Below are 72,089 nucleotides of genomic sequence, written 5' to 3'. Positions count from 1 at the left end.
TTCTTACTCATGCATGTTGTTTTTCTCCTAAAACATTTCAGGGCTTTACAGTGACCATTGGAAAGCTCTGAGTAGACTACGTCTGGAGACATCGTTTGTCTTTTGAATCAACCAAATCAAGATGCATTTAAGAATTTATGCCATAGAGTTTTTGAAATGAACTACCAGAAGTCTGAATCACTGTAAAATTCTGAATCATTTTAAAGATGGCAATAATCATGTCCATATGTGCATTCCCATTTTTGAAATACTAGGTGATCTGGGCACAGTGGCACACACCTGTAATCCCAGCACTCTGGGAGGCTGAAGCAGGAAGATCACAAGTTAGAGCCCATCCTGGGCAACTTAGTGAATTAGGGAAACCTCGTCTCCAAAACAAAACAAAACAGAACAGAACAGTTCTACCCGATAGCCTGATGTGACACAGTTTAGCTCAGAGCACAGCACGTAGTAGGCACATATGTGTTTAACGGATAGCTCCTTGCTTTGGTACAACAACAAATTCCATTTAATAAATAGTCCTAGTTTATAAACATTTTTCTGGGCTTTGCAAAGCTAAACTTTTATAGTTTACTTTTTGTTGACGAGAAATGTGATAAAGGAGAATCTGGATTTGTCCAAAATCCACAGCTGTTTCAATTTCAAGGCTAAAGCTTCTATAAGAAAGATTTGTTTGTCTCATGTGTGAGGATTTGCAGAGTTAATTTAATTAGCATTTATTTAAAACCAAACCAAGTCATAGAGAGTGAATATTTTTATCCAAATTGTGTGAATTTATAAAGGAGAGGAAAAACCAATCATATGGACTAGGATTTTCTTTCTCATTTCTTTGAATTTTCCTTTTCTCTATAAAATTCATCTTACAAAATTATTTGAATATTGTCCATATATATACACAACGCATCATCAAATTCTGTTTTCTTTCTTAGAAAAGTTAGACACTTGACTTCCTAACTGTTCCTCGATGAAAATGGAAATGTGCATTGCTGTAAATGTACACTCCTTGGAGCTAGGAGCTGTTTCGTGCAGGAGGAGTTTTCCCCTTCTGGAGTTTGTCTGGTTTCTCTGTGGGGTGCTGTAAGGAGCACTAACTGGAAAAACACGGGGCTGCTCTAGGGTGCAGATCACAGGTGGGAAAGAAGGCAGAGAGGGATAGGGTGGGGCCCCCATTCGACTGAGGCTACTGCTGAGAGAAGGGCTCATATGCAGAGCCCTTGTTGAAGGGTGATGCAGTGAGACTAACTGGAAGACTGGCCTGGGTGGAAGGCTTGATTTTATTGTCTGCCCTCTCCCCAAATCAGAATAGAAAGTGCGTTGTGAGACTAGTCAATTCTTGTATTTGCAAAGGGCTTATTGAAGAGACTACTCAGTCTGCAAGAGTACCCCCTTTGAGGGAAAAGTAATCATAAGATTTTAGAATAAGATTAAAATCCAGATGAGAGTCCATAGAAGCAGAATCAAGTTTACAGGATTGACTCTTCAACAGGGGTACGGTAGAGTCAGCTCCTTTCCTGGAGAACAAGTGCACATCCCGTGCTCCACTTTTAGTGGGATGTGGTGAGACTGATGTCTAGGTTCTGTGTAGGTTACACACAAGCAAGGGAGAGAGAGCACATGTCTATTTGGCATGTGCTATTGTGCACTGTGCCAGCCACTGTGCCACTCTGTTTCATCCTTATAAAGACCTCGTGATTCACAGGGCTGGAGGCAGAGAGGTCTGGCTAGTTTCGTAAAGAGAAGAGGCGTGAAGAGCTAGAAATGTGGCTGAAGGCGCCGTCAGTTTCCAGACCCATGATTTGAATTCAAGATTGTCTGACTCCAAAGCAATTCCACAGTTTGGGTGGATACACAGGGAGGGGACCTTGAGGCCTTCGGTAACCCGAGTCTTTGTCCTGTCCTCGCGTGTGAGATCTGCTCTCGGGGCTGCCTCTCACCCCTCCAGTGCCGCTCCTTTAGCTCCACTCCCCAAAGGCAAAGGCGCTGAGTGCAGCGTCTCAGCTGCAACTTCAGCAGCGGGGGGGCGGGGAGGGGTACCTAGGAGAGATGAGTACAGAGGTCCAAAGAAGAGTGGCAGAGATCAGGGCATTTAAACGGTCAGATATGCGTGCTTGTAAAGTTCAATGCTGTCACATGCTGAGCACGATTCATTTCTGTTCTCCAAAGCTTGCCTGGAGTGAATGGACTCTTCCAGAGGATTGTGAATGGAGGAGGCTTCTAGTATTGCTCAGAGGGGAACTTAAATCACATGCATTGCTTAAAAGAAAATTAATTTCTCTAAAATAAATACTGATCACAGATTCCCTACCCTGGAAAATGACGTCTACCCTGTGTAGTAACTTTCGCTTACTTTGCCATCAACCTGTCCACCAGCTTTCAGATTGATGGGTCAACTGATCAACCACATATGAAGACTCCGTTTCCTGCGTTCCCCACCTGTACCTTCTCTCGCTGTTAGCCTGTGTGATTGTAGCTTCTACATTCAGACCCCTTTCATTTCTCCTCTGAGTGAATCATATCTATGTATTTATGTACATATACATGAAGATAAGAATTATAATTGGTTAAGATGTCCCTTAGTGTGTAGAATTTTTTATCCCGTCATCTTTACTTAAATGTCCAAAGTTTAGAGATAAAAACCCACTTTACTTTTAACTTTGCAAAGTAAATGGAACCATAATAACCTACAGCTATGGCTGTTCAAGTGCCTGAAAGAATGTCTGACGCATTCTACCAGGTAAAAGATCCATTATAAACTCAAGTTAATTTCACATTGTCTATGGCCCTTTATAGATTTAACATTCTTTGATTGTAGATTCAGTGATTTGATGTATATCCAAATATGTCTCTAGGAGTCATGCTGCTTTAGACAGAGGGGTCTAGCAGTGAATAACAACTGTTCTCCCTCAGGAAGTTTGCATACTAATAAGAGGAAAAGGATAATAAACATACAAATAAACAGGAGTGTGATGAGTTCTGCAAAACAAAATAAAGTACTGTCAGGGTGGGGGTGTAGGGATTGGAGGCTCCCCCCGGGAAGATGCTGTATGGATGCATAACCGGGGAGTAGAGGCGCTAGCCAGACCTGCACTCAGGTGAGTGTTGCAGGCAGACAAGAGCAAGGACCAAAGCAGAGGGATTGCAGGGCTCCTGGAAGGGCAAGGCACCTAGTCAGGTGGGGAGAGGACAGGAGAGGACAGGAGAGGAGGGAAATCACTGCACCAAGGGGCATGGGGACCGCAGTGGGGATGTCAGCAAGCCATGGAGGATCTGACCACAGGCGCATCAGGTCATGACACTGTACACCAGGAGCCAGCTCTACTTTACAGTGAGGTGCAACTTCAATACACAGGTTAAAGGTCTCTTTGGTCACTTTGTGAAGAAGATCTGTTTGGCATCAACTGCGACTCCTAGGGTTCAAGGAGGAGGTCTTGGAAAGGAGCTGGGTGCTCAAGGGTGGTGAAAGGCATTAGATACTGGAGACGTCTCATGGCGGAGTCAAAGTAATGGGCAGGCAGTTTGAACATGAGGGATAAGTGGGAGGAGAGGAGCCAATTATAACTGTAGTTTTAGTGGCATGAAGAACAGAACTTCAGCTGCTAAGATGAGGAAGGCTTGAGGAAGAAGGAAGCAATGCAGAGTGGATTAAGTCTGCGATTTCTGTGGGACACACAGGTGAGACTGTCATGGAAGATCTGGGAACTGGAGTTCAGTGAATCAGGACTGGAGTGGTATTTGGGGAATCAGCAACATTCGGCTGGCGTCTAAACTCTCGATCCCTCAAGAGAGAGCAGGTAGGAGAGAGGAGACACCTGACAAGTGAGCCTCCAGGTGCTTCCATTTAGGAGTTGCAGGTAGGAGGTGGGGAAGCAGCAGGGGAGCACTGTCCAGGAGAGGTTGGTTGAGGCATTGAAACTGGCTGCTCTGTTGATCTTGAGAACAACAGCTTAATTAAAAGGGATCAAGAAAACAGTGGGGAAAGAAGAAACGGAGGCTGAGGTGACAAAGACTTATTTGTAAGGGTTTTGCTCCATGAGTAAAGAGAAGCATAGAAATAAATATGGAGGTGGGTTGAGTGGAATGTGGTTTCAAAGAGGTGTTTTTCTTCTTTTGGTTTGTTTGGTTTTGATTTTGAGAAGGAAGATGCTTTGGCATGTCACGCAATGAGTGGAAGGGTCCTGTGGAGAGTGAAGGCAGAGAGATTTATAATTGTGCCTTTCGATAAAACATTCCTGTTCAGTGTGCACAAAACGGACGCCTTTGGGCCCTGGGCCCCTCCCAGTGCATGGGTGGGTGGGAATTCTCTTCACAGTTTGTAACAGAGTCAGCACCATGACAGGGTTCACGCGTCACTCCATTCACTAAGCTAATAAAGAGGGCAATCAAAGGCCCACATGCCCTTCACAGAGTAGGCTGCATGACCAGAAAGGAAGATTTACAGCCCAAAGTGAGCTGTACTATTAAAAGGTCACAAATAACATTTCCCTGTCACCTTGACTTTCTAGATTTCCTAAGGCCCTCTATTCTAGCTGCTTGCAGAGAATTTATCTGATCACAGTTGGAGCGTTGAGCTAGCTCGTACCTGTTAATCAGCAGAGCTGCCCGATCCTTGATGTTTTCTGGGGTTTTTTGTGGTTTTTTGGTACTGGGGATCGAACTCGGATCCTTGCACTTGCTGGGCAGGCTGCGGAACCACTGAGCTAAATCCCCGGCCCTAATGTCTTCTGTTTTAATGACAGACTTTCAACAGCACCAGGAACCTGGCTCCCTGCTGCTTGGGAGGCAGAGCTGGGCTGTTTTCTACTCGGAGCATACTGTGTGCCGAACTGCCTCGCGGGAAATCTAGTCACCTTTGGCTCTAAGTGTCTACTCGGCTTCAGGTAACTTCTCTAAGAGAACATTCTAGAACCGTCAGCAGTATGGTTTTCTCTCGATTAAGGATACTTGGAATCTATCAGTAGAAGGTAAACTGGTTTACTTTTGCCCAATCTGTAACGAAAAGCAGCATTTTACAGGTATGCATCTGTGGGAGAAGGGATGTGGAAAGTATGTTTGGTTCACTGAAAGAAATTTTCAAATATTAGAAGCACCTGGTTTTCTAGAAACATCCACTTTACCATTAAAGTTGGTTAGCAGTGCTCTACTGGGTAATATCTGGGTAGTTAAGTGATTCCTGTGAACTTAATTTTTTTCAAAAGCTACATTTCCTTCCAATTTTGATTCACTTCTACACTGAACATAAGCACTAGTAAGTAAGGCTGGCTGTGAAAAATGATTTTAATGAATCAGTAGTCAACAGAACTGAGAGAGCCTGGCCTCCCGCAGCTCCCAGGTGGAAACAACAACCAGAGACAGAGAGATAGGATTCTTTTTGCTTGTTCTTCCTTGTCAAAACTAACAAAATGATAATTCACTCTCTTATCTTAAAAATTAAATAACAAAAGACTATTTTCTTTATCAATTAGGAAATACAGAGATGCAAAGCCTAATCAGAAAGATATTTGAGGCACTAGAAATCTCCATAAGGGTGGCTTTGGCACATGGGCCTAATCCTGTTGTTTCCCTTTGATTACTTTGGGTACCATTTAGTCCACTTACTGTATCATCTTGTAATTGCCCTGAACAGTTTTTCATCACGAAAGTAGTTACGTTCTCTCATTGTTTGACAAGAAGTGTAAAGACGAAGTATTTAAAATGTCAGGCTACTTTGGTATGTTATACCACAAGGATGGAGCAGATGTCTTTAAATAAACATCAGCCCTGGTTGTGCGCTGTGGAGACACTGAGACAGACTTTTCAGAAGCAGGGGCAGCTCATGAATTTAGAGGAGGGTTAAACACTGTACTTTCACATAAAACCATAAAAAGTTGGCAAAAGTATCAGGGGCCAATGAATGGCATAGAGCTGAGCATGTTATAACTCAGATTACCAATAAAAACGTCAACCTCAAATCCGAAGTGAATAGTTTTGTAATTCTGAACTGAAAGCATTTTTAATTGCTTTCAAATGGAAAAACTTCATATAATTTAATAAAATTTATCTACTTTATTATCAAGAAAGCTATTATTGTAGCAAAGGGAAATAGAGGATTTAAATGTCATTCCTAGCATCTAATTTCCCAGCTCTTTTATTAGGATGTTATTAAAACAAGGCCAAATGGACTTTGCTGCATCCATAAAAACCTGTGGAGCAGCGAGAGTTCATCTGGGCACCGCGGCGTCAGGAAGCGTGGCCCATAGCTGTGGCCCGGCTGCCTTGGGGTGGGCATGCCCTGGAGCAGGTGTGATGTGTCAGCAGCACCGTTTGGCATTTGGGGGCTTGTGGAGCCCACAGAACCCTGGGTCGGGGGGAAGCCCGGGATGCTGGCTACCTTCTTACCCAGTGGACCTACTTGGCTCTTTCTTGCTCACTGTGAATCAAGTAAATGCTTGGAAACAAATGGCAGCCAGCAGAGCCTGGGATCCCAGGTAGTGTTGGACAGGAGAGGTCATTCCTCTGCTGGAAAGTAGCACTGCTAGGTTGCTGGGTGGGTACCTGGGTTTCTGGTGCCTTCTGCGGATCTATAGGGATACATTAAGGGCTGGAGAAGGACAGGACAGCCTGTGAATGGGGCACTAGTTAGAGAAGAACATGTGCAGGTGCCATTGGGGAGTATCTTGGTGTCTGCAGTGTTGAAAGGGGGCAATGGTGAGTACAAAGGCTTTGTTCTAGAGAGAAACATTTCTGAGTATGGCATAAGTGCTTGGTGCTGCACAGAGTGCTTTAATTGGAGTTACAGTCTTGGTATTCACGATCTCCGAGAACTCACCATTTGTCAGTCTTAGTAAGTATTTGCCACATTTGTCATCAACAGTTATCTTCTAAGGTATTATGCCCATTTCGCACTGATTCTAAAAGTCATGGATGTTCTATGATTCTAGTCCTATTCCAGGCTCTCTTGCAGGAGCCATAAGTATCAGGAGCATAGTGTGCCATTCCTATGCAAAGAAACTGTTCTCTCTCTTTCTTGATTCTACTTCTCAAGAAAAGCTGTGGTCAAAACTGGGAATGTAGCATCCTGAGATAAAGGGGGAGCTAGCTGGAAAGCCTGGTGTCTGTCTCCTCCACCTCCCAGCTGAATAGACTATGAGGCTCTGCCCGAGTCTGTCCTATGGCCCTGGGTATACAAGCCTCGATGGTGGGCTGCCTGCCAAGAGTCGTCATCAGCAGTGTGAGTGGGGCACATGCAGATGAGACTACCTCTGCTCCAGGCAGCTTTTCTGGGCCTTCAGAAACTGGCTTACAATGAATCCTGGACTTCTGTGGTCCCCATTTCATTGTTTGTCCATCATAAACCCATTGCATATAACTTGTTGCACGGGGAATGTGTTGTGTTTCACCAGCCTCAGCTGAGATGGTAACCAGCATACAGTAAACCTACTTCCACTATCATCTTTACCAAGGAGTTGCAAACCTGTGATTCTCAACACAAGTCCTATTATAACACAAAGGTAGGTTGGTGAACCAGAGATGAAAATTCATGTTCTTACCTGTAATGGAGTACACTACATGCATGTCATCCGGCAGTAAAGGAAGGAAATGAGTGTCGAGGATTAAGATTTCAACATGAACAGTAGAATCAATGGGCAGAGGGGACTAGTTTTTGCCATCCCAAACAGTGTATTCTGTCTATGGCACGAAGATTTCAACTCTTAGGCCAGAGAAAACTTTAGCCAGGATGTGACAAAGTGTCACAAACATAAGTATGTTTGTGTGCATGTACATGTCTTCTGATACATAAGTGCACAATTTCTTTAAGTTTTAGGCACAGAAATAAATAGAACTGTTGGGCCATGAGGTATGCCGTGTGTGTGCGTGCGTGCGTGTGTGTGTGTGTGTCTATGTGAATTTAATACCTATATTAAAGGTAACTGAAAAGAAAAGAAGATCCACAATTATATCAACCAAACATATGACTAGTTTATTTCCAGACAAGTCCATCTTTGTCTACTTTTTGACTCAATTTTATAATTAGTTTTATTATCAGGACTCTTCTCAAAAATAGGGGTGCAGCAGTGTAGTGATATTTAAAGACGGGTATGCAGATACCCAGTCCTTCCTAGTAATTTGTCACTGCAGACTGTGCCAATGTAAGTGGCAGTGACGTCGGTGTCCCCTTCACGGGTTCCTGAGAAGGTGGAGTGAGATAAACACATTAGGCGCTTGGCGTGGTACGGAGCACAAGGGACGTGCTCACGGAAAGTTGGCTTCTGCTCTCATTTTGTGTTCATACTTCACAGAAATCATTGAGAATGTGTTTTTGCCTTCCTAAAAATACTGAGCAAGGCATGTTCATCATAATACTTCCCAAACCAGTTCTAAGTTGTGGACCACTCAAAAGACACCAGAGGCGAGCTTGCTTCCATGCCGAGCCTTAAACAGGAAAGTGGAGGATTAACAGGACCCCCACCCAGCTGCTCACATACAGACTAACCATAATAAAGTCTGTGCAAAAGAGCGGTAAAACCCAAGCGGCCAGCATCAGTTTTTTTCCTGTTTTGATCTTGTCTCTAATTCACTTAAGTGGGCAGTGACATTCGGGCAGGTTTCTTACCTTATTTGAACTTCAGTCTCTTAATAAAGCCCCTGATAACAAAGGTTATATTGACCTCAGTGTGTCTGAAAACTAAAAAAAATTAAATGAGATGTATGTGTTGACAGTGATGTAGAGAAACTCAAGCCCTCATGTAGTGTTGGTGAGACTGTAAAATGGTATGGCCACTCTGAGAGAGGTTGGTAGAGCCACTGTGTCCAGAAAAACATGTACATCAATGTTCATAGCAGGAATTATTCATAATAGCCCAAACCTAGAAGCAACTCAGTCCTCTTCAAGAGATAAATGGATAAATAAAATGTTTCACACCCACCTAGCACAATATAATTCAGCCCCAGGAAAGAAGGAAGTACTGCTACATGCCAGAATATAGGTGAAATCTAAAAATATGCTGGAACAGAAGCAAGACATAAAGACTACATATTACACGACTCCCTCTCTGTGAAGTATATGACAGTTGACAGCATCAAAAGGAAATGAATAGCTGCCTGGGACCAGCAGGAGGGGAAATGGCGGGTGACTACCAGGGCACATGGCATTTCTGTTTGGAGAGAGGATGATGCTCTGGAATAGAGGGCAGGAGTGGTTAAATTTGTGAGTACATCTGAAGGCCTCCAATTGTACACTTTACAGGCTGAACATTATGGCCCGTTAATTATATATCACCAAACAAACAAAGGCTGGAAAATTATATAAGCTGACATATGTAAAAACTCACAGGATGATGCCTGCCATCTCATAAACAGCATCGACTCCTATATGTTTTATTAAAGAATCAAGTTTAGATGCTTTGCACCATTTGTGAGAGTCTCTGGTTTGTATTTGGTCCTAGGAGTCAGGTCATTACTTTTTGTGTCTTTTTTCCCATCATGGTATTTTCACAGCTCTGGAGAGCATGGATTTCACAAATAGGATTAATGAAATCATACAAGACAGCATTCGTTAAGAAAAGACAACTCATAATTATGGTAAGTTGTTCATTTATTTTTTGATGGAAAAACATAGAAGGTAACTTTTGGAATGATAATGTAGAGCTCACTTTGTAAGTATCTTCTAAACTTAGAGTAGGGTAATGTAGTAGCTAAAGGAATTACTCCTGGTGAAGATTTAAGACAGTCTACCTGATAATTGTAACAAATTTAACAGTAAGGGAAAAGTTAAATGTTATTTTAAAATAAGGGTTAGAATCACATTCTTATTTTTAGATTTAGAAGCAGCTAATACAATAGTTGTACAAAAATGGTTTAAAATATCAGGGCAACTGCAGCTACTTTTCAGCCTGAAAAGTTGATGAACTAGAGCATATCAAATGTGGGAAATTTCTATCTTTGTATTCTTTTTTTCCCCTTAAATTCTTTTATTGGTACATTTTAGGTGTACAATACGTTTACATTTATCATTTGGTGCTTGTACCTGTACATGATGTACCTTGGTTCTTATTTTTTCCCCTTTCCCTGTGCTCCCTCCACACCTTCTGACCTTCCCTATTTACATAGACTTCCTTTCCATTTTTTTTCTTTTCTCATAATTTTTCCTTTCCCTTCTTTCTTTTCCCCTTCCCCTCCCACCACCTCTACACATTTGGATCTTTTCTTCCTATTTCAAATTATCAATTATTAATTTTAATCATTTTCATCCTTATTTACATTTTCAGTTTCTCACACTAGAGAAACTATTCAGTATTTACACGTGTGTCCTATTTATTTCACTTAAGAGGATGGCCTCGATATGCATCCATTTAGCTATAAATGGCTCTAGTTTCTCATTCTTTATGGCTAAGTAGTACTCCATTTTATATTTTTAAAAACCCTACATTTTCTTTATCCACTCTCCAGTCGATGGGCACTTGGGCTGTTTCCAAGCTTTAGCTATTACAAACTGTACCACTATGAACATGGGTGTGCATATATCTCTGTGGTATGATGCTTTTAATTCTTTTGGGAAGATACCTAGCAGGGGAATAGCTGGGTCAAATGGGACCTATAGTCCTAGTTCTTTGAGGTATCTCCATACTGATTTCCACAGTGGTTGCACCAGTCTGCACTCACACCAACAATGGAGAACAATTCCTTTGTCCCCACACCCCCGCCAGCATTGGTTATTGGTTGATTTCTTGATAGCAGCCATTCTTTCTGGGGTGAGGTGGAATCTCAGTGTTGTTTTCATCTACATCTCTCGAATGACCAGTGATGTTGAACAGTTTTTCATGTATTTGTTTGCTGCTTTTACTTCTTGGTCTGAGAAATGCCTGTTCATTTCCAATGCCCATTTTTGAATTGGAACTTTGAATTTGGGGGGGGTCTGATTTTTTTAGTTCTTTATATATTCTAGATAGTAGTCCTTTGTCTAAGGTATAGTTGCTAAAAATTTTTCCCCACATTGTAGATTGTCTCTTAGCTCTGTTGGTGGTTTCTCTTGCAGTGCAGAAGCTTTTTAATAAGATGAGATCCCAGCTGTTGATTCTTTGTGCTAGCTCCTGTGCTACTGAGGTTTTGTTCATAAAGTCTTTTCCTATCCCAATATCTTCAAGAGTTCTACATAACTTATCTTCCAACAAGTTTAGTGTTTCTGACTTAATATTTAGATCTTTAATCCACTTTGATCTTAGTTTAGTGCATGGTGATAGGGATGGGTCTAGTTTCAATCTTTGGCACTTTAAAATCCAGTTTTTCCAACACCATTTATTAAATAGGCTGTCTTTCCTCCAATGATGGTGTTTGGTTCCTTTGTCGAAGATGAGGTGCCTGAGTATGTCTGGAGTTGTTTCTGCATCTTCTAATCTAGTCCACTGATCCTTGGGTCTGTTTCTTTGCCACTACCATGCTGTTTTTTTCACAGTAGCTTTGTAGTATAGTTTCAAGTTGGGGATGGTGATACCCGCAGTCATGAATCTGTTGCCTAGAATTGCTTTTGTTGTTCTAGGTCTCTTCTGGTTCCAAATGAATTTTTGGATCATTTTCTCTAGTTCTGTGAAGTATATTGTTGGAATTTCAATTGGCATTGCATTAAATCTATATAGCAGTTTTGGAAGTATGGCCATTTTCAATATATTGGTTCTTCCTACCCAGGAAAAAGGGATGTCTTTCCATTTTCTTATATCCTCCTCGATATCCTTTTTCAGTGCTGTAGTTTGCAGTGTAGAAGTCTTTTGCTTCCTTTGTTAGATTGATTCCTAGATATTTCATTTTCTTGGATGCTATTGTAAAAGGAATTGTTTCTCTAATTTCTCTCTCAGGGAGTCTGCTATTTGTGTATAAGAAGGCTATTGTTCTTTGAGTGTTGACCTTATATCCAGCTACTTGAGTGAATCCGTCAATGAAGTCTAGAAGTCTTTTGGCAGAGTTTTTTGGGTCTTCTATGTAAAGTATCATATCATCAGCAAATAATGACAGTTTCACTTTTTCCTTTCCTATCTTTATTCCTTTTATTCCTGTCTCTTTTCTAATTGCTGTGGCTAATATTTCCAGAACTGTATTGAACAGGAGTGGTGATAGTGGGCATCCTTGTCTTGTTCCTGAATTTAGCGTGACAGTTTTCAGTTTTTGACCATTTAGTATGATGTTGGCTGTTGGTTTTTCATAGATAGCCTTAATCAGGTTGAGATAAAGACCTTCTATTCCAATTCTCGGTAGGGTTTTTATCATGAATGGGTGTTGGATTTTGTTGAATGCCTTTTCTGCATCTATTGAGATGATCACATGGTTTTTGTCCTTGGCTCTGTTAATATAGTGTATTACATTTATTGATTTATAAATGTTGAACCAACTTGCATCCCTGGGATAAATCCGACTTGGTCAGGGCCTATGATCTTCTTGATGATCCTCTGTATTCTGTTTGCCAGTATCGTGTTGAAGCTTTTTGCATCTATGTTCATTAGGGAGATTGACCTGTAGTTCTCTTTTTGGGTTGGGTCTTTCCCTGGTTTTGGAATCAAAGGAACACTTGCTTCCAGGAATGAATTTGGAAGCCTTGCTTTGCTTTCAATTTCCTCGATGAGTTAAAGAATAATGGGGATAGTTCTTATTTAAATGTCTTGTAAAATTCAGACGTGAAGCCATCGGGACCTGGGCTTTTCTTTGTTGGTAAATTTTTTATTACATTTTTAATTTCACTCATTGTAATTGGGGTGTTTAGAATTTCTATATCTTCTTCATTTAACTTTGGCAGTTCATATGTATCTAAGAATCTGTCCATTTCTTCTGTGTTTTCCATTTTATTAGAGTACAGGTTCTCAAAGTAGGTATTGATGATCGTCTGGATTTCTGCTGGATCTATTGTGATTTCGCCTTTTTCATTCTTAATTACATGGATTTGAGCCTTTTCTTTCCTTTTATTGATAAGGTTGGCTAAAGGTTTACCGATTTTATTTATTCTTTCAAAAAACCAACTCTTTGATTCATTGATTTTTATATCATTCTCTTAGTCTCCATTGCATTGATTTGTGCTCTGATCTTTATAATTTCCCCCCTTGTATGAGCTTTGAGTTTATTATGCTCTTCTTTTTCTAGGAGCTTGAGGTTCTGCATTAAGTTATTTATTTGAGTTCTCTCTGCTTTCCTAATATGGGCATTCACTGCCATGAATTTCCCGTGTAGAACTGCTTTCATTGTGTCCCATAGATTCCTGTGTGTTGTACTGGCATTATCATTTACTTGTAGAAACAGTTTAATTTCTTCTTTAATTTCCTCTGTGAGCCATTGGTTGTTCAGGAGAGTGTTATTTAATTTCCATGTGTTTGTGGGAGTTTTGCAGTTTCTTATGTCATTGATTTCCAATTTTATTGCACTATGGTCTGATAATATACAGGGGGTAACTTCAATTATTTTACATCTACTTAGACATGTCCTATGAGCTAGCATATGGTCTATTTTGGAGAATGACCCATGTGCAGCCAAAAAGAATGTATATTCTGATTTTGTGGGGTGGAACATTCTGTAAACGTCTATTAAGTCCATTTGTTCAAGAGCTTTCTTTAGTTCTAGAATTTCATTCTTAAGTTTTTGTCCAGATGATCTGTCTTGTGATAGTCGGGTATTTAGGTCCCCCACTACAATTGTGTTAGTGCTTATTTGGTTTTTCATGTCCATTAATATTTGTTTTGTAAAGTTGGGGGCATTTGTATTTGGTGCATATATATTTATGATTGTCATCTCTTCCTCTTGGATTGTTCCCTTCACAAGGATGTAGTGACCGTCTTTGTCTCTCTTAATGAGTTTTGGCTTGAAATCTACTTTGTCTGCAAATAAGATTGCTACCCCTGCTTTTTTCTGGGTTCCTGTGGCATGGAGAACTGTTTTCCATCCTTTTACTTTCAGTCTATGAATTTCTTTTTGAGTTAGGTGTGTTTCTTGTATACAGCATATTTCTGGATTTTGCATCTTAATCCATTCTGCCAGTCTATTTCTTTTGATTGGTGAATTGAGGCCATTAACATTGATAGTTATAATTGATAGATATTGACTCATCCTTGTCATGATGTTTTACTGTTGTTGGCTCTCTTATTTCTTATTTTTTCCCCCTTTCCCTTTAATTTCTTACCTTGCCTGGTGGCTTCCCTCTGTTGGGCCTCATGGAGTTGTAACCTTCATTGTCTTTTTCTAGGATATTGCTTAGACTTGCTTGGAGTGCTGGTTTGGTGCTCATGAAATTTCTCAGGTGTTCTTTGTCATGGAAGTATCTAATTTCCCCATTGATTTTGCAAGATAATTTTGCAGGATACAACAGTCTAGGTTGGAAGTTATTTTCTTTTAGGGCTTGAAATACTTCACTCCAGGGTCTTCTTGATTTGAGGGTTTGTGTTGAGAAGTCTGCCATGATTCTGATGGGCTTTCCTTTGTAGCTGATTTGTTTATTTTCTCTAACTGCCTGTGGGATTTTGTTCTTCTGTTGGGTTTCTGGGATCCTGACTATTGTATGTCTAGGTGTAGTGTTTTTTTTTTATTGTGGCTAGTTAGAGTTTTATATACCTCACTTATCTATATGTCCAGTTCTCTACCTCTGTCTGGGAAGTTTTCTACTATTACTTCTGTGAACAGGTTTTTTTTTAAGTTAATTGTACTTTCTCCTGTTTTTTCATGGACTCCTGTCAGACTTATGTTATTCTTTGCATCATCTAGCAGCTACTGGATTGATTTCTCATGGTCTCTTACTATTTTTAATAAATCTCTGTTTTCATGGTCCTTAACCACAATCCTGTCTTCTATATCTGATAGTCTATCTTCAGATTCCCTTAATCTGCTGTGCATCCTTTCAATGGAGTTTTTAATCTCTCAAATATCTGTTTGAATCTGTTTCATGGATTCCATTTCTTTCTTATGTTGAGCCATCATGGTTTTCATTTCTTTCTTATGCTGGGCATTCACGGCTTCCAGTATGTTTCTGACCTCATCTATTTTTTTTATCTGTTTCTGTTCAGAGCCTCTAATCATATCTTTAACTCCACTCACCATCTCTGTAGTTATCTGGGAGATTATTTCTGCTTTGAATTTCTCTAGAGCCTCATTCATCTGTTTTGTTACTCCCTGTGCTATCAGTTCAGGGTGCCCAGGTGGTTGATTATCAGACTTTTTCACCTCGTTTCCCTCAGAATTTGCCTTTTGTGGGGTGGAAGTCTGAGTTTGTGGCTTGCTTAAATGTCTTCTCATTTTTGTTTTTGGTACTGTCCTTGGTTTAATTCCTGGGTTGATACTTTGAAGTTGCTTATTGTAAGTATCTTTGTTGATGTATTTAGAACCCTTATGGAATGATTGCTTCTCAGAGGTATCTTCCAGATATAGCTGGTCTTTAGGTTTTGAGCCTCTAATGGCTCTGAGGCTATCTCATTTTCATTATACTAGGAAGGATCACTGACTAGATCAATAACAACACTTTAGCCCAAGTGATATAATCAACAACACAATAGCATCAAGTACCTCTTAGAAAATGACCATTTGTGAAAGTTATTACCCTATCACCTTTAACTGTGTGAATTAAATCAAAATTGAGGACCAACCCATCATATGTTTATAGTGAATAAACTCTTGAATATAGCAATTTTACCTTTCAGGATGGGGAGTTAGAAGGAGCTGGGTAGGGAGGGAGTGATAGGTAAGTAGAAGGATAGAGGAAGGTTAGCAGTGAGGCCAGAGGACACAGGCAAGAGAAGGAAAGAGAAGAAAAGAAAAAATGAGAAATACAAGTTAGGGCTAGAACAGGAACACAAAGCTGAGATGAAGAACAATATGGGACAGCAAGGGAGCAAGACAGAGAGAGAAAGAGAGAGAGAGGGAGAGAAAGAGAAAGAGAAGAGAAAGAAAAAGAAAAACACAAACTTTAAAAGAGTAGAAAAAGAAGAAGAAAACCTAAAAATAAAAACAAAAAAAAATAGTGGTAATTTTGAAAATAACAAATAAAAGACAAAAATGAAGGCTCTCCTTCAGCGTATGTCTCTGCTATCACAATAGACAACATGGGCAGCAGTGTGCAGATATAAGTCAGTGAGTCTCAGCAAGGCAGTTACAGACCCATGAGATTCAGGCAGATTTCTGGCTGCAAGGTCCAAGTTGAGCTCCCTGTCCTCCTGCAGGGTTGAATTCTGCAAGGTTCTACTGCAGGTTCCAGCTGCCCTTCCCCTCAAGATAGTGCTGGTTCCGATGGGAGGTGATGCTCCCTCCAACTTACCAAGCACGGTGGTCTGGTGTGCCTTTATTGCAGAGATTCTCTTCACTTTTCCAGTGGGCTTCAGTTTTCATCAGGGAGCCTGAGAGAGGGCCTCTATCTGTTGTTCACTTCTGCAACTCAGGGCAATGACCTTTATGTCCCCCGTGCCTCTTTAGTGTCGAACCAGGTAATGTCTCCAGGTCGCAGGTGGGCATGGCAAGCCAGATGGAGCGGGCTCCAGTCAGTCCGGGACCCCTCAGCCCGCACTGGTATGCTGGTGGCTGGTGGGCATGCCCGGCAGGTCCTCACCATCCTATCTTTGTATTCTTGATAGTAAAAAATGGTTTAAAGGGCCTTCAATTTATTTTCAGTTTTGTGCATGCCAACAAAAATTTAAACACTTTTTACCACAAATTAGGCCATGTGAACATGGGTAGTGTTTTTCTCTCACTTTCCACAGGGACTTTTCTGCAGTTGTTTTTGCTCCCTGTATATTGAGGTTTGAATCTATTCGTTCATGTATCCTTTCCTCTTTCTCTTACCCACTCCATTTAATTTAGATAAATTACTTTTCATGGATGTCCTATGAAACTGTAACACAAATAACAATAACAAAACAACCCTAAAGTAATGGGGTGTCTGAGACTTAAATTGTTGTCTCAAGACGCAACCCCAGAGGGACTACAGGGTGCACAGAACCATTCTGGGACTGCAGGCACATGATGGATGACAAACACAGAAAGGGTGGACATTTCCCTCCTTGGTGAAGGAAACCTGGTCTGAGAATTGTGCTCCCTCTTCTGAGTGTAGTCCAAGGCCAAGCATGCATTCCCTCTTTCCTGCTGTACCTGAAAAAACAGGGCAGATGCCACTGTGAATCTGGCTATGTGATTTTGGGAAATCACATTAAAATGATAGATCAGACTTCCCAAACATTAATCTAGTGCCCCCGTTTGCCTAAGGGGAAACTGAAGCTCAGAAAGAGCTGCACTGAGTTGTGAGCTTCTAAAGGCAGGACTGTTGTATAGCCTTCGTGGAGCCCTAACTGGCACAGAGTGCTTGGCAGCCAGTGGATGTATGCCCAGGTACAAGCACCTTGGGTTGATGTTGGAGGAATGTCCAGTACCTGCCTGGTATTGGGAGAAAGTGTTAAGATCGGTGTATGCAGTGCTTATAAAGACAAAATGTGACCTCAGGAAGAACCTCCAGTTCCCCAGCCAGCCTCCCTCACTGGTGCAGAAGGCAGGTAGGACTCCTGCTGGGTTATCAGTGCTCAGAGTGCTCAGATCTGCAGCTTGGTGTGTTTGGATGAACCCTCAGAGCGTGCTGGGGAAACTTGATCACATTCCTGCCACCTCCAGAATCTGGAAGGTTTGTGGAATTTTCTGCCTAACAACATTCCACTTATATTAATATAAATTTGTTTGTTTCTTCATTTTATCTAATGGACCTCTAGACAACCAGTTTCAGCTAGGCCACAGGCTGTCCACCCAAAATGCACATGGGTTTTCTCACTTTCTGTTGCAAGACATCTGGAATCTGGCTAGAAATTTGGGGCCCATAGGATATTAGGTTTTGTCCTCTCCTCCCCCTTGAGTGGAAAACCAAATTATAACAATTTGAGATTTCTGGAAATAATAACGTTATTTTACAGTAGGAATTCTGTGCCCATTTCGAACTGTAATTTCAAATTCTCTTTTCACACTCAAGGGTAGGGGATGAACAGTACCAGCTGTGCGCTTGCAGCATTGGAGTTCTTCAGCAGACGGCAGAGCAGTCAAGTAAGCCTCAGCGCTGATGGCGCCAAAAAAGCCAGTGCAACTTTCAGCTCCTGCAGAGTTTTATTCACACTGTATTGCAGGCCCCTGACCGCGGACAGCCTCCCTGCTTCATTCTGGGGGAAGGTGAGTTTTCCTTCCCTTGTGACCGAGACCTGAGCTAGGAGAGGTAGGCAGCTCTAGGAGTTACCCAAACCCCATCACTGGCGACAGAGAGAGGTATGACTATTTCTTCCTGGAGAATCCTGTCCTTCCTCACCCAGCTGATCCTTTCCTGCTCCCTTCAGAACAAACACAGAGCACATGGAGCAAAGACCTGATGGGGTAACAGAGCTGTCCTAGCCAAAGGGCTTTCTGGCATTTTTACAAAGACCTCTTAAGCAAATGTCTCTACCGAGGCCCCCCTCCAGCGTAGAAGTCAGCACAAGGCTGTTGGTACTCCTGGTCAGCTGGAAGGAGCCAGGGTTTCAGCAAGGGTGGCACCAGCATGATACACAAGTCCTCCCGCATCCTGATTCAGGGTGGCGAGCTGGCAGCCCGCTGGCATGACCTAGCCTCCTGGTGTTTAGTTTGGCCCTCACAACCTTGACCCACACAGTTTACATTTGATTTATTGGATTTTTTTAAATGGGGAGATTTCATATAAATGTCTAAATTCCCAAACTTGCTTGAAAAACACTTGGCTCTAATCCTTTTCTTAAAAAAACAAAACAAAAGAAAACTATGGAAGCAGTTTTGCCCCGTTTAGGGAAGCCCAGTGTGGTATTGTGAGTGCCTCCTCTCTTCTTAATCCTCTGGAGATTCCTGGGCAGCAGGAGTATCTTTTGTGCTTGGTAGGTTTCTGGCTGGGAGTTGTGCCTGATTGGAAGCTTGGGCCTTCAGCTGCTCCCGGTGTCCTCCAGGAAGGGGAAGGAATCTGGAAATTAAGTGAATCACCGGTTAAGCCTATGGGATGGAGCCTCCATGCCAGGCCCTGGAGTGAGGATTCACAGGGCTTCTAGGTGGTGAGGAAGATGGCATCCATGTGTTGAAGCTGCCATTGCCCCAACTTGACTGGTATAGGAGCTTCTGCATTGAGGATCTTTCTGAGCCTCACCTATGTACATCTTCATCTGACCATTCATCTCTATCCTTTAAAATAACCTTTGTGAACAACAGACACCTAGACCCCAGAAATGAAACCCAGCATCTAAGTCAATTAAGTCTCAACAAGGCCACCAAGAAGGCACAATGAGGGAGAACCTCTTCAAAACACAATGTTGGAACAACTAAGTGTTCACATGTAAAAGAATAAAACTGGACCCTTATTATATACCATGCACAAAAGTCAAAACAAAATAATGTAGGACCTGAATATAAGAACTGCAACTGTAAAATCATTAGAAGAAAACAGAGAAAAGCACCTTGAAATTGTCCTTTGCAAAATTGTTTTGGATATCCCACCAAAAGCTCAGGCAACAATAGTTAAAAATAATCAAGTAGGGGGTCAGGGATGTAGCTCAGTGGTGCCACTGCCTGCCTCGCAAGCACAAGGTCCTGAGTTTGATCCCCGGTATCAAAAATAAAACAAAACAAAACAACAACAACAACAACAACAATCAAGTAGGACTATTCAAACTAAAAAACTTTTGCACAGCAAAGGAAATAACCAACAAAATAAAAAAGGCAGACCATGCATCAGGAGCAAATACTTACAAACCAAATATCCAATAAGGGATTAGTTTTTAAAATATACAAGAAACACACAATTAAATAACAAAAAATAAACAAATGTCCTGATTAAAAATGAAAAAAGAAATGAATGGATATATATTTTTCATAAGCAGACATAAAGATAGCCATGTAAAAAGATGCTGAGCATAACTAATCCTTAGAGAAATATAAATCAAAATAGAAAGTTACTTCACAGCAAGTAGTGATAAGGTCACAATTAAACTAGCACTTCCAAATGGCCTCATGATCTCTTCAGTGGGTATGTACCCAAAGGAAATAAAATCAGCACCTTGTGGAGATATGTGTACTCATATGTTCATAGCAGCATTAGCCACAACAGCATGTGTCCATTGACAGGTGAATGAATAAGGATACACACACACACACGCGCACACACACACACACACACACAAGTACATATCTTTGAAAACAGAGAGAGACTTCCCTTTACGACAAAGATGAACCTTAAGGACATTACACTAAGTGAAATAAGTCAGACATATATAACAATTCCACATGATTTCACTCCTAAAGTGAAGTCTAAAAAAAGCTGAATACATAGAAACAGAGATGAGAATGGCAGCTACCAGGAGGAATGGTAAAGGCAGGTACCAGGGCGGTGTAAGTCAAGAGGCTCACCGTTGCAGAGATGCAGGGCGGATAAGTCTAGGGATCTAGTGAGCAACACGAGGACCATAGTCAACAATGCTATCGTATTGCATGCCCAAGATACAAATACTGAGGGAGCTGATTTAGGTGCTCCTACCACATACACTCAAAACACAATCATGTGAAGTGTTGGATATGTTAATTTGTATGATTATCGTTATTTCACTAAATGTATATATATAGAAAAATATAGTATTAAACTGGGCGTGGTGGTGCACACCTGTAATTCCAATACTCTGGGAGGCCGAGGCAGGACAATCACAAAGTCAATCCTAGCTTGGGCAATTTAGGGGCTTATGAGAACTTGTCTCAAAATAAAATGAAAGCTGGCTGGGAGATGTAGTTCAGTGTGAAGGCCCTGGGTTCAATTCCCAGTACTGAAAAAGAAAAAAGAAAATATCATGTTGTACACCTTAAATAGCAGCGTATGGTGGCACACATCTGTCCTGCAGTCCCAGTACTCTGTGCAGCTAAGGCAGGAGGACCACGAGTTTGAGTCCAGGTTGAGTAACTTGGCGGTTTAGTGAGACTTTGTCTCAAAATGAAAGAAAAAATCAACAAGGGCTAGCATGCAGCTCAGTGCGAAGGCCTTGGAGTCAATCCCCGGTACTGCTATGTATATATGAGAGAAAGAGATAATGCAAAGTTTAACAATGAAAAGTAATAGCAATAGTTCCTTCCTTGGAAAGTATCCTTTGTCATAAATCTTCAACAGAAAGTCATTTTTCCTGGCTTCTTTGAGCCATTCTAATAAAACAAACCTGAGAAGAAATTCACGAGATCCTCCGGTTTGTAACCAACTTGACAGAGGCTGTAACTTAGAAAGCTACTGCTTGTGCTTTGTATATGAAGGGAGTGGCAGTTCTGTGGCCAAAGCCCTTAATGTGAAGGCCCTTCACTAACTTCAGTCAGTGCAAGAATCGAACAGAATTGGAGTGAGTTACAGGATGCCTGTGGGGTACACTTCTGATTAGACGCAAAGCCTGGGAAACATAAGGGAACTTGAGGACACTTAAGGGCATGACTCTGCTCTCAGGGACATGTGCATAACGGTCACAGTTATATAAGAATGACTTAACATACTTAACCACACATGTGCAGCATGGCCAAGGTCATGCAACAGGTGCAGCAGGTGTTTTGCCTCCCTTGTTCCAGTAAACCGATAACAGACACTGTAACTTCTATGAACTAAAGAACACTAACCTTTTAGTAGCTATTTTTATTGAAGGAATAAAAAGACATGCAGCTCTTGAGCTCTGGGATTCTGGCTCCAACTCTCCAGCTCTGGTGCTGCCCTTACTCTAATAAAAGGCTCTGTGTGTTGTTCTTATTGGGGAATTAATTAGCTCACTCGTGGAACAAAGGGCTATAGGGACTAAATGGACCCCTCTTCAGGTGCCCCGGAGAGGCTTGGCCTTCACAGTGGTGTAGTCAGCAGGATACACGACAGTGCCCACTTGGTGTCTGTTGGATGATTGCTTGGTGGGGGAAAACATTCCACTTTGTCACATGAGTGTTCTGTGTCAGCTGTTAAGAATACAGTAAGAGAAGCAGTTTGTTTTTCCTATTTCACATGTAGTGACCCTTAGTTTGCAATAACTCCATATATTCATTTTTCCCAAAACCACTCCAACCAGCAGTTTCCAGAGAGCATTGTATATCATCTTCACCTGTTTAAATTCTCTGCATGGACCCTGTGATTTTGAATTTGTTGGAAAGGGCTGCCCCCTCCAGCCCTTCTTGTAGGAAATAGGACTGAAAGTTTCATCCTGAGGGAATAGATTTGTGGTATTTTTCTCCTGAGTTCAGACGTCTTCAAGAGACACGTGATTAAAATCAGAACCACGACTCTTCTCAGTGGAAACCATTATGTTGTTTGAATTCTTATGCAACTTAATAAACCATTAAGGAAAATAATGAAGGCAAAAATCTTTGTTTTATGCTCAAAGCATATTCCTTCATTAATTCATTCAGCAGATGTTCACGCACACAACTTCAAAAAAGATCTCCTAGTGTCCCAGTTCTAGACTTCTGCTAGCCAGTCTTGTAGTCTTTCCTGGTCCTGTGCTAGTTCCTTATCTAACAAAGTACTTAATCATTTGACTTCAGTGATGATCTCCCTTTTGCATTAATTTGTTTCTTACACATGCCTCTAGGTATTATTAGGTCTTTTCCTGTAAAATTATTTGGATATGTCATTTAGTGTCTTTTAGCCTGTAAATTTTCCCTCTATCTTGTCCTTGCACTTGATCTTTTGAAAACCCTCAGAAATTTGATAGTCTCTCCCATGATACAGATTTTGCTGACTGTGCCGCTGTGGTGTAGTTCAACATGTTCTTTGTCCTCTGTTTTCATGAAAATTGACTGAGGTCACAGAGAAGGCATAGGCTAGCTGTAGACCCCCTGAGGCTGTTAAGCTCCAGTTGAAAAGGAACCAGGGGTCTGGCCTCTAAACTGCAAAGCCAGATCAGTTGAGTGTGGCTCTCCTAAGGGAGGTGAAAGTGCTTCCATTGTGTTCAGTGGACTGCTTGACACCCTCCCACTACCACCATGGCCACTACATTCAACACAGAGTTCAGCCCTCCATGTGCTTTCCTTGGCTGCCAACATTATCAGAAACACCTCACCATGGATGCATGGGGAAAGAGGAGCCTCTGACCTGGGGGCTGGCGTCTCACAGACCCACAGGCTGTGGGCTATGTGAGAAAAGCTCTGATACAGGGCACACAGAGAAGCAGGGAAATGAAGAAGCTGGAGTGAATGCAGTCCCGGGGAGGCACCAGTGACCACACTCAGCGGCAATGTTGGGGTTGAATCCAGAGTTCACACACAAGAACGAGGGAGAGGAAACAAATTAGGCTTAGTAAAGGTGCGTTGTCTCCCCACACGCCCAGCGGGGTCCAGTGCCGTGGTCCCTGGGAAGGAGCCATTCTGGCAAAACACAAGGGGATTTTTCGGACTCATTTCTTTTTTCTTAATTGGTTTTTGGGTTTTGAATTTCTTTTCTTTTCCTTTATTTTTTCTACTTTTTGTTTATTTTACTGTTTCCTTGTCTGTTCTTTCTTGCTACTTATATCTAATTTTATTAATTTTCTTTCACTCCTTAATAGGGTCCTTGATCTCACTTTTCTCTCCTTCTCATCTTCCTATCCTTTATTTTTCAAATTTTCCTCCTTTCATTCTCCTGTTCCCTAACCTCTCTATCTTTATTAGAATTAGTGTCAAACTTTATTCATCTTTAGAAATTTAGTTAATTCTATGCTATTACTATTAAATTCTTTTCTACAGTGAATAGTGGTATAGTAGTTGCATTTAGCAGGCATTTACTATATGTGAATATTTGCTTTGTCTTTCTGTCTGTATTATACTTACAGGACCTTTTTGTAGATAAGGGTGATGCAGTGGCAGTGTTTATTGATTCTCAGTGTGTGTCAATTTCCAGTTTTACTTTCAGTCTATTAGTATTGCTGATTTTATCACTATTGCCAGGGTGGCATAGTTATTGCTATTAACTGGTTTTTACCATAAGCCAATATCTATTTTGTCTTTGAGTCATCAATGATCTTGGAGTTCACAGCAAAAAACTGGGTTGTGGGCCAAATATACTGCACCTTCTACTCCAAGTGAACAGAAGTGGTCAAATCTTGAAACAGAGGCCAAGGCCCCTCTAGGTACCCAAACCCAGAGTTTACTACTGAAAATAAAACCCTAACTAATGAGCTCTCTGTGCTAGCAATAAAGTATTTTCATTATAACCAACATGCAAACATAAACAAAAAGTGAAATAAAATAACAGAAACATAGCAAAAAAGACAAGGCAACAAAATTCCTCCAAATTTTCCCAGTGCCCTCAAAGATAATCTATGGGGGTATCAATTGGGAGGAAATCAAAATCCAAACATCTGAATTAATCAAAATAATAAAAGGAGAGACAGTAAGGTACTTAGTCAGCTCAAAGATGAGATCACTAGATACCTAATTGACAAAACAATCGGTGACCTTATAGAAGACACTAATAAAAAGGTAGCTGAGCTAAAACATTGATACAAAACATGAATGACCAGTTTAGCTAAGAATTAAAGTCTATGAAAAGTTGCCAAACCCGAATTCAAGAGATAAATAACTTTTAAAAATATATGTGCAGCAGAAGTGACAAGTGTGAGGCTAGAGTGTGAAAACTAAAGGATGGGGTGATGCAGTTGACCATCTATTCAGAGATACCTCAAAAACAACAAGAGAACATGGAAAATGGACCCAGCAGCTGCTAGATGATGCAAAGAAAACTAAAGATGAACTAAAATTAGTGAAAAATCAGAAGACAGCACAAAAGGCATAAAATGCCTGTTTACAAAAACAATAGCAGATAACTTCCCAAATATGGAAAAATTAACTTAAAGAAAAGTGAGACATATAGAACTCCAAATAGTCACAGTCATAAAATTACAAATCCACATTCCAGTCAAAATCCCAGAAGTCTAACATAGGGACCAAATCTTAAAATTTGTTATAGGACTTCTGGGAAGATGGCAGAGCAGTAAATAGGAGCAAATAAACCTCTCCAAGATTCAGAATCCAGATGCTGGAAAATGAAAATTGGGGAAGAAAAGAAGGAAGGAGGAGGATCCCCAGGACCCTGGAAGGATCTGAAGGAAAAACAAGAGCCCACAGAGACAAACCTCAATGCAGAAAAAGGAAAGGACAATCTGCACTTTCTCCCTGGCTGCAGGCTCATAGCATGAGAGAGGGGGATCAAACCTATAGAGCCGCAGTGAGGGTGGGTTACTCCAGGGGCCTCCATGGAGAAATGCACCAAGGAAATAGAGCAATGGATGCTGGGTGGTACAAGAGCTGGTCAGTGACTCCAATCCAAATGTCTTCCATGTTTCCTGGGGAGGGTGCTTAGTCAGACATAAGTTTATGGAGGGGCCAACTAAACCTGGGACTCAGACAGGCCATGGGTCGGCTTCATCTCAGGGCTTCCAGTGTTGAAACCCCACAGTGACTGGGTGAGGGACAGCCAGCCATGGGAGACATCCAGAGTCAGAAAGCCATGGTCAGGCTGGCAAAAGACACCCAGATTATTGTAGGCTGAACTGCTCAGGCCCCAACCCAATGACCAGAGGCAAGGATCAGCCTTAACTTCTGTAGATTTGAGAGTCCCAGAACCAGCACCTTGCCCTAACCCTACTTTGGGCTTGCTGGGATTATCCAGCACCCCACCCTAATTCTACTGCAAGATTTCTGGGATTACACCGCATGGATATGTGTGCTGTCTGCCTCCTTTGTCTACCAGCAACAGCAAGGTCATGCCCTGAATTGGACATTACTACAGAACTGTAGACCCCACTCAGAAGATAACCACAGGCCTGAAATCACAGAAATTTTTTTTCTTTGCTTTAATTTTTTTATTGTTCTTGTTTTCTTGTGAGTTTGAACATTGTTTTACTTTTTTTGTTTTGTTTTCTTTTTATTTTTGTCTTTTCCTTTTCCTCCTGTCTTCTTCACCAGCTTCTTGAGGCTTGGGTAATCTTTCTTTGTCTTTAGCCTTTCTTCCAATTTCTTTCTCTTCTTTTATTTACCTTTTCCCCCCTTTAATTCCTTTTAAATTTTCTCCCCATAGGATAAAATTGTCTATTGAGTGGATATTTACTGTATATAATTATTTGATTTGTCCTAGATTTTGTTATATAACTCTAAATCTTGTAGCTATGATTAAAGATGGCAAATTAATAGTTATCATAGTTTGTCATTTTCTAGTCTGTGCTTCATGCTATTGTTATTACTGTTTGTACTGTTTAAGCCAAGGTGATGTAGTTATGATCAAATGATTTGCTTGTATATGAATACCAAGATTGTCTGGAGCCACAAATAATACTATAATAATAATACTATAGTCCAGTATCAAAGAACTAAATTCTAGTCCAACCACGCAGCAATCTTTCAACCCTAGTCATTTGGGACAGACTCAAAAGCCAAAAGCCAGTTACACCAAGAAAACATCTCAGAAAAGTAGTAATTTTGTAAAGAAATCTCAATACTACTAATAAATCTACCTACCATAAGCAATTTATAAGACTCAACACAGAAAACAAACAAACAAAAATAGAAAATGAGAAAACAGAAGCAAGATGAAACCCCTAACCTCCAACTTGCCCAAGGTAATTCATGGTGCATTGAATGGAAGAAATAAATAACCTTCCAGCTGAATTTTATGAAATGGTGGCAGCAGAAGTAACAAAACATATCAATAATTGTCTTGACAAAAAAACCCAGAGATAATTAAAGAGGTGATGAGCATAATGAAGGAAATGATTAGTAAATCTAGAGTAGATAAAGATTTAAAAAATAGGAGAGCTTAGAAAACAGACACAAAAAAAGAAGAATACCCAACACAGAAAAGAACTGGATTCCATAAAACAGACTCAAATAGAAATATAAGAAATTAAAAATTCTACTGAAAGTTTATGCAGCAGAGTCTACCACTGTAAGGACAGAATACCAAATCTAGAAGACAGGCTTGTGGTTGGCAATAATCAAATGCAAGTTCTCTTAAAAAAGCAAAGGACCATGAAAAATCAACCCAACAGCTGCTAGATGATGCGAAGATGACTAACGTAAGATTCATTGAAATCAATAAAGAATTAGAAGATAGCACAAAGGGAATAAAAAACTGTTCACAGAGGTAATAGCAAAACACTTTCTAAGCATGGAAAAAGAATATGAGATACATATAAGTGATACACGTAGAACTCCAAATAGTCATGATCAGAAAAAAACTACACCCAGGGATATAATAGTCAAGATGCCAGAAATTCTACACAAGAACAGAATATTAAAAGCTGTTAGAAACAAATCATTTATAAAGGAGAGCTCATCAGAATCATAGCAGACTTCTCAACTCAAACCATTAAATGAAGGAGAGCTTGGAGTGAAGTATTTCAAGCCCTTAAGAAAACAATCTACATCCCAGAATGATATATCCCACAAAATTATCTTTTAAAATTAATGGAGAAAATGATACTTCCATGACAAAGAACACCTGAAGAAATTCTTGACCATCAAACCAGCTCTCCAAAAAGTTATGAAGAACATTCTAGAAAAAGACAATGAAGACAATGTTCCATGAATGCCAATAGAGTGAATCCACCAGGCAAAGCAATTAAACAGATGGAAGGAAAGGGAACTAACAACAGGAAAATACTATGACAAGGATAAGTCAATGCATATCAATTATAACATCAATGTAGATGGTCTCAAGTCCTCACCAATCAAATGAAACAGATTGGCATAATGAATCAAGTAACAAGATCCAGCAATATGCTGCACAAAAAAAGCACATCTAACTCAAAAAGAAACTTATAAACTGAAAGTTAAGGGATGGAAAACAATACTCCATACAACAGGAACCTGGAAGAAAGCAGGAGTAGCTAGTCTATTGCCAGACAAGTGGATTTCAAGCCAAGACTGATCAGAAGAGACAAAGTCACTACATACTTGTTTAGGAAACAATCCAAGAGAAAGAGATAACCATCATAAATATGTGTGCACCAAATACTAGCACATCCAACTATATAAAATAAATACTAAAGCATATGAAAAAATAAGTATTAATACAATTGTAATGTAGCACCTTAATATTCCACTGTCACAGACAGATCAACTAGATAAAAAAAATCAACAAAGAAATATCAGAGTTGAACCAAATCTTTGAACAAATGGACTTAGATATCTACAGAGCATTCCACCCAACAACAACAAAATACACATTCTTCTCAGCAGCACACTGGACTTTCTTCAAAATAGACCACATACTAGCTCATGGAACATGCTTAAGCAAATACACAAAATTGAAGTTACTCTATGCACATTGTCATATCATAGTGCAATAAAAATTGAAATCAAAATTGAAAAAAGAAACCACAAAAACTACATAAACACATGGAAATTTAATAACATCTTCCTGAAAAATCAGTGGGTCACAGATGAAATTACAGAAGATATTAGACAATTTCAACAATTAAATGATAAAGCCAGTAACAACATACCAGAGCTTATGGGACACAATTTCCTATGAGGGAAATTTATAGTAGTGAATTCCCATATCAGAAAAACAGTAAGCTAAAAAAAAATACCTAACATTAAACCTCAAAGTTCTAGAAAGAGAAGAGCAAGCTAAACCCAAAGTGCTTCTGAGAGAGAAAATTATAAAGATTAGGGCAGAAATTAATGAAGTTGAGACTAAGAAAACAATGAAAAGAATCTATAACTCAAATGGTTAATTCTTCAAAAGATTAAATAAAAGAGAGAAACTCTTACCCAAAAAGGAAAGGAAAGACCAAACTCCATGCAATTAGGAATGCAACGGGTGAAATCACAAAGGATCCTGCAGAAATCCAGAAGGTCATCAACACCTACTTTGATAACCTGTACTCTAATAAGATGGAAAACTTAGAAAAAGTGGGCAGATTCCTAGATATATATGAATTACCAAGACTGAATCAAGAAGATATAAAAATTCTAAATAACTCAGTATCAGTCGATGAAATTGAAGAAAAAAAAGCTACCAACAAAGGAAAGCCCATGTCCTGATGCATTCACTGCTGAATTCTGCAAGAACTTTAGAGAAGATCTAATGCCACTACTCAAATTCTGTAATGAAATTGGAAGAGAAGCAGTACTTCCAGTTATTTTGGGAAGCTAGCATTACCCTGATACCAAAACTAGGGAAGGATCCAACCACAAAATAAAAACTACAGACTAATCTCCTTAATGAACATTAGATGCAAAAATCCTCAATAAGATACTGGCAAACAGAGTGTGGCAAATCTTTAAAAATATTATTCACCATGACCAAATAGGATTCATTCCAAGGATTCAGGGATGGTTCTACATATGTAAATCAATAAATGTAATACACATTAACAGAACCTTGGACAAAACCCACATGATCATTTCAATAGATGCAGAAAAAGCATTTGATAAAAGTCCAACGCTAATTCATAATAAAAACCCTACAGAAAACTGGAATAGATGGCCTTTATCTCAATTTAATAAAAGCCATGTATGACTAGCCAACAACACAAATGATCAAAAACTGAAATCTTTCACTCTAAAATCAGGAACAAGACATTTCTCAGATGAAGAAGTAGAAACAGCAAATAAATATATGAAAACAAAAACCACTCAACATCACTAGTCATTCTCGAGATGCAAATTAAAAAACAGTGAGATTTTATCTCACTCCAGGAAGAATGGTTGTCATCAAGAAATCAATCAACATCAACTGCTGTCGAGGCTATAAGAAAAAAGGAACTTTTCTCCATTACTGGTTGGAATGTAAACTAGTACAACCACTGTGGAAATCAGTATGGACATTCCTCAAAAAACTAAAACTAGAGGTCCTATTCAACCCAGCTGATCCCATTACATGTATTTTCCTGAAAGAGTAAAAAAATACCACAGTGATATATACACAGCCATGTTCATAGCAGCAAAATTTACTATAGCTGGATCTTGGAACTAGCCCATATGCCCACTAACAAACGAATGGGTATATAAGTGGTATTTATATTCCCTGGGATACTACATTGCCATAAAGGAAGATAAACTTGAGTCATTTATAGAAAAATGGATGCACCCCAAGACCATAATCTTGGTGAAATAAATTGGACACATAAGTTTGAATATCATATTGTTTCTCTTGTGTGAGAAACTCAAAGGGGAAGTCAGGAGCATAATGGAGGGTAGATATTTTCAAATAGAACATTTCAAAAGAACATTTTCAAGTGGGAAAGAGAAAAGAGCGGTGGGAGGGGAGGGAGGGAGGGGAAAGGGAGAAAGGGAGAAGTGAAGGGAGAAAGGAAAGCAAAGCTTGCGGAAATAAATGCGTAGGGGAAAAAGAACTGAAAGGGTGGTCAGGGCACGGGAAAAGCCTTAAGATATACTATGTACAGGTAGAAATTCCCTATGACGAATATGATCAGTACGTATGACAGATACATACTAATAAAAATAGCTTAATAAAAGAAAAGCGATTAGAGAAGAACACCAAATCATTTATAAAGGTAAATGCATTACAATTACAGCAGACTTCTCAACACAAGGGCAGGTAACCTTGGATCAATGAGTTTCAAGCCCTAAAAGAAAACCACTTCCAACTCATACTGATATACCTTGCAAAACTATCTTTCAAACTTCCTGAGCAGAACCCCAGTGGCACAGGAAATAATACCAAGCATCAACAAATAGAATCACATGAAATTAAAAGGCTTCTACACAGCAAACGAAAGAAGAAAAGAAAACCTATAAAATAGGAAAACAATTTTGCCAGCGATTCCTAAGACACAGGACTAATATCTAGATAACTCAAAAAATTAGATCCCCTCAAAATATAAAACCCAATCAAAAATGGGGAAATGAAATTAATAGACACTTTTCAGAAGAAGAATTACAAGGGGGCAATAAGTACATGAAAAAATGTTCAACATCTCTGTATCTTAAGAAATTCAAATTAAAACAACATTAGGATTCCATCTTATTCCAGAAAAAATGGCTACCATTAAGAAATCAAATAATAATAAATACTGACAAGACTATGTGGTGAAGGTACCCTTCTACATTGTTGGAGGAAATGTAACCCAGTACAACCACTATGGAAATTAGTGCTGAGAGTTTTCAAAAATTAAAATGAGAAATCCCATTCAACCGGTTATCCCTCTTCCAGGTATCTTCCTGGGTTAAAGGCATCATATCACAATCATACATGCACACCCATATTTATGGCAGCACAACTCATAATAGCTAAATTTTGGAGCAGCCTATATGTCCATCAACAGATGAGTGCATAAAGAAAATATATTTATATAGAATGGAGTATCACTCAACCATAAAGATAAACTTGAGTACCTTGAGTCCATAACATTAAGTAAAATAAACCAACACACTAGCTTAAATAGTGCATGATTCCTTTTGTATGAGAAACTTAAAGTGTAAATAAAGAGCAAAATAAAAGGTACATAATAAGAAACAGTGAGATAGATCTTTTGGAAATGGGAAAGGAACAAAGAAAGAGAAAGGGGAAAGGGGGGAGAGAAACGAAACGTAAAAGAATTAAAATATGTTACGTACATCTCCTTATGATGAATGTAATCATTATGTACTGGAAACATGTACTAATAAAAAGAAAAAGAAAAATTTTAAAGAAAAAACTGTATTCATTTATTATCTCTAGGATCTGTAGGATAGAAATCTGGAATAGCAAGACTGGATTCTCCGTTGAGGGTGACCCAAGACTGACATCAAGGGTTCACTTGTGCTTAGTTCTTTTTTTGAGGCTCTGGGGAGAGTCTGTTTTCACTCCTGATCATCCAGTTGATTGGGAGAATTCAACTCCTTATATCCTGCTGGTTGTTGGCCAAGTTTGTTCTGAGTTCTTCGAGGTCATTCTGAAGTATTTCCACATGCCCTCAACTCCTTCATGTCTCAAATGTCCGACTCCTCTTCTCAAATAATAGGCTGAGATGTTATAGAGCTCACTTGATTAGGTTAAGCATGTATAGATACTCTCCTACCTTAAAGCTCGCTGATGAGTAACCTTAATCACATCTGCATAATTTCTTTCGCCATGCAATGTAGCAAAATCACAGAGGTAACAGCCATGTGAGGGAGCATGTTGGTCATTTAGAATTATGCCTACCAGCATGTTCAAAACCTAGATCTTCTATTTCAGTGGGCATCAGGATGGGATTGTAATGCTATAATTTTTCTTTTATTTGGTAGTGAAGATACAGAGCTGTACTTTTAAAAAGACATTTCCCTTCAGCTATAATTGGTTGTCTATCTGTATAGTTAAAATGGAAAAGGCAGTATCAATGACGCTTGATGTTTTTTCTTTATTTACCACTCTATTTAGGATAAGTTGACTACTTAAAGTTTCTGAAGTTTACCAATTAGGATTTTAAAAAATATTGTTCTGAAATCATAGATTGAAGCATGTTTGAAGGGTTTCAATTCAGCACATTTATTTTCTTTTCTGAAGTCCAATTGTCAGATCTTTGGCTCCATCCTGAGAATTGAGGCCAAATGGACAGAACTGGAGGACGTTGTGTTAAGTGAAATAAACCGGTACAGAAAGACAAATACCACATGTTCTCGCTCACATGTGGAAGCTGAAACACTTGCATTCATAGAGAAAGGGAGTAGAATAATTGTTACCAGAAGCTGGGAAGTGCTGGGGTGGAGCATGGGAAGAAGGTGGCTAGGTAACAGGCACCGACATGGACGGGAGGAATGTGTTCTAGTGCTCTACAGCGCAGTGGTAATGAAAGCTCCACAGCAGCTTTTTATATATTTTATCGTAACAGGAAGAGAGGAGCCTGTGGGCTCCAAAAATGAATGGTAAGTGTTCAAGGAGACAGAAATGATAATTACCCTTGTTTGGTCATTATGTGTTGTATACATGTGTTGAATTTCACAACATACCCCATACATTTCTACAATTAGTATACGTTAATTAAAAATGAATTTAGAAAGTCAGCTTAGGTCCTTAGTACCATCGGTACACTGTGTTATCTTTCTCCTGCTAAGGCAAAATACCTGAGAAAATCAATTTAAGGGAGATAAGACTGATTTTGGTTCATGGATCCAGAGGCTTCTGTCCATGGCCTCTTGGCTCCACTGCTTCTGGGCCTGAGGGGAGGCAGAACATCATGGCGGGTGGGGACCATGTGGTGGAACAAAGCAGCCTAACTCATGGCAGTCAGGAAACAAGAGGAAACGGAGAGGGAGGGAGAGAGAGAGAGAGAGAGAGACACTTTTGGAACATTTACCCTGAGGTCTTCACGCTTCCTTGGTGCTATATTTTACAACACAACGAGGCTTAACTTGTTCATGTTCTCCAACAGGTATATGAAGAGGTTATTTTGCTTTTTTAAAATATCAAAGTATTTTGCAGACTTTTACTTAAGAATCTTTATACTTTTAGTTCCCATTGATTGGGCTACTTGCTAATTTAAAAATATTGCGCTATGAACTTTGTCATCATTTTAAATGGATGCATAGTTCACATGCACATATTTGAAAAAATTAGTTTTTGTATATGTACAGTATTCATCCAACTAACAGGAATCAACGTATATTTGCATTTGCAATCTGTAGCTTACAAATACTGAGCAGCAAACACATTGCCTCTAAAACTGCAATTTCTCCGTCACTGACTAAAGGGAGGAAACAGTAGCTCCCTGTCCCTTCCTCAAAGTTATTTCTCACCTCTTATTTGGGCTGCATAAGGTATGATAAGTTTGCCCTTTACTGCCTGACAGACCATGAGACTGGAAAATATATATTGTTTTAAATAAAAATGTTCTTATGATTAAATGATGCATGATAATTTTTAAAGAAAATTTGGAGAGTCTACAAAATTAAAAAAAATTGTTCACAAGCCCATACCACAAAAAAACTCTCAATAATTTGAGATACATTTTCCCATTCCTGGAGTGTGTGTGTGCATAAACATGCAAGAGTTGCAAACTGGACCCTAATGCCATCACAATTCTTTGTGTATGTGTACGTGCTAGGCAAGGGCTCTAACACTGGACTCAATCCTCAGCCTTAAAATTGCCCTTTAACATAATATGAGCATTTCCCATGCTCACATCATTACCATTAATTAAAAATCTGTGCCTTTAAAGATTATATGATAACTATCCTATAGATCAACTATTCCCCTGCTATTAGACACTACGGCCGAGTTCAGTGGTCCAGGTTTTACAACTAATAGTGCAATAAATACCTTTGTGCTTAAAATTTTATTTCAACATGGTTATTTTCTTGAAATAGATTTCCCTATGGAAATGTATGGATCAAGAGTATGAAGATTTTATTACTCTTTATAAACTGCTTTTTAGAGGATTATACCAAGGCATTATTGTAGGCATGGGAATCGAATATAAAGGTTTATCCCAATGGTATCTGAATACATAGTTTACGAATGCCTTCATATGTTGCTAAAATCTATTGCATACTTTTAAGTTCATAGCATGTCTTATCATATCTTATTTCATTGAACTCTCCATTGTAATCAATGAAGTTATTGTCATCTCCATTTTATATACATGGAATCAAAGCACTAGAAAATTAGACTTACCAGAGGCTCCTGCTAGTAAGGAGTGTGGCAGAGACTGCTGCTGAGCCTGCTATTCCTACCAAACGACACTGCCCATTAGGAAGCTCACAGTGGAAAGACTTCTGGCTTTCCTAGCAAGATCAGTTAGAGGCCTGTGCCAGGCACCTCGAGCTTCAGGAAAGTGAAGATTCTGTCACTTTGATCCACTTCTGTCTCTTTTGGGTTCACTGATTTTTGTTGTTGTTCTATGGCTAATTAAAAATAAAAACAACTTTGTGTGTGTGTGTGTGTTTAAAAAATCAGTCTTTAAGCACTGAAGTTTTAAAACTTAATCTATTCATGTTTGTTCTAAGCCATTACTGGTCCAGAATCATTAGGGTGTTTCCTTCTAGTTGCCATTAGCTTGATTATTATTTATTCAGACTTTTCCAAAGTTTGACTCATGTACACCCTTCTGTCTCTTTCCTTATTACCCTCTCCTCTTTTCCTAATCTTTCCTGAGAGATAAATCACAGTATTTATTGGCAACTGTCTTATAATGAGAAATTTAGCACAAGACTGAAATTTGCTCTGAGTAAAATGAGCTGGCCCTGATTCTTGCTGTTCAGTTGCATCAAATCGCAGCTTTTACTGTGTCAGACCATGGCAGAAACACTCCATGGGGCCTGTGGCAGAAGCTCAGGAAAATAACCATGATGAAGAAAGTTCAGTTTTACATATGCATGGTGTTTTATTATTTAATAACAAGAGTAACTTTTCCTGGTGTAGAAAACATTAGGCAAACATATCTACACGGTTGCATCATCTCTTCCGATTGGGTGAACAAGCCTAAGTAGGAGCAGGAAGCCAAGCAAAAACCTGGAGAAGCTCATTTCCTGAAGCGGAATATTGTGTGGATTTGGCCCCATACCCAGGGGGTAACTTGGATGTGTATTGTTCTTGGATGTCTCTAAAGAAGAGGCCAGAAGGAAAGAATTCTGGGACCTTAAAATGGAAAGATTGGTGTTACTCATTCTCTGATGACTGTCTTGAAATCAACAAAATCAAACAGCTGGACTTAGCTTTTTGGTGGAGAAAAGACCAGGCCACTCTTTACTGGCCTGTGGGTTATTACTTTAGTCACTTTATTTTGGCTTTGTTATTAGGAAGAGCACCTATTTTAATGAGTCTTAGTCCTTTCAACACGTACTCCTTTGAGAATCTTTTGGTGGGAGTGGGTGGGTGGGGTGGGCTGAGAATCTTGTCTCCGCCTCCTCTCAGCAAACATTTGGATTCTATTTTATTTTTGGACCCTAAGTTCCTAATTTTCAGAGACTATCTTCCTTCTGGTATGTGCTTTTGACTGCAAAAAAAGTAGTTTAGTCCAATATTTCCCACCCTAAGTCAAATTTTTGAGAACCATAAATAGGTCATTATAAACTATACTTTTCCAGTGAGATTAAGAGAAGAATGTTCCAGTAAGTTCACACCATTGTTTTAATGTTTCTGAGTGATCATTAGGATAAGCCAAAAACCATAAAATCAGCCTCTGTGATGAGTATGACCTAGAATAAGAAGGAAAACAGTTTAAAACTGGTTCAAACTTCTTTTTGAGATAATTGAATTATCATCCCCAGGAGTATTATGTACACAGCACTATTTATCACAAACATGGAGTTAGTGTTTCTCTTGATTCTTTCCATGGTTGTGATGGATCTTCCTTGCCACTTCCTCAGTTGTGAAGCCTGGGTTATTCCCTTGCTCTGCCCACACATTCTGGCCACTCTCATAGGTGCCGATAATGTGCTTTGGTACCAGGAACCATAGGGGAAGCACAGTAATCATTAAGCCACATAAGCATATTTGTGTGAGATATAGCTCAAAGACGACTATATGAGTAGAACTTATCTGACAGATACGATGAAAAGAGAATTACAGTAAAAGTAAATTAGTTTTCCTCTATAGGAGGAGAAGCAATTTTAAATGCCTGTGTCTGCTTTTACTCTCTATAACAGGCATACTACCAAGAAGTGAAGAACATCATTTTGTCATCCAGTTTAGCAACAAGGAAGATCTAGTAAGCACATCATAATTAAGAATCTATAGAGAGGAGAATCCCAAAAGATCAGAAATGGCACAAATAAGTCCTTATTTACCTAGGAATTTACAAAGTTCCTTTAAAAAATCTTTAATATAGGGCTGGGGATTTAGCTCAGTGGCACCGTGCCTGCCTTGCAAACCCAAGGTCCTGATACCAAAAAAGAAAAAAAATCTTCAATATAGTAAGGAGACAGGCATGCATGGTGGTGCATGCCTGTAATCCCAGTACTCAGGAGGCTGAGGCAAGAGAATCTCCAGAGTTTGAAGCCAGCTTGGGCTACATAGTGAGTTCAAGGATAGCCCAAACTACATAGCAAGACCCTGTTTCAAAAAAAGAAAGACAAAATAAAATTAATTAATTAACTAATTAATTAAATGAAATGGTAAGGAGACATTGAGATCGCTCAAGTCCAGGTCTGACAATCTATCTTGATATCCGAGGCAGTGACTTTCAGCAAAGCTCCAAGGACAGCTAAGTGGGATGGCCTAGGGCATTGTGGGTGTGGTTTATGGGCCAATGCGTATTTCTCCTTGAAGAAGGTTAGGCCGAAATGCTTGGTAAACTGTTAGCCCAGGGGATGTTTAACTTTTATGCCTGGAATAGAGACAATCTTGGCTGACATATTCTGGAATAGAGATGATTAATGAAATTGAAACTAATTTTAAGAACATGTCTCTTTTCTGAAACAACAAAAATTGCATGTGGTATTGTTGGCAAATTTCTTGCATGATGAGTCTTCACAACATTCTTTCCATGTGATACCTGAATAAGTAAGTGAGCAATAAGGAGAGGGAATTAGCTTTGCTGAGTAACTATTGAATATGATGATATACTCTAAAACAGAAAAAACTGTATTATAACATTGGAATAAAATTGGATCACTTGGTTAGATTATGAGTTTCAGAAACAGAATTAACTTAGTAGATGTCAAAAGAAGAAGAATATAAGCATTATTCATTAGATGATATCTTGAGAGAATAGCAATGAGAAAATGAAAAGTTATAATAAATATTTCTGGGTTGGGGAGCATTGTGAGCATTTTGCCCTCACTGTTTTCTGAAACCCCACTAACATGGGACTGTCAGATTTTCTAAGCCTCAATTTGAGCAATGGCAATATCATCCAACTCTGGAAGGACAGAAAGCAAAAGAGGGGCGTGCACACCATTAGCTGACCCCAGAGACCTGACTTCTGTGTGAGCAGCAGAGAAAGTTGTGCAGCTTCGCAGTCTGCATCTGTGTCTCACAAGAGGCTCAGAAATTGTTAGCACCAGGTATCTCTAGATTAGACAGGAGGAAGTGCACAAAAGGTTGTTGAAAACCACAAGTTGGATTAAATTCTGCCTTAAGATTCTGCCAAATTATCAAATTCCCTCTCTACCCAACTGAAAGAAAGACGTTCCAGTGCCAGCTCTGGAAGAAGACTGGAAGTTTATTCCCTAAACTGGTGAAGCTAACTCTCTAGACTGGGGCTATCGGGCTGTCCTGGAGGGAGGACTATTCCACACTGATGCTGTCAGTTTGCTGACTCAGTGTGGGGTGCTCCTGGACCATTTTCATCTTCTCCACTCTCAGAACACTGGGTGCACGGCTCATTGTTTTCCTCATGAGACTGAGAGATTATGCTGTGTGGAACTTAAATTAGCAACATGAAAAGACTAAAGGCATATATTGTCCTGTTAGGTTTTGCCTTCAAGTGAAGCCTGAAGTTGAAGAAATCACATTGCTCAGCGGTTCCTATCGGTCCTCACAGAACCACTCTGCACCATGAACACAGCCCAGGAGCCCTAGGTACTTGAGTAAAACCTTTAACTTAAGTTAGAGTCTGAAATAAATAAAAAGAAAGCAATGTAGATGCAGCAGAACATGCAGGGAAGTGACAAATGCATTACTATATTCCAAAGAGCTGCCAGAAACTACTGCATCAGTGAAACAAGAGTACTGTGACACAAAAAAGGGATAATATGACTCCACAAAAAGATCTTGAAAATTAAAAATATACAATATGATAAAATAACTCAAATTTGTAGAATCTACTGGTGAAAAATCCTCTTAAAACAGAGCTAGGAAATAGCAGAGATAAAATGAGAGTGTTCAAGCATCATTGGAGCAGGATCAATGACTAAAGTTGTAGTTCTAATAAAACAAAATAAAACATTGAAGACAAGCTCATCAAGAAATAGTGCAAGTATCTCCCACAATTGGAGAAGATGAGTTACATAATTAAAATTAATAGGAAGTGCCCAGAAAAATGGATTAAAGTAGAACCACAACATGTCATTTCAGAGTACAAATACGGCTAAGAGAAATCCAGAAGCTTCTAGACAGAAAAAAATCAGATATACCAAATTACGAATAAAATGGCATAGACTATATAAAAACAGACCACTGCCTTCAAAACTTCTATGGAAAATCTTTCACATTTTTCAGGAAAAGGTTTTTCCAGTCTGGAATTCTGTACTCAAAATATCAATTAACTATGAGAGTAGGTTAAAGACATTTTTGGACTGTAGGTATCATCACAAATTTACTTCCTGTTCACCTTTTCTCAGAAGGTTACTTTAGGATGTGCTCCACCCAATGAGAAAGTAAAAGCAAGAAAGAAGCAGACACAGGAGTTGGGAAACAGGGGACCTCACTGCAGTAAGGGGCAAAGTAGTGCCCTCCCTCTGTGGCAGCTTTCTAAAGCTCAGTAAGCATCGCTTTCCTTTTCTTGTTACGCACATAATTAGGTTATTATGCCAAATTCTCTTGCCTTTATCTATGGCCTCAGGGTAAGTCCTGTGCATAGAACTGACTGTACTATATTCAGGCTGCTATTTTCAGAAAGTGAGCAAGCCCATTTTTGCTCCCATTTGGGCAGCTGTTTGCAGATGAATACCAGTATCAAGAGATGGTGAATTCCCAAGATAACACCTGGATCCCGGATCACGGCACACGGACAAGAGATGCTTCCTCACCAGGGGTCACACCCTGGATTGCTACAAGATCGTTAGCTTGAACCTAAAGTCGGTTTCCAATCTCTTCTATCACTGCAGCTACCATCACTAGGCACAGAAGAAAAAGGTTGGGCTATCCACCCTGGCCTCAAGACTGACCGGGCCGGCTTGGAGCAAGTCAGAGTCTCTGGAAGAAAAGTTTTCTGAAAACATGCAATTGATGGAAAACTGGATGTCTTTGAACACTGGGGAAAAGTTTTGGGGGTGAATTAGTCATAATAACACAGGCAACGAGGAAAACAAAAGTAAACAAAACAAGCATCGGATCCAGGAAGAAGGAATTTATGCAAGATCAGGAAAGTGATTGTAGTTTACTCCATTGTTCAGTTGTAAATAATATTTAAATAACCTCGTTGGTTGGTCTAAACAATCTAAAAATTCAGCTTCACTAGGGGTACTGGTCCCTAAAGCCATGCATGTGTATGGGAATGTGGGATGAGAAAAAGATTTACATTAATATTTCCCAGGATGGGAAGTCAGTAGATGACTCCTAAAACTAAAAAATCAAGAGCTAACAAAATAATCATTTTATTTATGTATATGGAGATAAACATCAAGACAAAAACATAGCTAGAATTGTAGAAAATGAGTAGCTTTGAATGAGATATTGAAATTGTATTAGCAAGATCCTCATATTTTATAACACAGACTTCTTTTACTGTTTAACCCAAATGTTCGTATGAAATTATTGAAAAACCTACATTTAAAATTAGAACCACTATTTTACAAAAAAAATTGAGATGCCTCAAAAATATATATACAACACTATAATAAGTACAACACTATAATAAAGTTAAATAAAAAGCATTCACTAAATGCTTTCATATTCACTATATTGCAGAATTCTCACAACAATGATCTGAGATGGGTGAACAATTGGTATTCTCTTTAAAGATATAGAAAAATACCAAAAGAGAAAAATCCTATGTAATGAAAAGCCATACAGTAAAATAATCTGAAAAATACCTTCTCAATTTGAAAAAAGTTAATTTTTATTTTAAAACATGCCATTGAAATACATGAGAATTAGTAAGACTTTAGATAAATGAAAAATATATTATTCAAGAGGATATGGAATTAGTTAATTAGTGAAAAGATAAAGTTTACTGTTAAGTGAGTATTTTCTAAAGGCAGAGTTACTTTTGTACTTAGCCAGTTTAAAAATTGTAACTTTAAATGTGATAAGCTTGTGGTATATAGACAGACACTGGTTGTATCAGTGCAAATTCTGTTGTACTTGAGAAGAATGACAAGATTAACAACACTAACCACGTGGAATCTTCAAACTCTTTGATAAAATTTCAGAGACTTAACTATCTATCATAGGTAAATAATCAACCAAAAGGAAAGAAGTCATATATAGTAGGAGGTTGGGGAAATAAATTATAATTCCCTACCCTACAGCAGACAACCTAGTTATAAAAACCATACAAGTGAATCAGGTTCTTGTTATGTGATAAATTTAAAAGCCTGATACACTATAGTTGTGGTTATTATGTGTGATACAATACTATAATTTGAGTATTATGGACACAATATTAAAAATTCACAAATTTGTATCTTACGTATGCTAGCATGTAGATTGATGGCCTTTCTCTTTAATTTTTCTTTAATGTTACAAAGGAGATGTGAAGTTCAGGTGCTATCTACATGCTCACTGGTAAATTAATTTAGACAAGGCACATATATTTTAAAGCCTCATTTTTTCCATCTGAGAATAATAAGGAAAATACCATTTGTTCACCCACCTCAGAGCACTGTCTGGAGAACTCCATGATCTGATGTATGTGAAAGTGTTTGGCAAGTGTAAAGTGCTTTGCAGATAATATGGAGCTATTGTTATGATTCTGAGCAGGGCTATCTATTGAGAACATTGCTTTGGCAGGACTGCTCCTTCTGTGAACCTCACAGAGCTTTATCTCCTGCCTCCATATGTGACACATTAGAAGTTACTTGAGCCCAAGGTCAGTTTCTAACTTTGGCTCCTTTGGGAAGCAATGGTGTACACCAAAGATCAATGTGAATATTTTCCAAGAAAATCATCCAGAAGGAATACCCAGGGAGGGCTGGAAAGCAGGCCCCAGACCCCCCAGGAAGAGGCAGTCTTGATCTGGGAGCTCCGGGTTGCTCCAGCAACATCTAGCCATTGCTCATCCCTGCAATGGGAAGGACTGTTTCCTGGTCAACCCCTATTGCATTTCAGTGCTGCCAGGAGCTCATTCAGGGGCTGCATCACATAACCTCGAAGTTAAAAGGTGGGATCTCAGGCCTGGTCATTATAAATGGGCCAAGATGAGGTTTGTGTATCTTCTCGTAATCAGAAGCTATGTATCAATGTTGTTGTGAATTGAGGGCCTCTCCTTGTCTAGCAAAGTTTAGGGATCATTTTCTGAGAATATTTATATGGGGGAATTTAAGCGTTCAGCTATTTTTCAGTACAGCATACTCTGGCCTTTACAGCCTGTTAATTGATGACCTTGTCCAGTAGCTCTGCATCTCTATTTGTATTTCTATCAATTGCTGAGCAGAGAGTGTTGAATTCTCAGCTGTAACTGTGGAATTGTCTCTTCTTTCAGCTCTTTCAGTTTTTGCTTCATGCATTTATTTCACTAATACCTCATGTTGAACTAACAAATTATGACAAATTTCGTGTCTTAACCTAAGAGGCGTTTATTACCTTGCAGCTCTGCAGGACAGAAGTGTACCTACCAGCAGCATGGCTCTCAATGGGCTAAAATGCAGGTTCAGCAGAACTGTGCTGTCCTGCAGCCTCTGGGGTGGGGTCCAGATTGCTCCGGGATGGATGCACTTCCTGGGCCGCCATTGGAAGCCCCTTGTTGGCCTGACGCTGCAGCTGTAGGGTGGGGCGTCCACAGCTTGTGCAGGCTGGCTGTGTGTCTTGGCTCCCGACTTGCTGTCCACCTCAAAGCCAGCAGTGCCACCAAGTTCTTCTTGGGCTGTGACTGACTCCTGCCTCTTCTCTTGGCAGGTTTCTCCGACTCACTCTTCTGCCTTCCTGCTGCATCTTTAAGGGCCTGCTTACATGTGTCACTTGGATCATCTGGGGTGACCGACCTCCTAATTCTGGGGTCAGACCATTAACAGCATTAATTCTGCGTGCGATCTCAATTCTTCTGTGTTCTGCAACATAACGTGTCTGCAGCTTCTTCTCGGGAGGTGATGCGGGTGATTCGGACACTACCATGTGTTTTCAAGCACTGCTGCTTTGAGTTAGCCACACCCTGATCGCCATTTTCTTGGTAGTCGGGTCCCTGGAAGGTACCTCTTTTTATATTGGCATCAGTACAGAAAGTCTTGCCTTTTAAACAACTTGATTGTAGTATGATATATTTTTCCCTCCTTAGATCTTCAACTACCCACATCATTTTGTTTGTGGTGAATGTCTAGCGAAACCCAGCTGCTGGGAGATATATTTCTCTATATATAATTGCATATGTATCTTTGTTTTTAAATTTAGTATTGAAATAATTTTTATTTGAAGTCATTATTTGAATTTATTGGAAGTCATTGTTGATACTGCTTTATTATTTGTTTACTGTCTGTTTCCTCTGCTTCTAGTACCTGTGTCTGGTTTTTCTTGTCATTCTCTGGATTAAACATTTAGGTTGGTCCATGTTATTCTCTTTATATTTTGTTTGAATACAGGACTTTGTGGCTTTTTTAGTCACTACTGTAGGGCTCATTTACACATAACACATCACAGTCTTCTGGTAACAATATCATTGTAGTCTCTGAGTGAAGTGCTGAAAAATTACTTCCACTTATATTCCCTTACACTCTCCATTTTTAAAATATAATTGTTTTAGAACTTTCTATATGCGTTGAGAAACAACTGATCTTATAATTTGTGCTTTGACCATCGAAAATGATTTAAGAAACTCATGAAAAGAGTAGTCTCTATATTTTCCTGTTTTCACTCTTTTTTTTTTTTTTTTTCTTTCCAAGAGTTCCAGGCCATCTGTTATCACTCCCTTTATATTTTGGAGTGTTTTTTAGCCATTCTTTGTGAGTAGTTTTGTCCCTAAAAGATATTCTCACCAGATGTAGAATTATTTGACAGTTATTTTCTTTCAGCACCTGAAAACTTGGGCACTGCTTCCTGCTGGCTCCCCATTTCTGAAGACAAACCTGCTGTCATGGGCTTCGGGCTCTGTTGCAGGTAAAGAGTCATTTCTCTGGATGTATTTAAGACTTTAAAGTTTTTCTTCAGATGTTTATTTATGATATTCATGAGCAAAATTTCTTTAGTTTTATCTTTTGTGTAATTACTGAGGTTTTGGAAAATATTCATTTATGCCCTTAACCAAATTCGAGAAGTTTGGAGCCCTTACTATTTTGCATATACTTACAGCTCCTTATTCTCTCTCCTCTCCTTTTGGGAGTCCAAAAATATAAAAATTACATCTTTTGTTACTCTCCCACAGGTCTCTTTGCTGTGCCGATTGACTGAAGAATGTTTTCACTCCTCAAGCTTACTAATTCTCTTTTTCTGCCTACACTGTACTTCCACTTCTAGGGCCACTATCAGGATTTTATTTTAGCTACTGATTTTCTTTTTCATTTTAGTTATATAATTTCAACATTATATAACTTTTATTTCTTTGCTAAAGTTTCTTTCTAAGTATTTTTAAATTCCATTCAATGGAATTTGTTATTGCTTGTCAAAATAATTGTATGGTGGCCATTTTAAAATATAGCCAGATTGTTTTTGTATCTGGATGTTTGTTCATCAGTCAATTGTTTGTTCTCATTCAAAATGTGATTTTTCTTATTTCTTGGTGTAATGAATTATTTTGCATTGAATCCTGGACAGTTTGCATAGTGTGTTGAGAGATTCCTGCTCCTATTTCAATCTGTTGTAGCAGGCAGTCACTCTACTGTTCGTTTAGGTTTCACATATAAATTCTGGCCTTCTTGTATAGGCAGTTTTCTGAGCCCTTGCAATGTTGTTCTTGTTTGCTTCATTCCTCTACTCAAGCTCTTTCTGGACCCACGATGGTGCTGCCCATGGACCTAGAAGGGGCTCCTTTAGTTCTCTAGCCTAGTCAGGTAATGGATGGGAGGTACAGGACACAGGATGGAAACAGCTCCCCTGGTCTGTTCTCTGGTCACTGGATATTGTTGGTTTCCACTTTATTTTTGCTGCTGCCACTGGGGAGAGAAGCACCTACCATGGCTGTCTTCAGTCACTGGGAAGAGGACCAGCAGCCAGTGTCTGGGTGATTCTGTGTTGAGTGGAAGGGACATCAGAAGATGCTAGGCTTGGTTTTCTTCTGCCCTCAGGTTGAGAGCCAGGAAGCACTGGGTCTGAGTGGCTCATTAATTAGGTGGAGAGCCAGGGACAACAGGCTATGGGAAAGCAGGTCTGCCTAATGCCACTCAGTGTGGGGAGGGATGGGTTAGCCTTCCTAGGACCCATGGTTTTGGCCCGGTTAGGCCCACTAATACTGGCAGGCATGGGCTGTGTCATCCTCTCCACTTTCTGTTTTTGCTGGAAATACTGGCTTCCTATTGTTCCGAGGCATGGGGCAAAAGATGAGTTGGTTCCCAAGATCTAATGGCCATACTGCTGCAGGTAGATGGGGTCCCTCTGCCACTTGGTATGGGTCTCTTCTAAGTCCCCATGGGACTTCTTTTTTCTGAACTTTTGGTCAGAACAGGATTTCCTCCCCTCCTTCCTCTTTCTCTTTTGTTGTTAGCTCTTATGGGTCTTAGGCAGGCCTGGCATCTATTCTGGGGCAATGGGATGAAAAGGAGGACAGTTACCATGGTGTTGTTCAAGAAGAAGGATTAAACTGGAAATGCTCATTTATTTCTTTCAAAAGTAATTTCTGTCAACCACTGAAATTTATTTTAAAGAAATAATATGTTGAAAGTATTGCACTGGGCAGGAAAACATGCTAACTAGGGGAGAAAAAACAGACAATGAAGAAAATACAGAAAGTAGGGGGAAATCTCCCATAATGACCATTCAGAGCCAAATATGATGACCATTCAGAGCCAAATATGATGACCATTTGGTAAACTGTCTTCCCGTCCTGTTTTTCTGATGAATTAATTTATGTCTTTGCTTATCTATTTAACTATGACCCAATATTATTATACATTTCAATTATCATTGCAATAGGAATATGTTCAAAACTTTGTAAATTCAGCATTATTACTATTAATGGCTGTTCATTTTAGAGTGTGTCATATTTTCTTATTAGACATTTAATTTGTTTTCTTCACTATTATCGTATTGATGTACTACATATCTTAGTGTATTACAATTATTTTGCTTCATTTAAATACAAGAGTCTAAGAGAAGAATAATCAGAAGAGAGAGAGAGTGGCAAAGAAAATATAGGCTTTGACTTAAGAAAAACAACTCAGCTCCTCACCTACTGTTTTCTAGCTGGCATCTTAATCCTTCCTGAGCTCCCTTGATCTCCTCTTATAATGACAGCTAACCAAAGTAGTGTGTGTGTAATTCTTAGCCTACACTGGCACTCATGCACTTTACACAGTAATGCTCTCCTTTCCTGGCGTTATTCTCCGTCACTCTCCGCAGTGAATTATGATGAGTTAACTAGTGTAGCCACTCAATGGAGGATTTCCAGAACATCACATTTAAAAACAATGATTGGCATTACTCCTGTAGACAATTTGCATTTCACTTCTTTAAAATTACCTTTCTAGAAAAATTAAATTAATTAAAATGGGATAAATACATTACAGAGGTCATAGAATTTTTGGTGTGTGAACCTATGGGGAAGAGAGGGAGAGAGGGAGAGACAGACAGAGGGAGACAGAGAGACAGAGAGAGACACACAGAAAGAGACAGAGAGAGTGTGTGTTTGTCTGCAAGGTAGAAAGAACAAAAAGAAAACACTGAGACCATAGTGTTAAGTGAAATTAACCAGACACGCAAGCTTAAATATCACATGGTCTTTATTATATGAGAAACTCAAAGTATAAATAAGAGCAAAGTAAGAGATAGATAATAGGAAGTAGGGAGAGAGATCTTTGTTAAACAGGAAGGGGCCTAAGAGGTGGAGGGAGGGAAAGGGGATGAAAAAAGGAATTAATATGGATTATGTACATGTACCCACTCCACACAAAGAAAGTAAACACTACGTCCTGCAAATATGGACTGATAGAAAATAGTAAATGATCAGCACAAAATGGTAAAAGGGCTTTCCTACGGAGAGATTCTGAGGACTTGACTTGGCTCTTTATTAAATATGATTATGATAATGACCCAGATGATAGAGGGAAAAATAGGAAGGAGGGAGAAAAAATGGGTAACTGAAGGGTAGATTAGTCCATGCCTGTTATTTATTGTGTGCCTACTGCTTGGATTATTTTTCTGATAAGGAGTCTAGTGTGGTTTCTTCTTCTCCCTCTGTTTTCTTGGTTTATGCTTGTCCTTCTGTGCATTCTTACCTATGCTACCAGTGTGAGCCATTTCCCTACATTAAATCACACTGTGTACTCTTTTCAAAAGATTTTTTGGCTTAAATTTGTAAGAGTGAGAAGCCATCTTGTTAATTTATTAGTCTTTCATTTCTACTGAGTTCTGCAGCATTCTTTTGTAACTTTTACTTAGGATTGAAACAAATCAGAATTTGGGACCAAATTATTAGGGCATGAGGGGCTTCCTCATTTTCGAAGCTTGTCGATTGCAATTAGGTTCTTATCGCAGCTTTATAACGTTTGTGGAGCGATAAATGTTTATCTGCTCTTTTCCACGCTGAAACAGGAATTCTGAGAAGCGGATCCTGTGTCTTGGACTGGGCCCGGCGAAGCCCAGAGCTCAGCATTCCCGGTACTGACTTCCCTGGGGGAGCCCAGCTCGGCTTCGTGTTTGAACCGGAGCTCCCGTGAGCCCTGATCGGGTGAGCCCTGATCAGGAGGGGGCTGGAGTAGCCGGCCTCCCGGTGGTCAGCCAGCCGCGTTTCCTGGAAGACAGTGGAAGTGCGTCAGGACAAACTCCGGGAGCTTCCCTGCAGGCCTGGCCTTTCCACGGGGAAACATCTCGGGGATTCCGTGTCAGGAACCCTAATGGGCTCTAGTCGGGCCCTGGGGAGAGGGGGATTGATGGAAAGGTATGTTTTTGAAATATTTGGCATAATATATAGCGTTTAGCCTAATGCAGTATTTCTGTCATGATAACAACTGCAGTGAATATGCTCTTTATTAAACACACAGACAGCATCAGAACTCTCTCATGGTCATAGTCAAATATGTCGCCTCATATTTAACCATGAAAATCTTAAGATTAGCTGCTGGATGTTACTTTAAATGATGTTTATATTTGCATATTTAAATTTATAAATGCAAACATTTGACAGGCATTTTTATACTTGACTTGGTATTAAAAATAGGCTTAAACCTGAAAATGTAGCAAGACTGACTTACCACCATTTGAATAAAAAATTGTAAGCATTAAACAAGGACCTTTAGATAGCTATATGCTACATTCATTGTTAGTCACCAGAATTGGAAAAAAATTAGAAGAGTATGATCTTCCTTTGTTCACTTATTCATTTAGAAGTTACATATTGAACAACTGTTACATTTCAAGCACTGTATTAGTTTCTGTGAGATAATATTGAAACGGATATAGTGGATTCACGATTCTCTCCTTTGTTTACTCATTCAGCCAATAAACATTAAGTAACTGTGGTATGGCAGGTTAATAAGATATGAGTCCCATCTTGGATAAACTCACAGTGTAGCAACTTCAATTAATAAAATTGAGGTTTTGATGTTAATAAGAAATAAGTGGAAAAGATGATAAATGTTACAGAAATTTTGGGCAAGTGATGAGACATTTTGTTTAAGGGTATTTTTAAATGTATAATATATGATAGAATACAATATTACCACCTACAAAAAAGATAAACTTGAGTCATTTGTAGGAAAATGAATGCAACTTGAGACCTGTATGCTAAGCAAAATAAATCACACACACAGAAGGTTAAAGGTCACAGTGTCTCTTATATGAGAAGCCTTAAATATAAATAACTTAAAGAGCAAAAATAAAAGACAGATAATAAGAAACAGGAAGACCTTTGGAGATGAAAGGGGATCTAGGGATGGAAGGAGAGAAGGAGGGATTAAAAGGCGAAGTAAAAAAGATTATAATGTATGTACCAACTCCCCAAGACAGATGTACTCATTATGTCTTGCAATTATGTGCTAACAGGAAAGGGAATTAGCATCCAGTTGGGCATACTTTACCTTCACCTGTGCAGGCAAGGTGCCGTGGATCCATACTAATGCCTTTGAAAGGTCTGGAGGTTTACCATATGCCCCAGCAGCCTGGGTCCTATGCCACTCACTGGGAGTAACAAAAAGAGAAGCACGGTTCCTGCGTTTGAGCCATTTAGTAGTAATGGAGATAAGGATGTGTGGGAATTTTGTAATGGGATAAGAGACCTATGAGCACTGAGAAGAAAGCAGCGAGCTTTCCTGACTGGGACAGTGCATGGACTGAGTTCTACAGCAGTGAAGAGGATGGAGGACCCTTGTCACAGCCATGAGTGAGGGACACCAGTGGCCTGAGAGAGCTTGCTCTGCTGTAGGGAATGCATGGCCTATGCTGTTATTGGAGCATGCAGTCCACAGAGGAGCTTGGGAAGGGTGTGCATGCTGGGAGTGAGCATTTGGATGTTCTTCTGAAGAGGGTGTTATGGTCAGGGTTTTGGCAAGAGAATACATTTACTACAGGACACATAGTTAATAGGATTATTTTATGATAATCACCCAAAAAGTCAAATGCAAAGGAGTACAAGAGATTAACCACACACTAGAGACCCCAAAAATCCAGGTGAGGGCCTGGATTCCAGCAACGTCCCACACAAGTCCAGCTAAAGGCTGAGAGTCCAAGGCAGAGTCCTCCAGGAGTCCAGCCAGTGGCCTAGAGCCCATGACAATGTCTCATGCTTGTCCGTATTGAGGATCTGCACCTGGAAGGCCCAAAGGCCAGTGGTGGAAGCCAGAAAATCTATGCCGGTGAGATGAAGGATTTGTGCCACCAAGCTGAGGGATCCACGTTGGAGCCGGGAAGTGATGCTCATGGTGAAGACCAGAGCTCCCCTGACGAGAACAGCAGCCATTCCCAGGGACAGCGAGGCCCCGAGCTCCTCCTCCGACGAGAGCAGCCTAGTTTGCAGGAAAACCATCCGCAGCAAGCTTCTCCTAGGAAATCTACAGGCCAAGAGCTTCCCCTCCAGTTCTCTTTTTATGGCTATTGATAACAATCAGCAGGGGGATCCTCCACAGCCAGACCACGCTGATTCAGTTCAGCTGGGCGTTACAAGTTGCCCGTTAGTTAATCCACCACAGGGGAGTGAGTCAGATTTGCTTTCTATTTGAGCTGCCAGTATTTCCCAGTCCCTTCTCTTGCACACGCTGTGCATTTATTGTATTTTACTTGAAGTAAAAGTAGTATTGTTTGAACTCCTCAGTGATGGAAAGTGAAGAACAACCATCAGAATATCCAGGTTAAGGACACAGAAGTAGCTCCCAAGTGCCAAGACCCACTCCTCAAGGGTTCTGTCTCTTAGGTGGGGTGCAGAAGTAACTTACCTTCTTATATTTGTGTCCTCTGGCCCAGAAAGTCAAACAGAACCTCATTTATTTGCTGGAGGAGGAAACAGAAATGCCGGGAGATGTCCTGGTTTTTGCCAAGCCACACAGCAGCTCATGGGACCTGGTTCCACACCATGTGCATCCTGGTCCCGGTGATGTGTCCTTGCCATGAGTCACAGGGGTCTCTTCTCCTGGGATCCTGGTGGGTCCCTCCCTCCCTCAGGACAGGCCATGTACATGAAGGAGACCTGTCCCTTGGCTGTTGGATATACTCCTGTCCCTCTCACATTTCTGGCCAGCATCCAGCCACTCGTCCAGCTCCTGTGTGCGTTTTTGTGCCCAAAGGTGTGCAGGAGGTCAGACCTGAGAGCTGAAGTGCAGCCTGATATCACACGCCTCTTTACTTGAGAGAGCTTCTCAAATTCTTCTCTTTATTTTCTCATCTGCAGAAATTGGCACAGTTATAGTACTCAAAACATGAGATAATATATCCTTTGCAGAGGGCCTGGCATATGTTAATCTCTCAGAACCTTTATACAATAGCTGGAATGGTTAATAAGAATCTGGCCGTGGCTTTTCCATGCTTTGTCCCAGGAAAAATAACAAAATTCAGAAGAGATGCTGAAGAAGTTTCAGCAGGGCATGAGGGCGGGAATCCCAGGGACCTCAGACCTTTTCTTAGTGAGATGAAGTCAAACATCTTTGGCTGCTAGTTGCTTAGGAAAAATTCTGACTGAAGAAGGAAGTGGATGACCATCTTGAGAATCACTACCTTTCTTTTTCCCCCACTCTCTCATGCACCACCAAGTGCTCCTCAATATCCTCTGTCCTCTCTTCCATGTGTTTTTCTTGGCTTGCTCAGACATTGAGTTTAAGATTGGTATCTCACTGGGTTCCTCCGTTAATTATGACAGCACTCATAGACCTGTTACAGATCACACATGGAACCATGGGTAAGTACACATCATAGCCTCATGGTGCACACATGTGCACGCACACACACCACACACACACACGAACACAAATAGACATGCCTGTTTCCATTTAGTTTTGCTTCTTGGATGAAATAGTTTGTATAAGTAAGACCATAGGTGAAGTATGCCCATGTTGAATGATTTGGCCAACAAGTCTGGACAGACAGGCACTTTGTGTGAGAGGCCTAAACAGCATTATTTTCAGCAGCCAGGCTGCACTAGGCCTGGCTCCCAGATCCTTGCCAGTGTTGAGGGCGTGGTATGGAGAGTCTGATGTTTGCTTTAATGACTGTGAAGTCTCTTAAACAGATTGACTGCCTAGAAAAACATTTTGGATGTTTAGTCGTGAATACTTCACTCCTGAACTTTGGCTTCTCCAGCCATGACCAAAGGAATATTAGACTAGTTTAAAAACTTCTCCAATCATTCCATAAAAATTGTGGTTTCCTTCCTCTATCAAATCAGCTAATCTCATTTAACCATGACCACTGCTTAAATGTAATTAGACTATAGTCAGAAAATTCTGACTTTCTTGTACCAGAACTGAAAAATAAGGCTCATAGCAATGAGCATAGTCCATATGGGGCTGAGGTCTCTGTACTCAGGTTCTGTGATGGGGCAGACACTCTGTCTTGTTTGCTCATGTCCCCACCTCCAGGAGCAGTGCCTTCATCAGTACTCAGAATTCTGAGTTCATAAAGGAAGCTTTACTGATCTTTAATTTCTAATGTAGATACCTGAACAGAGTAGTTTTCCCTTGAGTGGTTAAGTGAGTGAATATGGCCCCGGATCTGATCCTCCTTGGTCTAGATTCAGACCTGGATCCTTGCTAACACAGCTGCTTCCTGCAGAGGTGACTCCCAAGTTGGTCTTCTTGTCTGCTCTTTGGAGATAAACACAGGATCTGAGCCAGGATGCCTGAGACACGGTGCTCAGGGCTCTGCCTGGTGAGGAGGGTGGGGTAGGAGGATGTAATGGCAGCTGGTTGGGAGCAGATGAGGCTTTTCTTCCTGGACCACTGAATCTCAGTTTGCCCTCAGCCAGGCCCTCCCAGCTTCCCTTGTGGCTTTCTCCTCCTGGTTGTCTCTGTCACCAGGCTGTGAAGGATGTCCAGTGACTGCTTCCCTCCTGGAACCTCAAGCTACCTTTTGTGACTCCACAGTGAAGGTTCATGGTGAATATTTTCCACTGATTCTACTTTTTGTCACAGTTCCAATGAGTCCTGCATTTAGCATTTTTCTCAAATACACATTTTTATTTATGTGCCTATACAAGCAAATTCATATACAAAAGGTGAGGCTGCCCATGAGGCTTAAGCGAACATGATAAAATTATGTATTAATACTTACATAATTTCAGTCCAGTTATTTCTTATATTTAGGCTTTTCTTTTCCACTGTTGAGACATATTGCATGAAACATAATAGAATATAATAGAAAAATAATAGAAAATAAAGGAAGTCTCTCAACTTTTAATCAATGTAATGTAAAAATTTTCCCATATTATTAAATGTCATTGCAAATTCTACCTCATGAAACAAACTTTGGGTTTGTATGGATGTACAGTGATTTGCTGTGTGTCCTACGTTGTCTGACAGCTGGTAAGGAGCAGTGTAGTGGTACTCTAGGGCCAGGAAGCATCTTGTTAGGTCACGTTCTGAACTATCTAAGCAGGATGCCTGTGCTCACTGTGTCATGATTTCTAGATCTAGTCTCTGTTAATGTGGTAGATGTTACCCAAGGTAGATGTTTATTAAGGTAGATGTTTCCCTGAGTATGTGTACATTATGGGTCTGGATGGAAATAGGGATGTCTGCATTTTGTGTATTCTGACCTTTATGATGTTGAATGATAGAAATGTCACCTGAACTGATGAATGAGGAATGAAAAACATACCACAAGTACAGATTTTTAATCTTTAATTCTTACCTAGTTTAAGGAGACATAATAGTGTAATAGCAGTAGGTCCCAATCTTAACTTGAATGACTAATAGTTTGGTTTGATAAAATTAAGTGATCACTAACAGCCTCAATCAGTACTAAGCACCATCCAAAAAACTCTGGTAGAATAAAGTGGTGCAGCCACTTTGGAAAACAGCATTGCAGCTCCTCAAAAATCTGAAAATAAAATTGCCATATAATCCAGGGATTCTACTTGATATATAGCCAAAAGAACTGGAGGGAAAGACTTGGACAGATCTGCACACTACCATGTTCATGGTAGCATTATTCACAATAGCCAAAGATGGGAGTGACCCAAGTGTGGATGAATGGATGAAAAATTTAGAGCAAGCATATAATGAAATATCATTCAGCCTTGAACAAGAATGGTGTTCTGGCATGTTCCACAGTGTGGATGGACCTTATACACTAAGTGAAACAAACCAGTCATAAAAAGACAAAAGATTCCAGTTGTATGAGCCACCTAAAATAGTCAAATACATAGAAACAGCATAGGATAGTGCTTCTCAGGAGCTGGGAAGGAGTGGGAAGGGGAACAGGTATAGAGCTTCATTTTATAAAATGAGAAGAATCCTAGAGAAAGATGGTGGAGAGGTTTTCCAGTATAAATGTATTTAAAATCATTGAATTGTACACTTGAAAATAGTTAAGATGGTAAATTTTGTTTATATTGTGTCATGATTTTTACAAAATAGGTTCTGGAAAATCAAAACAAGTACTGTAAAATATATTGTAGTGAATTCTTCAGGGTATGCAGGTAGAGGGAGGTTGAGCAAAAATAATCTAAGCCATCAAGTGTAACACAAGGAAGGGGTAAGATGGGCATGAAACCAATGAAAGATACCTCCAGTCGAGCAGGGTGTGTGGTGCACATGTGTGGGGCAGGTCTGGGTGAGTGGGGACTGGAAGATGGGGAGGCATCTCAGAGGAAATGACCAGGACTCCCAGAGAGGGATGTAAGCAGATTGGAGTGGTCAGCAAGGGGAGAAGAGAGGGAACAAGAGCACAGAATATAAACTCATCTCAGGGCCAGCCTGGAGTACAAGGAAATATACTGGTATGGGGAAGCAGATGAGCATATTCCCTCTAGCTGAGCTGGCTTCCAGGCCAGCAAAATTTGTACTCTTCACGGGATTCAGGACTCAAGGTGTTCAAATCTTACAGCTGTCTGCCTAGGAAGGACAGAGTGGGAAGGTTTGAATTAAATATTCCAAATGAAAACAGGTAAGTTTTGTTGGAGACTCAGTAGATCTGGAAATTAAGACTCACAGGTTGTCAAATTGTATTCATGGGAATAGATTGCATTAGATATCATTCAATTGAATATTTAAGTCAGAGATGCAACAATGTGCTTGAGATAGATTTTAACGTTTCCTTAAGTATTTTTTTTTTTGTGGTACTGGGGATTGAACTCAGGACCTTGTGCTTGTGAGGCAGGTGTGGTACCACTGAGCTAAATCCCCAGACTCTTAAGTATTTACTTTTAACTTTAACAAATATATTGCTTCCTACTTGAGTAATGATGAATGCTATGTTAGATGAAAGAAAAGTTATAGCTCCTAACTCAACAGAAGTTACAATTCAGTAGGAAAGTCAGCCACTGAGTGTCTAGTGTAAGATAGGACAGAGTGGCAAGTGCCTGACCTCAGTGAATCAGAGGTGGTGTGTGTGAAAGTCTTGGCCTGAGGGATGAATGATTAAAGTCATGAAGGGGCCTGCGGGCCAAAAGCACATCGACCCTGAACATATTGTGCTGAGAAGAACACAGGTTGAAAACAGAAAGATGTTGAAACCAGTGGAACATGTTGTGTCTGGCCATTGTCCTTCCCCTTGCCCTGATAAACTGCTTAGCCTTGACACAGTTCCTTACTCAAGCTGTTTTTCTTCTACTTTTTCTACTGTACTGCCTGGTATTCTAAATAAAAACTAAAGCGTGATTGGTCAGGGCTGCTCCCTCGAGATGCTCTAACACTGGGTACACTCATTGAGACAGTCCCTCTGGGCCTCTCTGTTCAGACAAAGTCTCATCTCTGAGTAATCCTTTCATCTTCTGTGCCACCACAGTTACACACCACAACAGGTGTGCCCCACCTGAGGACATTGGGTTGAACTTTGATGTCAAGGGAATAGAGTCACATAAAATCCTGCCTCTCAGTGTGTTGCTTGGACAGAGGCCATCAGGGCCAATGTAAGAGAGCAGGTTATTTATATATTTCACAAAGGAGGACATTTGTCTTGCGGAGCAGGATTTTACACCCTGCAGGATATTACCAGAACTTGCCTAAAACATACAGTAAGTCAGAGAGGAACATAAGCAAATAGAAAAGACCAGAGTGGTATCACAGCGAATCAAGAGAAACATTAGTTCATAAAAGCTCGGCTTGGTTTTGAGCACCAGGTCATAATATAAAGTACATTTCTTACTGTGGTTCCAGGGGAATCTTTGGATGGGGATGGGGGTGTGGGAACCAGCAGAGACCAATTAGGAAGGCAATCGATTGTTTCAGCATGTATGGATAAGGAACAACATTGCAATAGCAAATTCTTATTTCATAAGAAAGCTTTAATTAAACACGCTTCAATATTATGCAAAAGTTTAATCTTATCCCAGATATTTTTAAAAATACATATTCAAAGGATGAAGAGTTTGACCAAATAAAAATATCAAAACTACACTGCTCTAATTATCAGAGAGAGAAGAAACAAACTATGATGGCTGCGTGTTTATACATATTTATGCATGTGTTTGAGTCTTTTCATCAAATATTAATTGATCTAAAAAGAATAATTAGATTGTTCTTTACAAATGGTAACCCAATGCTGAATGTAGTAATCAGGGAAATTATATGAACTTGTAATTTGGTCTCATAACTGTACTGGTCTAATTTGGTATTTCTGAGGACTAATAAGCTACCTAGGACCAATAGTCTAGTTAGGTTTTTTTTTCTGAACACAAAATATATACATGTTTTCAGGGAAGAAAATCTATACATTTTGGAGAAGTTCATTGTAGATCCACCACTCTGATTTCCACATTACTCTCACTGGAGGAGAAAATGTACTAAAATATACAAGCCTAAGAGTGATACTACCAACAATTTTAGAGGTTTTATCACAAGACCAAGTAAATATAGATTCATGTGGCTTTTCCAGCAATGCACTGTGGTGAGGATGTGGAGGAAAGGAAATCCTTGTGTGCTCTTGATGGAAATATAAATAGGTGGAGGGATTATGCAAAACTATAGAGGTTTCTCAAAGTATTAAAAATAGAACTGTCATATTATCCAGCAGCCATTCTTCTAGATATATAGTAGAAAAATAAAATCACGGTGGCAGAAATATTGGTACTTCCTTTTGCAGCATTATGCACAGTATTGAAGATATAGAAATAAGTGTTTGACAACAGATGAACAGATAAGAAAATGGGATGGTGGTGGTGCCAGTACATGCATGTTTGTAGATGTGAACATGGAATATCATTCAGTCTTTAAAAAGAGAGCTTCTGCCATCTGCAACAACACAAGTGAAGCAACAGAGCATTATGCTACATGACAGAAGCTAGGGTGGAAAAACAAACTGCATGGTCCCACTTATATGCTGAACATGACAAAAATCAATTTCATCCTAGCAGGGTACAACAGTGGGGGTGGACGATGAGAGAAAAGGGCACCAACTTTTATTTATAAGATGGGTGGATTCTGGAGACCCAATAGTTAATAATGACACGTTGGATACTTGAACTTTGCTGAGAGAGATTTTAAGTGTTCCTGTACATACACATGCACACACACACGCACACGCTCAGAGTAACTACGTGAGGTGATGAATATGTTAGTTATCTTCACTGTGGTTATGTAACAATGTCTCTATATCAAAATATGCATAGACTTTAAATACATATGTTTTACTTGTAGGCATAACTCAATAAAGATGTTAAAATTTAAAAAGGAAAAGAGTACCTAAATGAAGGTGCTAATAGCTGGCAGAGAGCTTTGGCAGTCAGCAAGATGGTGCAGACTGTTTTGTGGTGTTGTCGATAGAGGAGATTTCATAAACATGTTTTCAGGTCTGCCATTCACAGTGCTTGTTTAAAAATGCTCCGTGTGCACTGCCAGCTGGGTAGAATTTCTTTTACAAAGGCCCAACTGAAGGCATTGGAGAGGACTCTTATTTATTTATCTATGATTTCAACTCCACCTGTTTAACATTTTCTTGTTAAAAGGAATTAGAGAGTATTGGGTATGTGGCTATGAAGCAATTGAACAAATCTCCATTGCAGCTATAATACAAATCCATCTTCAATCCCAGAGCAAATTGTTCTCATTCGGGGAAGGGGAAAAGGTATTTTCTCAGCTAAAAACAAAAATTAGCAAATATTTTGCAAAAGGTGAACTCTAGGGTCCCAACCAAATCCTGAACAAATTAGAGTGAAGCAGAAACAGCTGTTGAGTGAAAGACTCAACCTAGGAACAGGTTCTCAGCTGTCAGACCAGACCACTTGGAGCTGGGTCTTCGCAGCATCACCATTCTCAGCACTCTGGCCCAGGAGGGAGAAATGTGGAACGCAGTGCGTGCTCAAGACGAACAGCAGAAGCACCAGGCTCTTCGTGTTTGGGACCTCAGGAACCAGAGGTAGCTCTGTCCTTGTCTTCCCCTGAGACACAGCCCATGCAGGCGAGGATGGTTTGCTTCCATAGCAGAAGAAAGCAGAGAGCACGTGGCTGGGCCCTAAAAACTCAGAGTTTTCATCTCCTTGTGAGAGCTCTCCCTAAGCAGGACTTGGATGGCAATCCTGTGACCTTCACCTGTGAGGGTTAACCTTTTGAAAACTTGGATTTTTTTCACCCAATCACAGTTAAATCAAGAGCTATGGGATGACTCAAAAGATACCGAAATACAAGCTTGACCATTTTTCAAATTTCAGGTTTGCATGCAAGCCACCTAAAAATGCTGTGTTTAAGTGCAAGAAAGGTGTCAAATTATTTTGAGCACCCAACAATAATTTTCATATGTTAAAGAATTATAAAACAATTCAGTGCTTGTTGCTCTCTTGACTTTATGCTTATTTTTTTTTTCCTGTTAAATCTGTTAGGAGTTTACCTGGGGACTCATATGAAAAGCATACCTCTTTTCCACCCAGTTCTAAACCAATCAGAAATAAGTACAAAAAGAGTGAAAATTTCAAGGCCAAAATATAACTCTTATAATCTTTAAAGCAGGCATAGTTCAGTGGGCTTATTTCTCAGGGCACTGGGCCTTAACCGTGGACTAAAATGAGGAAGTCTTCCAATGCTCCCTGCTCGAGTGGCCCCGGCCAGCACCAGCACCATGGGTTCTGCTCAGGGGTAATCATTGCGGCTTGCTGGGGCCCACAACAGTGGGGAGCAGGTGATCTCCATGGAACAGAACTTCCCAGCAGTGTACAGTGTCATTTACCCTCTTAGGAGTACTAGGTTTCTGTTTCTAATGCTCACAAGGGTAGGAACAAATGACATATTAAAAGATGAAAGCCTTTTTCTCATTTTCCCACCACTCTTCCCCATTCCATAATTCAGAGCAGCCATTTTTAAACAGTTTCTGGTTCTCCTTTTTCTGTCTGTTAGCGTCATGTTAAATGAAATACTTCTAAAATTATTAACTTTAAAAATACGTATTTATTCACATTCATAAAAGATGAGGAATTTGGCACATGTATGTCACTTCTACTTCCTTTCTTTTCCTGCCACCTTCTAATCTTTTTGAAGATTTTGCTGCTTTAACTTCTTTTGCGAGAGGCAGCCTTGTTAAAATTGGGCTCCTAGGATTCAGACTCCATCACTTAAGTACTTATTAGCTACATAATCTTGAAAAATTACTTCACCTGTCTAAACATCAAAATGCCCCCCTGTAATGGGAGATAGTAATAGTATCTCCCTCACACATAGTTTTGAGGACAAAATAGGTCAATCCACATGAAGTGCCCAGCTGCATGCCTAACAGTCAGAAAACATGGAACAAATGTTACGCAGAGCTCTGTGAGATGTTTTTATCTACAGCCTGATATTGAAATTTGAATTCTAACAGATTCTAAAATATAATTATTTAAATATTTTAATAGTGGAATCAAATAGTATAAATGAACTCATAGAAGAAGAAATGTAATATTTTTCACTAGAATTTCTTCTTTTAAAGAAACTTTTCCAACAATTGACGTTTAATTTATCTCTCTATATTTAATAAATTATTCTAGATTTTCTTATTCAGATCGTACTATTTCTTACATCTCTTGGATTGAGAATCCATGGAGAATCAGATTTTACCATGTATATTACATTCAGTGACTTAGGGAATCTGTACCGTACTTTTCTCATCTCATCATGAAATAGGGCTCATATGGTACCTCCCTCAAGGGCCTATGATGAGCTATAAATAAAACCACACATGCACAGCACGTAGGAAAGCTGATAGGCAAACTTGAACCAACTCAACTCTCACAAAAGAATGGAAGTGAGCTTTGAACACATGCAGGCCAAGGCGGAATAATGGTAATCTATACTTACTTTATGTGCTGGGCGGAAGGAAAAACTGCTTCCATACTGGAGGAAGATTAATCAGCCAAAGTTTGGATTATCTCTTTACTTTTTATTCATAATATCTGACATTAAATAAAAATCACCAAGTATGACAAGAAGGAGGACCAAGTGACCAAAACCAAAAGAAAATACAATCACTAAAATCAGATGGCAGGTGACCCACTTATTATCTGATATCTACTTCAGGTCACTAAGATACAATGATTACTATGCTCAAAAAAATACATGCCAAAATAAGATTTATTGGGGTATGAGTGTGCATATAATCTAGGATACATCAAGATATCCTAGATTATATAGCCCATTAAATTATCTATAAAATAATATAATGAAAATTGAACAATTTAAAATTAACTGTAAAATAGCCACACTCTGCATATAGAAGAAGACATATGTAGTACATGACAATGTATGGAAGCCATAGAACCATAGAACTTGTGCAAAGATCTGCCACTGTGCATCCTAGAGTCCTAGCAGAAGAGGTAAGGGATCGTGGTAATAATGACTCCAATCAGAGGAAAGTCATCTGCCCACAAAAGTCAAGAAAAATTGCAAACTCTAAGGATAAAAAAGGGAACCAAACACACCAAAACTTAGGCAAGCACAGCAAGACTGGTAAAAACAAAATACAGAAGGAAATCTTAAAAGCAGCCCCCCAAAAGAGATATTTTACATTCAAATGAGCAACAACAAGACTAACAGCTAACTGGTCAGGAGAAATAATGATGGAAACTTGAAAAAAAAAGATTGAAAAAAAATTATGGAAACTTGAAAAAAAATTAATAAAAAATCATTAATTCTCTTAAAAATAAAACCTAGAATTCTATATTCAGATAAATAAACTTCAAAAGTGAAGGCAACATACAGACATTTCATAAAAACGAATTCTTGCCAACAGATCTATGCTAAAAGAAACATTTAGAACACAAAGAGATTATTGATGTCAACTCAAATATGTAAGAAATGACTTCAGTTTGATACCTGTGTTCCCTTTTCAACTCACAGAGGACTGCAGCACGAGGGATTATCTTCTGCTATTCTGAGCCTATGACAGAGAAAGGTTTTCAGAGTAGACTTCCCAGCCTATTCTAACTTGCTGCAGATTGGCTCATTCTCCTCCCCATTCCTTTATCCCTCTCCGTTGTTTGTAAATTATGCTCTATGTCTATGCCCTTAGTGATTTTTTTTAACATAAGTAATTAACAAAGTCTCAAGTTTAAATTTTCAGACTTAAATCCACGATACTGCATCAATGTAGGTTCCGATTCACTCCGTAGTTCTGGGAGCGGGAGATGCCGTAGTCCACCTTACTCACAGGCACCCAAGTCACACACTGAAACTGGACATGCCTTTGCAGTGGCAGCACCTTAGAACACTTCATGTGTCTTACCACATCTTCAAACTTGCATCTTATTGTTGTCCCTTATTTTAGCTTTATCTTCCCTCAAATGAACCATGGTTCTTTTGACATAGTCAATATTTATTTAGATTAACTCATCATTAATTTCTTGGCTGATTATTCCTTTTTGCATTTTATTTTACTTCTTAGAATTTCATTTGAATATGTTATTGGTAAACTCCATTTATCATATGCATAAAAAGTCTTTATTCTTTCTTGAAAAATAATTGTATAGAGATAACATTCCTGGGTGTTACACTGTCTTGGGATCTCCAAATACACTGATGTGAAAGAGGCATCTGTTGAATTGCAAATCATGTGATCTCTCCATCCTCTTTATTTTTCTCGCATGTTCACAGCTTCTCTATGATTTTTCTTTGTATGAAATTATTTCTATTTATTCTACTTGGAGTAAATTTATCTTCTTGGATCTGAGGATTGATATTGTGTGGTAGATCTGGAAAATTGTCAAATACAGCATCATTAAATATGAGTTCATTCTCCATTATCTCCTTCAGGAGCTGTAAGGAGATGGTTGTTAGCTATTCACACTTTATTCTCTGCTCTTCATTTCTTTTCATTTCTTTTTCTTTTTTTTTTGGTACCAGGGACTGAACTCAGGTCCTTGCACTTGTGAGTCAGGCAGCGGAACCACTGAGCTAAATCCCCAGGCCTTCATTTCTTTGTTATATTGTCTGTTTCTATGTCACTTCAGGTTTCATTTTTGGTACCTTTTGAATCTACATTCAAGGTTAACACAATATTGTCTACTTCAGTCATTTATTTAGCCTGTCATTTTAATTTTAATCAATATAACTCTAATATCGTATTTGCTTCTTTTAAAGTGTTGTGATAGCTTTAAATGAAATGTATTCTTTGCTCATATTTTAATTTCTCTCTTTTATGAAAAAATAAGTAAATTTGCTGTACACTCTGTGGCAATGATGATATCTGATATGTTTAGAAAACCGATTCTCCTGTAGTTTACTTGGGGTGCCTTGTTCCTGTGTGCATTTTCCCCCCACTGGGTCGCTCGTTTTCCTCGGGACTTTATCTATAGGAACTCTTGAGGCCTGTGTTGAATTAGTATCCTCTAGACATGATTTGTGTTTGCTTCTGCCGGTTTCCTGGGGCACCAGAGCCCTGGGACTATTTGAAATTAAATTGTCCACGTGAGCGCCTTCAGACCTCACAGGTGGCAAACCTGTGAGGGCCAGTTCCGGTTAGGAAAGCTCTGGGTACATTTCCCCCACTAGTCTCAATGCGGGGGCTGGGAAGCTTCCTTCCTCTTCTGTATTTGGCAGTGTGTTTATTTATCACTCAACTTTCTGCAAACGGGATAGCCCACCAGGATTCTAGTTTGATGTAGGATCTCCTTTCATTTAGATATTTACCTGGGCCAGGTCCTGGCCACTCAGTCCTTTTCCCCCTAACTCTACGTGGTAGTTACACCAGAATCAAGTGATCTAAGGGAGAAGAACGCTTTGTGTCCAGGAACATTTGTGTCTGTTCTTCCTTCCAGGGCCTTATTGATATGCCTGAAGGATCCTGGCTCTATGTGGTTCATGGAACTGAACCTAAACCCAAGGTAATAGAATGAGGAGGTGAGGCATTCGCGGAGTGGCTAAGGCATGAGGACAGCACTCGGAAGTACGGGCCTAGGGGCCTGAGAAGGGGCCCCAGAGACATGGCTCGCCCTGTCTGACACGTGAGGCTATGGTGAGAGGTGACCACCCTTGAGCAGGCTCCTACCAGATACCGTATCTGACTGCTTTGTCTCAGACTTCCAGCCCCCAGAACTGTAAAGTCTGTGGTACTTTATAGCAGCTCAGATTGTCTGTGATCCTGGTGTAAATCAAAGGGAAAAGACCCTGAAGTCAGTGGTGTGCTGAGTAGAAGTGGACACCTTTCCATCCCATGTCTCCCTCAGGGCTGGGTGCCTCTGTCCCCAGGCTGTCACTGAACACTACAAAGGGTGGAGTTGATTTCATTCTGCTTTCAACTGGATTGCAGTTCCCAGTAAAATAGAGCCAGCATTTTAAATTTGTTTTGACACAAGCTCCTTACATATATATAGTTTGCAACTTCTTTGCATATGCAGTATCTTGTTGCAAGTCCTACAAGACAGTTAGCTTCAATTTATACTAACACAAGAGATCTCTCTGTTAAAATGTGAAAATAAACAGAAATCTTGAACTTAGCTAATGGTCAGTTTGTGCTAGCTTGATCATTGCTGTATTTGAGCATCTCCGGATTAATTCCAGAGAAAACAAATTCAGTGTGATGATTATGTTCAGAATGTCCAACTCCCCAGCATCAAATCTCCCTCTGATTTGCTCCTCTCAGCCATTGACCAAACAGTGGATGGAATCAAAACCAGATAGTCAGTGGAAGAGATTGAAGATGTGTGTTTTGAGAGTGTTCCGCGAGCTGTCCTTATGTTGAGACCCACAGATACGGTTCACACCCTAAGCGCACTGGGGGATGGAGGAGGCCCCTTCAGATGGAGCCCAGACTGGGGCTGTGGTCGATTCCAGTGGGACCCTTCATCATCCTGAGTCCAGACCTGCCAGGTCCTTCACAAGTCACGGATTAGTCATGCACTTTGGACCATGCAGCCCTCCTCTTCTGGCGTGGTCCCTGCCTCACTTCTCCCCAGCAGCCAATGCACAGGGCTCCCCATGGCCAGGCTCCAGTGGACGACAGCTTAACCCCTGCATTGAGCATCATATTCCTGGATTTCTTCCTCTTCCTCTACCCTGATAACTTTTACAACCGCCAGATTTCCCAGTGAGCCCCCACATGAAAGTTCTCCACTAGAGTAGGTTTTTGGAGTCATTGGAGATGTGTCTGTGATGCTACTCACAGTTCATGTTGTTTCAGAAGAAAGGGAGGAAATGGACGCTCAAGGGGCTGCTCCACAGTGTTGCTTTTTGTTGGCTGCTATCTCTAAAGCTTTGATTTATTGAGGGTCACTCTCCTTAGCTATTTAGGATCCTTAGGGATAATACTGTTCTTTTCTTTCCAGTCTTCTTGGGAAATGAATATTTTTTCTCTCTATTCTTTATTTCTTGTTAAATCTGGAAAGCTTCTTTTTCACTCAGTCCAAACCACTGCACTCCCTCTTTTTCATTGCAAGCTAGTAAAATGGGAATCGCAGTTCTCCTGCCCAGTTCAGTGTCCCCTGGCTCCCTGAAAGACTGACCCCAGGGCAGGAATGCATCCTGAGCCCCTTGTTTCCAGACCCTTAGGCTCATGGCCACCGACCCCTCCCTTTTTAAACTCAGCTTGATTAAATGACATTAGCTTGCCTTGGCTTGGAGTCCCTGTCCTGCTTAAGTTCCCTGTCTTGTCCTCGATCCGGCCATGTGGCCTTAGTGAGTTTATACACATTTCTACACACTTTTTATTGGGTTAGTGTTCTTATTTGTAAACTGTGTAAATCAGTACCTAACTTGTGTTGTATTTTGGAGTGTTTAATCTAGATAGTGCCTTATAAACAGAAGGGACCCAATGTTAACTGTTACTGTTATTTATTCATTCACATACACAACTGCTGTGGTGGTACTGGTGATAACTTGTGATTACAGTACCTTGGACATGCCCTGGGTCCTCTTCATAACACTCAGAGCTCTGAAGGAGGCTGGTTTCTACTCGTGTCTTCAGATGTCTTGAAGTTCAGAGCCAGTGACCGGGAAGTTTCTCTTGTTTAAAACCAGGACCTCCCAGCCCTCAGACCCAGGAAGGAATTCCTGAGCAGTCTGTCCCCACCAGGGATTGCTTCAGAGGTGCTGAGGCCAGTGTGTCTGGGAAAGTTTCAGGCTGGAGGCATCAAGGAGTATTAATGTGCAGATGTAGGATCTGTCAAGAATACGAGCTGTCATGCAACAAAAACCACCTGCATGGCTTGTGAAGTTTTTGAAACAGAGTTCCGGAAAGAAGGGGGCCAGGGCCAAGAAAGGAAAAGAGAGCTGTGGATTTGTGTGCAGCTCAGAGCACAGGCCCGAGAGCAGAGGAGGAGGAAGCTGCTGCTGTGCTGCCCCGCCTCACTCCATCGCTGGTTTTGGTGATGGACCATGTCAAGCCGAGGCAGACTGGATTTCTCTGCATGGAAAGAAGAGAATAGAAAAGGTCAGTGTTTCCCTTAAAACTTAGAGAAGGGGTTAGCATAAGCAGTGACTCCTCCATAGCTTAAATTGGAACATAATAAGTTGCCAAATAACCCCAAGCCTTCGAGTGAGAGGCCGGGACCTGAGCTCCGTGCCTCACAGACCCTGGAACAGTGGGTCTGGAAGGAAAGCAGTGAGCATCAATCAGAGCACTTGCACCAGCCATCTCCCAGGACTGTGAGCTTGCTCCACACGCTGCAAGGACACTGCCACCAGGGTGGGAGCAGAGCACATGGACACGCAGCTGGCCAGTGGGCCGGGCTGCTCTGCTCCCAGCCGTGTGAGGGCCTTTGTCAAAGCAGGCCTTATGGCTCTACTGAGCGTTTCTCAGAGTCATGGGTTAAGACTGGTCTTTCCGTTCCTAATTTATGCCACAAGAGTCTTGACTGCATTTTCACTGGGAGCTCCAGAATGGTGGACGGAAGCTATGGAGGCACACAGCGCTGGCAGAATCCTGGAGCCAGCAAGTGCAATTTGAAAGGCTCAAAAATGTGGCTGCTTATGAGAAGTGAGCCTCCCACAAGCATTTTCCCCGAGCTGCAGGAGCGAGCTTGCTATGTCACAAGCATGGTACCATGGACACTGTCCGGACCAGCCTTCCCACCTCCAGCGAGGCGCGTCAGCACTGCTTGCCCCACACTCCCATGCTTCCTTCACCCCCACCTCACCTCCAGGAGCCCCTGTGGCGCTGGAGCTCCGGCCCATCCCAAGGGTCAGCCCTCCTGTTTCCGGTGGCGGATGAAAACACACGGATGCAGGGAGGAGTGAGCTCAGGAGTGCAGTCCATGGCACCTGGATGGGAAGTGCGTTCTGCAAAGCCCGTGCCTGGAGGGGGACGACAGCTCGTACTCCACAGCACTACGGAGAAGTGAGCACACAGATGGACAGATGGACAGAGGGGTCCAAACATTCTCTTCTCCCGCATGAGCAGTTAGCTGTGCAGAACTCCTGGGAAAACGTGCAGCTCTGCTGTGAAGAATATCGATTGGCTTAAGTGGAATGTTTGATCAGGAAAGAGAAGTAAACCCAGTATCTTATTAAATTTGCTGATTTCTAAATGATATTGCCTATAAGCCAGATTCATTTGTATCTCACAACAATTCCTTGACATAAGCAAGTTATATGGTGTTATGTCTTTTTCAGAGGAGGAGGAGAGGATTGGAATGTGTAAAACCATATAAAATCGCCAGAAATTGGGTTTCACCCTCATCACCTCACTTCAGATTTTGTGTTCTTTCCATTTGAGTTTACTTTCATGTTTCCTTACTTTGATACCTGGACATAGCCTCCTTTAAACATAATAAAATATGTATTTTAGACCCAGAAACATTGTATATATTTCTTCATCTTTTTTTTAAACTGGGGTACATTTAAAATGACTTGGTTTTCAGTCAGGCCAGGTACAGTGAGGACTCTGGACCCCTTCTGAATAAAGAGCCATGAACTGTGCTGGAAAATATCTCATCTGCTGGGAAAGGAAATAAAAGCATAAAGAACATCTGCTTTCTAAACAACGTTGCTTCCAGCTGTGTGTGTCCACGACTCAGAAATAAGAGCGCTCTTGTGAGTGGTCACTGACCAGGGCTAGGGCACTGTGAAACACCAGTGGCTTCAGAGACAGGCCCTGGCTTGGCATTCACTATCCATGTGACCAAAACAAATGCAGATACTTGTGTTCCTCAAAGCTTCAGTGTCCTGAATTTCTAAATGAGACAGAAGGATTAAATTATCTCTGTGGAATTATTGTGAATGTCTTTTGGTTCTTCAACCAAGAGAATACTTACAGTATTGGCTTGTTGCTCCAGTTCCATATGCATTTCTTGAGAACTTTCTCAGCATGCTTCCACAGCATGCGAAACTGGATGACAGAGATAGTCACTCTGTTTGGTTTCTGTGGGATTGAACATTAAGCTCCCGCCTGTGTTTCTGTGCTGACTGCCTGAGTCAGCTCGGGCAGGAGGGTCATCCTGCAGTGACAGGCAACACTCACACCTCAGGAGCATGTCACAGGGAGTCTGTTCATGTCCACACAAAGTTCACCAATGGTCTGGATGCCTCTCTCGGAGCCGTTTTCTGCACGGCGCCTTGATGAGTTACACATTTCAGTCCTTGCCAGCTCAGTATGACTTCCACACTTGCAGAAAAAAAAAAGCTGGTCCATCGACACTTTATATTTTCTCTCTCAACTTTGTTCTTGAAGCAAATATGTAAAGTCCCATGGCCACCATCAAATGTCTCCACTTAACTACAAAGGCATCTAGGAAGTAGAGTCCACCTTTCCTCCAGGAATGTGAAGACACATTGGCACTAGTGGCCACCAGCATGGTCTGCCACACTGTACCTGTGGACAGGAGGCTGTGGGCAATTACAAATAGCTGGGCGAAGTAGGGAGCAAAAGAGAGCAGAGTTGGAAGCAGGGTGGTGGACACTCACTCCGTGTGAGCTGAGGTGCGAGGGGAGGCTCTGGGCCCCGGAAGATGAGGGCCCTGGGGAGGCAAAGGGGAGCTCCAGATCAGAGGAGGCACAGAAAGCAGGGAGTCGCAGACAATAGAAAAGCAGGTGAGGTGTTGGCAGGCTCTCTGCAGGTGAGTGACAGGGCATAGACTGCGTTTGTAATAGTGCTAAATTGTGCAAAAATATTTGGAAGCTCGAGTCATAGAATAACAAAAGTGCCACGTGGAGATGCGTCCGTGCACAATTTGGGGGCACAGATTTCAGGGGAAAATCTTCACACACCGTCCCCAAGGCATTGGTGTCTACTTGAGAAGTTCCCAGGAAGCCATGGGAATGTTCATGTGCCTGTCAGTTTGTTTGGTCGATTCTAAGAGAATCTATCCCTCTTGGTTTTATAACAATTTAAGTCAAATGTATTAGAGTATAATAAACATCCAGTAAAATTCACTCTTTTTCTGAGTCAGTTCCTGGTTTTCTACATCAGTGCATGAAGCCATGGAATCAGATCACTGAAGATAGTGAAATTTTACTTCCCCTAAAAATGTTCCCCCTGCTTCTGTTTAGCCGAGATTCATTCTCCACATCCCCGACCTGACTGCCGCAGTCCTGTCTTATGCCTTACATTTTGACCTTTTCAGAATATCGTGTACGTGGAATTGTACCCTGTGTGGCTTTTTGAGTGTGGCTTTGCTCGTTTAGGGTAATGCCCATCTGCTGCATCTCTGTTGTTCCCTGCATCAGTAATGAATTTCATTTAATCGCTGAATACTGTTCCACTGAGTGGGGGCTCCAGTTTATCTGTCCACCAGACGAAGGCCATTTGGATCATCTCCAGGTTTTGGCAATTATGAATAAAGCTGCAATAAACTTTCCCATCCAGAGTTTTATGTGAACATATATTTTCATTTCTCTTGGGTAAATATATAGGAGTGGGATTGCTAGGTCAAATGGTAAATGTATGTTTAACTTTTCAAGAAATTGCCAAGCTGAATTCCAAAGTGGAACAGCTTCCCCTTTAATTCTAGCTTCTGCTCCTTCTCATGGTATACTGCAGAAAATCCCGAAGGTAGTGAGTGACACCTAATCCTCATACATGCAGAACCTTCACAATTTGCAAACCACTTACTACCCATTGTTTCCTATGACCTTTGTAACATCAGGATAGGAATAATGCCAGACCTAGAATCAAATACTCTGGACTGAACTAGTCCAGATTGTATCAGTCAGAGTTCACTGGAGGAACAGATGTAAATATATATATACATATATGTATGTAAAAGACGTGTACGGAATAACAAGGTAGGCTTTCAGTGGCCAGTCAGGTGTGGAAGAGTGCAGAAGGATCATCTACACTTTCTAGGACCTCAAATCCTTTATCAGAATAATGGAAATGGTACTGTTCCCCATAATGGGGAATGCTGTGATTAACAGCTTGGATTCCAATGTCAGTCTTGGACTTGAACCCGACATCACTACTTATTCTCTGAGATAGCAAGCAAGTTACTCAACATACCCGAGCTTTATATAAGATGAAAATGAAAGTAACAGCTTAACGGGGATATCTTCGTCCCTCCCGAAGATACACACAAAGCGCGGAGGGGAGTGAGGGCGCTCGGACGTGTGCAGGATAAATTGGGGTTGTTGCTATCGGCAGTTTTAGCTCTGTGGAGATCAAAGTACTGCATGAAAGTGAATCACCTAGCAACTAATACAATTAGAAATCAAAGTACACAAACTTAGCGATACCTTCTGGCCCACTACTTCTAGTGTTCCCGAGCTCTAAGCCCCGATCCCTACCTAATTCAAGCCGTGGCCTCTTTCGAGCCTTTCAAGGAGATTCAAACACAGTCTCTCCCGTGAGTAGGCCCGTAAAGCCGCAGAACCATTTCCGTCCTTCACTTTGCTCTCTATGGCCTCATGATGCCTGAGGACACATTCTTAGGGCCGCAGCTCTCCAAGGAACAGGCTGTTGGAGGTGACCTGCCCGAGGTGCAGCCGGGATGATTGGAACCCTTCCCGGCAGGGGCTCACAGGCCCTGTTGGGTGTGAGGCGTTGTGCTTGCTGAGACCAGCTGCAGACGTGGGGGCCGCATGCCGGTGAATCTAGGCACACAGAGGCGGTCGTCGGGCGCTCTTGTTGCAGTGGCTCCAAATGCGCGTACACATCCAGGGGCAGGGGCGTGGGTGATTAAGGTAACTGGGACACGGGGCTCACACCCTTAAATGAAATTTAATTATTCATCTTCCATGAGTCTGTTCTTCTAAGATTTTAAATTTAGAAATAACCTCAAGCTAGCACAAACTTTGCAAAAATAGTGCTGACGCTCCTGTACAACACTGAGTAAGATCCGCGGGGTTCTGACAGTTCACCATGTTTGTTGGATCGCAATCTCTTTCCGCATCCCAGTGTGTGTTTACACATCTATGAGCATGTCTGATGATTTCTGAAGCATTTGAGAATAGTTTACATACACCATGCCCCTTTATCCCTTAAAACTTTCATGTTTTCTAAGAAAAAAGACACTCTCTTATTGTGGGGAACAGGGAAAGGGGACGTTACTAGAACCTCTCCAGTAAGTCCTAGTCTCCTGCCAGCCACAGCAGCACACGGTGAATTACAGGAAAGGTAGAAAAATGAGACTGAGAAGAAGCTGAGCTTTGGGTCTGATCAGTGCTGCTCTGGGCGGCAAAGAAAAATCCCCAGCGTATGGCACCTTTTATTCAGTACTCAGTACATTGGGAGAAGCAAATGTAACAAATGACTTGCAGAGAGTTCAGTACATCTGCATAAATAAGTTGTAACAGTCCAAGAACAATGAGGAACTGAGTAGATGTTTGTTCCTCCCAGGATGTCTTCAGCTGGTGTAATCTTGTCCTGGAGAATCACAGCATCACCACATCACTGAGGTCCCAGTTGTGACCGGAGGCCAAAATGGATTATGTTTCGGAATTCCATAGCTGAGCTGTAGGCAGGAGAACTAGGCTAACCAAATGATTTTTCCCTAAAATTATGTAGTATTGCTCCCAACATCTTATATAATCAGTATAGACTTCAAATTTATGAAGGGTACCACGGATACAAAATCTTTATCGAATCTGTATTGTTGATTCCACTTTATCCATTTCCTAATCATCTTCTAAACCCTCCACTGCAAGATGGAAACAGGACTGCGATTGTACCTGGTGGTTCGATCTCTGTTACAAGCCATACTCGACAGCCTCACTATGTCTCTTCTCTAAGCGACATAACTGGAGACGGTGGAGTCTTATGGAGCATTGCTCCATGGGTTTGTTGATGTTTCCCCGTGTCTGTGGCCCTGACTGTATGCTGCACAGGCGTTTCTGGGAGGAATACTGTGCAAGCAATGTGCTGTCCTCAGGATGTCACACCCCAGAGGCCAAAATGTTTGCCCGCACTCATTTTTGCTAGTTTTTTTTTTCCATTTTCACTAGTTTTGACCAATGGCCAAGGGGTTGCTCAGATTTTCCCCTTATGGTTATGATACCTCCCCCTTGAAATTCATAAGTTTTCACTCCTAGATTTAGCATCCAGTACTGAGTTTTGCCCAAACCAGCACTTACCATGGTGATTTCACTATGCCGTGCATGTGTATCAATTGCGATTCCATTGTAAGGACAGCCCCACATCCCCTCTCTACCGACATCTTCTCTATCATCCATCAGTTTCAGCATGTGTTTGTATTTTAACCAGTTAGCCACAATCCATCGCCTACCTTGTTTACCCTGATGCCAGTGGGAGTCCTTTCAAACTAGCTCTGCTGTCCTGTGGCACCCCACATCTCTCTGTCACAATGAGACATCGCATTTCCACCTGAGCTTCGGATCAGTGTACGCTTGTGCTGCACAGTGATGACATTCAGCTTGGGGTTTGACACACACCCGTGGCAGTCACACCCTGATCATGTTCATTCTCCATGCTGCCCCATGCTCCCTCTCCCTTTTTCCCTGCATCCCTTTCCCATCTTTGGCCTGCCTCCCTGGTTTTTGTCATGGCTCTTTGATTTTGCTCTTTACATTATTTCATTTTGGGTCTCTTATGTTAGAAAAACCCCTGTGATATTTAACCTTTTGTAAATGATTTAGTTCACTAGTACTATGGTCTCAAGTTCTGTCCATTTTCTTAAAAGTGACTCAGATTTATCTTTAAGGCTGAGTAGTACTCCATTGTATGTATATATTTTCTTTATCCACTCACCTACTGATGGGCATATAGGCTGCTTCCATGATTTAGCTATTGGAAATTGTGCTGCTATGAGCATGGGTGTGCAAATATCACTGTATTGTGACAACTTTTGGAAATATACCCATGGAAGTTACAGATAGATCAAATGGAATTTCTAGTTTTAGAT

The sequence above is a fragment of the Heterocephalus glaber genome, unplaced genomic scaffold (assembly GCF_053883595.1).
Source record: "Heterocephalus glaber isolate CG9 unplaced genomic scaffold, H.glaber_assembly_v1.0 deba00001457, whole genome shotgun sequence".
In the NCBI taxonomy this organism is placed as follows: Eukaryota; Metazoa; Chordata; class Mammalia; order Rodentia; family Bathyergidae; genus Heterocephalus; species Heterocephalus glaber.
Note: the sequence above shows the minus strand (reverse complement) of the source record.